General features: G+C 41.4%; 2 protein-coding genes across 3 annotated transcripts; both read left to right on the top strand.

Annotated features, from left to right (window-relative positions):
* Nucleotides 1-7,943: 7,943 nt before the first annotated feature.
* kcnj16a (potassium inwardly rectifying channel subfamily J member 16a) lies at nt 7,944-59,870 on the top strand. 2 transcript variants are annotated; one of them, XM_029639683.2, is made up of 2 exons: nt 7,944-8,042; nt 55,345-59,870. In XM_029639683.2, the coding sequence occupies exon 2, from the start codon at nt 55,355-55,357 to the stop codon at nt 56,555-56,557; it is 1,203 nt and encodes a 400-aa protein (XP_029495543.1). In that variant the 5' UTR covers nt 7,944-8,042; nt 55,345-55,354; the 3' UTR covers nt 56,558-59,870. The 2 variants fall into 2 exon arrangements, with proteins under 2 accessions (XP_029495543.1, XP_029495542.1); XM_029639682.2 differs by lacking the exon at nt 7,944-8,042 and adding an exon at nt 39,197-39,291.
* Nucleotides 59,871-62,802: 2,932 nt separating this feature from the next.
* Nucleotides 62,803-71,573, top strand: LOC115112971 (inward rectifier potassium channel 2-like). Its single transcript, XM_029640099.2, has 2 exons — nt 62,803-62,970; nt 67,759-71,573. Exon 2 carries the CDS (start codon nt 68,050-68,052, stop codon nt 69,325-69,327), a length of 1,278 nt encoding a protein of 425 aa, XP_029495959.1. The 5' UTR covers nt 62,803-62,970; nt 67,759-68,049; the 3' UTR covers nt 69,328-71,573.
* The last annotated feature ends 516 nt before the right edge of the window (nt 71,574-72,089 follow it).

Below are 72,089 nucleotides of genomic sequence, written 5' to 3' on the forward strand. Positions count from 1 at the left end.
TGTACCTTGTCAGCTCGGGGGTTTGAACTTGCAACCTTCCGGTTACTAGTCCAACTCTCTAACCACTAGGCTACCCTGCCGCCCCACTAGGGCCTACATGAAGCTGTCCCAACAGCAGAGCTTTCTTTTCAGCACCATGGAGTGAATCCTTAACACCACTTGGCCATGTCCTCCGTCGACAATTTTGACTACTTTTGGAATGGGTCTGCCTACTTTGTGGAAGACGGAATTCACCTGGGTGAAAATGGCTCCCGGCTGTTTTCATCAAAACATTGGAAAGGTTCTTGGTCAACAAAATGGATGTGAGGACAATATTAGCATTGCATGTGCGTCAGTTTTTACCATCTCCTCTTTGGTCACTGTGAGAGTTCCACATGTTCTACCTAAATCTCTACCTGCATAGGCCCATCTGATCATTCATCACTCCAGTGTTAATCTGCAAAATTGTAATTATCCGCCTACCTCCTCATGCCTTTTGCACACAATGTATATAGACTATTTTTTTCTTTCTACTATGTTATTGACTTGTTTATTGTTTACTCCATGTGTAACTCTGTGTTGTTGTCTGTTCACACTGCTATGCTTTATCTTGGCCAGGTCGCATTTGTAAATGAGAACTTGTTCTCAACTAGCCTACCTGGTTAAATAAAGGTGAAATAAAAAAATACAAATGTTGTATCTGAAAGTGGTGACATGCCAAATGGTGCCAACCGGAGAAATGTAATTTCTATTCCTACTGTATTTTCTTTTCCTAGTAGGTATAATCCAATCTTTGAGTCTCCTGATGTTCTGAAATCTTAAAGTAACCTGACTTGTATTGAAACTCCATATGAATTTAAATGCAGAAAAGGTTTGACAATTTTACTTCTTAATAGTCGTAGTTTATTATCTAAAATGGACCATGTCAAGATCTGGTTCTCTCAGGCAGACCCTGATATTTTTATTCTATCTGAGATGTGGTTAACTTATAAAACCCTGAACTCTGAGGTTACTATGGATGGTTACAATGTGTTTGGGGCTGATAGGAAAGGCAAAGGTGGTGGTGTTGGTATTTACACAAAGAATATTATTTCTGTGTCTCTGTTAAAGGCTACCTCCATTCCTAAACAATTTGAATTGTTGGCTTTAAGTTTTCAGTTGGGTTCAAACTCAAAATAACAGTTATAGGAATCTATCGTCCACCCTCCACCAAGAAGTGTGTACTAAACAAACTCACTGATTTAATTGCAATTTTTACTACTCCAGAGGTGTAGATCGCTGGATTTGTTTTAATCTTGCATGGGGAATGTAGGATGCCTACTGTTTAAATGATTAGTAGAAAAATCTAAATTTGACCCAGCAGATTACAAAGACCACTCCTCCAAACTTAAAGGCCCCCACGAAATCTACCTCATATTTACAGATACTCCAGAGAAATATGCTGGGAGTGGGGCTTTTTCTTTGGATATTAGTGACCACTGGACCATTGTTTGTGTCAGGGATATATGGATGCCTTGATCCAAACCGTGTTTTATCAACAAGAGGAATTTTAAACATTTCAATGAACATGCCTTTTTTTGTGACCTTTATTTTGGTGACTTTGACTGTATTGCATCTATACCTGACCCAGAGTTGGCTCTGAACCACTTCTAAAATGTTTTCAATTGTATTGTAGATAAACATGCTCCATTTAAAAAACTGAGAATTAAAAATCAATTTTCCCCTTGGTTCAGTCTAGAGCTATCTGAAGACATACACAACAGAGATGCTGCCTGGGTCAAAGCTAGATTCACAGATTCGGGCCTGGCAGTCTTTCAGGCGATTGAGAAAACTGTGTGTAAAACTAGTAAAAAAAGCTAAATCAGATTATTATGTTAATACACTATCTGAATGTACAATGAACCCAGCTATATTTTGGAAGGCTATTAGATCACTGGGTTGTGTCTCCTCTCCCCCAATAAATTGATTTAGATTCTGGCCCTATTACTGACAAAAATTGATGTCATTAATGCATATAATCACCATTTTATCTCTGCAGGCTTTATATTTGAATGTATTTGAAAAAAGTAGTTTGGATGTAGATGGAGAAAATCTATTGAATGATACTGAAAATGCTGGTCAGGAGGATTATTTTCAAATATCTACCGATAAAGAAGTCCTGGATGCTTTGTTAACATTAGACAAAAATAATCTGATAATTTGGAGCCAGGTCTGCTTAAGTGTGCAACTCCCTTTATTGCTGGCTCAGTAGCCCACATTTTAAATATAATATTGTTATAAGGAAGTATTCCAAAAGCATAGAAATCCACATATGTGCTGCCAATCTATAAGTGTGGGGATACAAATGATCTTGACAACTATCGCCCCATTTCAAGACTACCTTGTTTAGCTAAGATTCTTGAATCCTTGGTTAATGTACAACTTTGTTCCTTTTTATCGAATAAATTGTATTCTTAATATAAACCAATCAAGGTTTATGCCTGGGCATAGTACTATCACAGCAACCACACTTGTTGTTAATGATCTTGTCAATGCCTTGGATGCTAAAAAGAGTTGTGCTGCCTTGTTTATTGACCTGTCAAAGGCATTCGACACGGTTGATCATTCTGTTTTGCTGAATAAATTATCAAGAGTAGGCCTGGGATATACAGCCTGTTTATAGTTTCAGAATTATCTTAGCGACAGAACTCAGGCCATCTTGATGGGGTTAAATCTGAATTTCTTGCGATTCAAAAAGGTGTTCCTCAGGGTTCGAATTTGGGTCCATTATTGTTCACTTTGTATATTAATGACATGAAACACTGTTAATACTTGTAACATTCATCTCTATGCAGATGACACAGTTTTGTATTCCGTATTCCTGTGTCATCTCAGTGCAGCAGGCCATTCGTGAACTTCAGCATGACTGATTCAATTCAGAAATCACTTACAAATCTTAAATTTGTGTTAAATACAAGTAAAACCAAGCTCATGCTGTTCGATAGGTCACAAAATATTGACCCTGAGGACCTGCATATTTGCGCTATAAATGGAGCCCAAATTTAGCTTGTTTCTCAAAATAAGTATCTGGGTGTCTGGATTGATGACAAGTTGTCCTTTGTAACACAGAAAATCTGACTAAAAAGTTCAAATCCAAGATATTCTTTTTAATATAGAAATAAATTATGCTTTAGTATTAAAAATAGGAGAAAGATTGTTCAAACAACGATTTGTATTGGATTTGGGAGATACTGTTTACATGCATGCGACAACCTCTGTTTTAAAACCCTTGGACAAAGTCCAAGGTTTTATCACAGTGGACCATTTTAAAATTCATTATTGTGGTCTGTATAAAAATATGGGATGGACCTCAGTCTGTAAGAAAAGAGCTGCGTTCTCTTTCATTTATTTACAAAGCAATCTTTCAGAAACTCCCTCTATATGTAACATCATTAATTAAGAATCATAAGTTAACTTACCAGTTCACAGGAATGGATAACACTAGAGATCCCTCCAGTCTCCACAGATTTGGGAAAATCTGTGTTTAGTGTTTTTGCCCCTAATTTGTGGAACAATATGCAGAGTTCACTACAGCTAGATGTGCTGGTGCAGTATAAATAATTGATTGCAGACCTCTATGTAGTTGAATGTGATTGCTTTTGTTTATTGTGCTGAATTATATTGTTTTATACACATATATGTATGTTGTTTTAATATTCTGTTTTTATATTGTAATGTGTACAGCGCTCTGTTGTAATATAGATTTTTAATCTCAATGTGACTCCCTGTTTAAATAAAGGTTTAAAAACAACTAAACCTGGCTGTCATCGGAGCCTTGTCTAGCAGTGAAACAGTTCATTCAGACTCATTTACTGCCTTTTTAAAAAACATAGATGATATGGCTGACTTGCTTTAACAAATGTGGTTTTTACTGACAATTTAGATGTACAAACGATTGTATAAGGGAACGATGAGCAGATAAGAGGCAATCCGTAATTTAGATTAAGACATTAATGAGTGATCTTAGATTGACGTAGTCAATATAACTATTTATTCAGCTCATTTGAAATGTACAGCGACAGAATTCAGAACATGGACCGTTCTTACAATATTCTCCCTGTACACCAACTCAGAAGCGTAGGATAAATAATGGTGGCATATAAGCAGACGATGAAAGGTCATATGACATTTCTCTAAAACGGGCTATAGGGTAAATGTGTGCCACCGACTCAGAACAGTGGGCTAAGATATGAGGGGAAAGGGACCGAATGATTAGGGTGAGGCACATGAACTACTAACAGCTTACTACACAACATACACTTAGTATTACTTTCTTAGCTACAGTATACATACTGTATCTCCCTGGCATATTACATAATTTTTGCAGCCCCATACAATATATTTTAGCTCTTGTTATGCTGTGCTCACATGAACAGGAAGGTGGCGTGGTGGTCCTTCTTGCGGGCAAATTTTGTCATCAAAGTCTGGCATTCTCTGGATTATGGTGCTTTCAAGACAACTGGGATCTTGAAGAAAAACAAGGTTGAATCATGACTTCAGATATTTTCAGGTCGTAGCTCTAGAAAGAGGCCTGAGTTCCCGACTTGGAATTCCGAGTTCTCAGTTGTCTTGAACCCGGTAGAAGTCATGCTGGATTGACAGCATGGCCAAAGTATTCAACATTTTCTGGCCCATGGTGTTGCAAGTGAATGTTTATCCTTTTAAGCTTGGAAAAGAGACCCTTAAACCCAGATTTGGACCACACACCCTCTCCAATGAATAGCAGGCTAGTGATTGCTTTGCAATGCTTGCAGTTCGCCACTGATTCCTTCCAAACCATTCATTGTTGAATTTGCGATTTCGAACGTGTTGTGTAAAGTTTGTCTATAATTTAGTTTTATCTATAATATACTTGTATCTATAATATCTCTTCATATGACAATTATTGAAAAGGATTTGCCAGTTTTTGTCCAATCAAGCTATGGTAGATATGACGTGATTTGACGTCTTTTTATCTGTGGCCAATTACCTTGAGCCTTCTCGGATGGCCACTTTTGATGTAAATCTATGGCAGCACTCAAGGGGCTTGAACATTCTAGGTCTCTCTGCAGATTTCTGCAGTAACGTAGTGTCCCATGAGTGACAGAACACTGAGCCAATCCTGGCGCAACTGGAGAATATTACCAATCCCTACGCTCTGTATTTCCCTCTGGCTGCCACACCATCACAGAAAGCACTGAGCTAGGCTGAAACACCTACATTTAGGAGCTGCCTTACTCAAGAATACAAGAAAGAGACTGTTTGTATGCTTCTTTATTTTTTAACATTGTTTACAAACTGATATGTGTCACGTATTAATGCCAAAATAACATGCTAAACAAGCTTTGCCCCACCTGCACTGAATGATGGGTTACAACTGATTACATAATTTCATATGGACAAGTCCAGAGAAGAACACAGGGAAATAAATCCCACTAATGACAACGGCCACCATCAGGCAGAGAGCAATGTTTAACCGGCTGACAAAGAAATTAAAGGGGTGCCTGAGACTAGAGGTCCAATACAACCTGCATTCTCAGGCTGGGTTTGGGTCAGAAACGTTGCTGAGTTTGGGTCAGAAATGACATCTACTATGTTTGGCCACTGACATAATGCATCAGCCTGCTCACGTTTTAATGTTGGTGCACCTTTCCTAATTTTCCATGGGTATACTGGGAGATGGGGAAAATATACATCAAAATGTGTCTTGATACAAATATAAGATACTCTAAAAACAAATGTATCCAATGTATCCAATATATCAAACTAAAACACTATAAAAAATGGTGTAGAAAAGTATTTTGTATTTTGAAAATACAAATTACATTTCTTGAAATATCTTGTTACAAATTACATTTGATTATAGTTCAGGCCAGTGTAACCCAAATTCCAAAATACTAAAAAGTAATTCAAAAGTAATTAAATGCGTACACTACCGGTCAAAGGTTTTAGAGCACCTACTCATTCAAGGGTTTTTCTTAATTTTTTTTACTATTTTCAACATTGTAGAATAATAGTGAAGACATCAAAACTATGAAATAACACATATGGAATCATGTAGTAACCAAAAAAGTGTTAAACAAATCAAAATATATTTTATATTTGAGATTTTTCAAGCAGCCACCCTTTGCCTTGATGACAGATTTGAACACTCTTGGCATTCTCTCAACCGACTTCACCTGGAATGATTTTCAAACAGTCTTGAAGGAGTTTCCGCATATGCTGAGGACTTGTTGGCTGCTTTTCCTTCACTCTGTGGTTTGACTCTTCCCAAACCATCTCAATTTGATTGTAGTCAGGGGATTGTGGAGGCCAGGTCATCTGATGCAGCACTCCATCATCACTCTCCTTCTTGGTAAAATAGCCCTTACATAGCCTGGAGGTATGGTCATTGTCCTGTTGTCCCACTAATCCCAAACCAGATGGGATGGAGTATTGCTGCAGAATGCTGTGGTAGCCATGCTGGTTAAGCATGACTTGAGTTCCAAATAAATCACAGACAGTGTCACCAGTAAAGCACCCCCACAGCATAACACCTCATCCTCTATGCTTTACGGTGGGAAATATGCAGAGATCATCCATTCACCCACACCTTGTCTCATGACGACCCGGCGGGTTGGAAACAAAAATCTCCAATTTGGACACCAGACCAAAGGTCAAATTTCCACCCGTCCATTGCTCATATTTCTTGACCAAAGCATGTCTCTTCTTCTTATTGGTGTCCTTTAGTAGTGGTTTCTTTACAGCAATTCAACCATGAAGGCCTGATTCACGCAGTATCCTCTGAACAGTTTATGTTGAGATGTGTCTGTGAAGCATTTATTTGGGCTGCAATTTCTGAGGCTCGTAACTCTAATGAACTTGTACTCTGCAGCAGAGGTAACTCAGGGTCTTCCTTTCCTGTGGCGGTCCTCATGAGAGCCAGTATCACCATTATGCTTGATGATTTTTGTGACTGCACTGGATGAAACTTTCAAAGTTCTTGACATTTTCTGGATTGACTGACCGTCATGTCTTAAAGTAATGCTGGACTGTAATTTCTCTTTGCTTATTTCAGCTGTTCTTGTCATAATATGCATCACGCCATGACCGTAGAGAGCGTTTCATGTATCTATTTTGGTTTGGTCAGGGTTTGATTTGGGTGGGCAGTCAATGTTCTATGATTTTCTATGTGTTTGGCCGGGTGTGGTTCTCAATCAGAGGCAGCTGTCTATCATTGTCTCTGATTGAGAACCATACTCAGGTACCCTTTTCCCCACCTGTTTTGTGGGAAGTTAACTTTGACTTTGTTCAGGGCACATAGCCCAAAGCTTCACAGTTTTGTTTTGTTCTTTGTTTTGTCGGCGTCATTTTTAATAAAGGGAAAATGAATGCTTACCATGCTGCACCTTGGTCCAGTCCTTCAGCCAGCCGTGACAATATGGACTTGGTCTTTTACCAAATAGGGCTATCTTCTGTATACCCCCCTACCTTTTCACAACGCAACTTATTGGCTCAAACACATTAAGAAAGAAAGAATTTCCACAAATTAACTTTGAAGTGCATTCCAGGTGAATACCTCAAGAAGCTGGTTGCGAGAATGCCAAGAGTGTGCAAGGCTGTCATCAAGGCAAAGAGTGGCTATTTGAAGAATCTCAAATATAATACATATTTTGATTTGTTTATCACTTTTTTGGTTACTACATGATTTCATGTGTAATAATAAATAAATATGTATAAAAAAATAAAAAATAAAACTTTTTTTTTTTAAACTTGAATGAGTAGGTGTTCTAAATCCTTTGACCCGATAGTGTATTTCAAATGTATCAAAAATACTGCCCAACTCTGGGTACATAAAAAATATCCCTTGAAGGGGACACCAGTCACACGGAGTTGGACTTTAAACCCAAATATGCCCTCAGATCAGTCATTGTTGAAGTGACTTTTAATGTACTACAAGTGTTTCCATCAGTATTGCACTTTCAGTCATCTCCGGAAAATAGTTGTCTGTGTGGCTACTGGACTATAGTCTCAACCTAGCAGTTCACTGGCCCAGCCGATGAACAGTAAGTGGTACAGTTTATCATCTCTTTCTTTGTTGAAATGATCTTTACAGTCTGGGCATTTACAGTGCTGGCTGTGGTGGTGGAGTGGGATGAGTAAACCATGAAAGTACATATCTAGTGACATTGCAGCCTAAAAATGTTTCAAGGGGCTCTTTGCAGTTTTGGGTGTAAAAAACTAGTCAATACTATTTACTCTCCAAAGAGAGTAATTTATGGAGTAATTTCTGGGCACTCACATGCAAATTGACAGACATCGATGAGCATAGTCTCATGTTTGCCTCTCTTGCTCTGATACATCTGTAGACATCACTGTTTGTGACACTATCACCAGTCTGGCTGTCTTGGTAGCACTTTAGAATAACTTTTCATTGATATGCCACTAATAGATCGTTTGTAGGGCATGTGTTCTGTCTTTTTCTTTCTTGCGCTGTCTCTCCATATTTAAAAAAAAACATTGTTTGTGAATGAGCAACAGGGTGAGCGTCATGCCTCATCAGGCAGTCTAAACAACGCCGCACAGCGCTGCGTTCCTAACTGATCACTGAGTTGGCTGCATGTCACAGACCTTTGAATACTATTTCCAGCAGCATATCACCCTGCATCCCACTGATGGCTTGCTTCTGAAGCTAAGCAGAGTGGGTCCTGGTCAGTGCCTGAATGGGAGACCAGATGCTGCTGGAAGTGGTGATGGGGGGCCAGTAGAGAGCACTGCTTAAAGGATATAGCAACACCCCAGTGAAGGGGACATTGTGTAGGGTGCTGTTTTTTTGGATAGGACGTTAAAATGGATGTGGCTCCCTGTGGTCACTAGAGATCCCATGTCACTTATCGTAAGAGTGGGGGTTTTAAACCTGGTGTCCTGACTAAATTCCAAATCTGGCCCGCATACCATCATGGCCACCTAAACATCCCCGACTTCCAATTGACACATTCATCCTGTCTCCTCCCTCCTGTAACTTTTTCCCGAGTTCTTGCTGTCAAATTGTGCTCCACACAGCCTTTTCCCACCTGGACAAAAGGAACAGCTATGTGAGATGCTGTTCATTGACTAACCTCAGCGTTCAACACCGTAGTGCCCACAAAGCTCATCACTAAACCAAGGACCCTTGGAATAAACACTTCCCTTTGCAACTGGATCCTGGACTTCCTGACAGGCTGCCCCCAGGTGGTAAGGGTAGGCAACAACACATCTGCCATGCTGATCTCCAACATGGGGGCCCCTCAGGGGTGCGTGCTTAGTGCCATCCTGTACTCTCTGTTCACCCATGACTGCATGCCAAGCACATCTCTAACACCATCATTAGACAGAAGCATGGTAGAACTGATCAACGATGAGACACCTATAGGGAGGAGGTCAGAGACCTGGCAGTGTGGTGCCAGGACAACAACCTCTCCCTCAACGTGAGCTGATTGTGGACTACAGGAAAAGGAGAGCCGAACATGCCCCCATTCACATCGATGGGCTGTAGTGGAGCGGGTCGAGAGTTTCACGTTCCAAACTATGATGGTCCAAACACACCAAGACAGTGATGAAGAGGGCACGACAACAACTTTTCCCCCTCAAGAGACTGAAAAGATTTGGCATGGGTCCCCAGATCCTCAAAAAGTTCTACTGCTGCACCATCGAGAGCATCCTGACCGGTTGCATCACCGATGGTATTGCAACTGCTCGGCATCCGACCGTAAGGCGCTACAGAGGGTAGTGTGTATGGTCCAGTACGTCACTGGGGCCAAGGTTCTTGACATCCAGGACCTATATACTGTCAAAGACTCCAGTCACCCAAGACTATTCTCGCTGTTCCGCACGGAAAGAGGTACCAGAGCGCCAAGTCTAGGTCCAAAAGGCTCCTTAACAGGTTCTACCCCGAAGCCATAAGACTGCTGAACAATTAATCAAATGGCCACCTGGACTATTTATATTGACCCCCTCCCTTTTGTACACTGCTGCTACTCACTGTTTATTATCTATGCATAGTCACTTCACCCCCACCTACATATACAAATTACCTCGACAAACCTGTACCCCCACATATTGACTCGGTACAGGTTAGTCGAGATCATTTGTATATGTAGGTGGGTGTGAAGTGACTATGCATAGATAATAAACAGTGAGTAGCAGCAGTGTACACATTGACTTTGACACTGTATATAGTCTCATTATCATTATTTTGTGTTACATATTATTTAAAAAATTTTACTTACATTTTTTAAATAAATATTTTCTTAACTCTATTTCTTGAACTGTATTGTTGGTTAAGGGCTCGTAACTAACCATTTCACGGTAAGTTTGTATTCGGCACATAATATTTGGTTTGATTTGATAAAAGATCATATTTTCTCAGTTAACTTACCTGGTAAAAATGAGTTTTAATAAATAATATTCATAATAAATACATTTAATGTTTGCTTTAGCCTACCTGCTCTTCTGCAACCATTATATTAGTTCCATTGCACCAGGCAAGCTCAATCAAGCCCAGATACAGTATTTGAAATTATTTTGAATACTATTTGAACCCAGGTCTGGTGTGTTATTAATGAGTATTCTCATCCACCACCACATAAATGAAAACAATACCCTGAGCTCTGCTCTGACTTAACTGCATGGATGGAAAGCTCTCTCTCTCATCATAACAATCTCATGAAGAATTTCTAGTTCATGCTAAATTACGTAGCATACTTTTTCAAAGTGTTCTGTGAATCTCCTGATTAGGGCTCTGTCCCAAATGGCACCTTATTTCCTGATATATTTGATTTGGGCCCTGGTCATAAGTAGTGCACTATATAGAGAATAGAGTGCAATTTGGGTCATATACTTAGGGGTCGTTCCAATTTGTCTAAACCAAGCTGGTACACTCCAAAGCCACAGAGACACTTAGAGTGAATGGTATTTTTAGTACAGCTGGGTCTGGATTCAGATCAGTTCAATTAAAGTATTTCCAAAATAGAGAGAGGGAGAGAGAAAAAAAAGTGGTGAAACTATTTTCGCCCGCTGCAACCAAACCGTTTACACAAACATTATGCACAGATGAAAGATCAGGATATGAAAATGTTGATCATATTTCTTCACACGACATTCTAAGAATAATAACTACTCAATGATGTAATATGTGTAAAAAAACAAGATGGAAAGAAAATGTAAAACGAAATTAGACAAACTCAAGAGACAAGTTTGAACCCAAGAGCGGGCCGGCCTTTTCAATTCAATTTCAATAACTGTGACAACACATGCCCCAGTCTTTTATTGAGATGCAGAAGAAGCTCTTTATACCTATATCCAACGGCCAGTAAACAGCAGTGCAAATGGATCTAGGAAATAGTGTTTTGTTGGTCAATTGCAGGCACTTAGATTTTATAGGTTCAAACTCTTAAGGGTGGCACCCATAAAGTCAAGTGTTTACAAACCTTTTAAAACACATAATTTGTGATTAGAGTTAAATAGGTTAATATAGTTTAAGTTGTTTGTTTAATTGTTGTTTATTAAATGCACTGTTAACCAAGAGGCTTTGAAATGAGCGCTGTTAGGCATACATTAATGACTTAATTCACCTGGTGATGTAAAGTATTCGGCCTACATTTTACAATACTATTACATAATGAATCATATGGTTACAATCAATGTTATTGATGGTTGTTGTTGGATGGAATAAATACAGACAAGAAACAGAAAACAAAACAATGGAAGCAAGATGTAATAGAAGAACAAAACAGCAGGAACGAGATGTGAAACGCAACAGAACACAAAAGAAAACAGAAGCCTCAGAAGCTGACGCTTAAACGTAAACTTTTTTGAATGTAGCACCTTTGTTGACGTAGTTGCACGTAATTGCACATGGACAAAAGGATACATGTTTAGCTGTTCACATTAGTTCACACCTGGCACATTTATCCCTATCCTAACCTCATCAAGTGGCATTGATTATTTCCTGTAAAAATTCTCCATCAACCTGTCAAAGATCTTAAACCTTTTTATCACCAAACCAATGTAATTTCATAAGATGGGTCAACTCAGCCACCAGAGGAATATATATTTAAACCTCCAAATGCAAGGTTTACTTTTGTTCCACTTTACTTGGTCTGTCTCAAGTGCAGAGTGCCAATATTGCGTGATCATTGCATCCTTTATGTCATCTTAAGACAAATCTCGTGTTCGCATATATCACTAAAATGTTTGCTTATCCGTTTAACATGCATCCATGTGCTTTTACTGAGAAAAAGTACATCAGCTGTCTCAATATGTCTCCCGATGTTGTTAATAAAGATAACAAACAACAGGGGACCTAAAATTGATCCTTGTGGCACACCTGAGAACAACTCCACGATGGCCAACTTACAACCAGCTTAACACACTGTGTTTGATTTGACATGTAGTTCACAAACCACTCCAGAGCATGACCAGTAATCTCAACACACTTTAATCTCTACACCAAGACAGTATAGTCCAAATTGTCAAACACCTTTGGCAAGTCTATGAATACAGGCACACAATGCAGCTTCCTATCCAGGGCACAGTGAACATCATTCAAAACCTTCAACATTGCTGTGACAGGGCTATGGCAAGACTTGAAATCTAATTGTATACCACTCAAATTGTTTTCCTGGAGGTAGGCCTTAAACTGCTTATTCAATAGGGACTCCAATACCTTTGTCAGAACAGACAACTTAGATATGGGCCGATAGTTATACAGTAGAGTGGGATCTCCTTGCAAAAGAGGTAGGACAAATGCTGATTTCTACAACCTGGGGATTACAATGCATTCTAGGGTGAGGTTTAAAGTGCATGTTACAGGGGGAGCAATGGTGTCTGCAGCTAATTGTGTTAGGCAGGGGTCTACCTCATCAGGGCCACGGATTTTTTAAACATCAATTGCTTTTAGGGCTCTACGCAACTCTGAGACATAAAAGGGCAAGAAGGAAAACCTGGAGGAGTTCTAGGGAGTGTCAGGCAATTTCAAAGGAAGATCAATCAAGACAATTAAATAATCTGAAAATTTGATTAAAAGAGTTCAGAATATAGGTAATTTTAGTTACCATATGTCAGTCAACCAAGATTTGTTTAGGGAGCTGTGCATTTTTAAAATTATTATTCAGATGATCTTCTTTTGGACTGGGGGGCAGTATTGAGTAGCTTGGATAAAAAGGTGCCCAGAGTAAACTACCTGCTACTCAGGCCCAAAAGCTAGAATATGCATATTATAAGTAGATTTGGATAGAAAACACTCTGAAAATTCTAAAACTGTTTGAAAGATGTCTGTGAGTATAACAGACCTCATATGGCAGGCAAATACCTGAGAAATCACAAAGTGGGAAATCTGAGGTTTGTAGTTTTTCAAGTCATTGCCTATCGAATATACAGTGTCTATGGGGTCATATTGCACTTCCTAAGGCTTCCACTAGATGTCAACCGTCTTTAGAACCTTGTCTGGCAGAGTGCCATGAGCTGATCACGCGTGCGCCCGTGAGAGGTAGCTGCGTTCCATTGCATTTCTAAAGACAAAGGAATTCTCCGGTTGGAACATTATTGAAGATTTATGTTAAAAACATCCTAAAGATTGATTCTGTACATCGTTTGAAATGTTTCTACGAACTGTAATATAACTTTTTTGACATTTCGTCTGAGCAAGTGATCGTGCATTATGCATTTGGATTACTGGGTTAAACGTGTGAACAAAAAGGAGGTATTTGGACATAAATGATGGACTTTATCGAACAAAACAAACATTTATTGTGGAACTGCGATTCCTGGGAGTGCATTCCGATCAAGGTCATCAAAGGTTAGTGAATATTTATAACGCTATTTCTGACTTTTCTGACACTCCTTCTTTGGAAAATGGTTGGATGTTTTTCTGTGACTCGCGCTGACCGAACAGAATCGCAAGGTGTGCTTTCGCCGTAAAGCCTTTTTGAAATCTGACACAGCGGTTGCATTAAGGAGAAGTTTATCTATATTTCCATACATAAGACCTGTATCTTTTATCAATGTTTATTATGGGTATTTCTGTAATGTGATGTGGCTCTCTGCACTTTCACCGGATGTTTGTTTGAGACAATGCATTTCTGATCATAACACACCAATTTCAAATGGACATTTTTGGACATAAAGATGAACTTTATTGAACAAAAAGTCCTGTGAGTGCCATCTGATGAAGATCATCAAAGGTTAGTGATTAATTTAATCTCTATATCTGATTTTTGTGAGCCTTCTCCTTGGCTGGAAAATGTCTGTATGGTTTTCTGTGACTAGGTGCTGACCTAACATAATCGTTTGGTGTGTTTTCGCCAGAAAGCCTATTTGAAATCGGCACTGTGGCTGGATTTCCAAGAAGTTTATCTTCAAAATGGTGTAAAATACTTGTATGTTTGAGGAATTTTAATTATGGGATTTCTGTTGTTTTGAATTTGGCGCCCTGCAATTTCACTGGCTGTTGACCAGGTGGGACGCTACCGTTCCACATATCCCAGAGAAGTTATCAGCAGTAGACCACACGCTTATTTAGAAGGTGACTAAAAGCCATCCAAACATCAGCGGAATAAGCTACATGCTCTAGATGTTCATCCATGTTTCTCAAACGTCAAATTTCGAAGTTGTTGCCAAACGTCTCATTTCAAAGTGTCAACCAAGTGTTGGTTCTATTCCCCGAGCTGACTAGGTGAAAAAACTGTCTGTGCCTTTGAGTAAGTTGCTTATCCCTAATCGCTCTGGATAAGAGCATCTGCTAAATGACTAAACTGTAAACTCTGAATTCTTAAGGTTAGGTATTAATGCCTAAGGGTTAAGGTTTGGGATAGGCTTAACCCTTGTGTAGTCTTAATATTCTGTATACTCCACTTGTCCTAATGAGAAAAAATTACCCGCCTTCACTAAACCCCTAAAATAAAGCAGCTTAATTGAAATTTAAACCACCAATCTATTTTGCATGAAGAAACAGCCTGTCATTCATCAAACTTTGTGAATAGCTGGGTTTCCCCTCTTCACAATGTAGAAAGACTGCATTTAATCAGTGGACACAACTCGTTTTATTACAACACACCTGGCATAATTGTTTTTTTTAAACTAAGGTTTATTATTATTATTATTGCTAAATGTACTGCATAGGTGTAAACATATTGTTTTTAGCAAGACATAGCACTTGTATAACCTAAGAAAGTAACAGAAATGTGCAGAAAGTAGTTTTTAATACATTTTATTGAAGGGAAACAACGTAATTTTTGGGCAACATATTCTACAATGTACAATGAGGAATTCAACTACAAAATACTAGTCTTCTCCCATGTTTTTAACCATTGCCCCCACCCACAAGGTGTATAAACAACAATAATAAATAGGAATAAAATAAGATAATAGATACAAAACAAAAACATGAAGACCATAAATCAATCAACTCAGCACAGTTAGGACAGTATGCAAGTATGGACATTGCAGATATATTTCTCGCATGTGCAGCAAATCAAATCAAATGTATTTATATAGCCCTTCTTACATCTGCTGATATCTCAAAGTGCTGTACAGAAACCCAGCCTAAAACCCCAAACAGCAAGCAATGCAGGTGTAGAAGCACGGTGGCTAGGAAAAACTCCCTAGAAAGGCCAAAACCTAGGAAGAAACCTAGAGAGGAACCAGGCTAAGAGGAGTGGCCAGTCCTCTTCTGGCTGTGCCAGGTAGAGATTATAACAGAACATGGCCAAGATGTTCAAATGTTCATAAATGACCAGCATGGTCAAATAATAATAATCACAGTAGTTGTCCAGGGTGCAACAAGTCAGCACCTCAGGAGTAAATGTCAGTTGGCTTTTCATAGCCGATCATTAAGAGTATCTCTACCGCTCCTGCTGTCTCTAGAGAGTTGAAAACAGCAGGTCTGGGACAGGTAGCACGTCCGGTGAACAGGTCAGGGTTCCATAGCCGCAGGCAGAACAGTTGAAACTGGAGCAGCAGCACGGCCAGGTGGACTGGGGTCAGCAAGGAGTCCTCATGCCAGGTAGTCCTGAGGCGTGGTCCTAGGGCTCAGGTCCTCCGAGAGAGAAAGAAAGAAAGAAAGAAAGAAAGAAAGAGAGAATTAGAGAGAGCATACTTAAATTCACACAGGACACCGGATAAGACAGGAGAAGTACTCCAGATATAACAGACGGACCCTAGCCCCCCGACACACAAACTAATGCAGCGATAAATACTGTATTACAGTATTTGTTTTACAGTCCTTCTTTGGGGGGCAGAATTGGCATCTCCTCCTCTTGCCTGCCCCAGCTGCAGCCTCAGGTGGATCAGGACAAGATTCAGCCCCCTGAACAGCTTTCACAAGCACTGCAGAGGCTGCTATGCGGGGGGAGGCGCTCCCTTCTTTGAATCTGTGGGGTTACAAGTGCCTTTCCCAGCTGCTCCTGGAACACCCTCCTCTTGTTCCGCTTATCAGGCATCCAGCTAGGGTTGATCTTGTTCCATATCACGAAGGCATTGTATGAGGACACATCAATGATGTTATGGAAGATGACCAGGGGCCAGCAGGCAGTCATCCTCTTGCAGCTGTAAGTTCCAATCACCTTGTCCAGGTTGTCCACGCCACCTTTGTTGTGGTTGTAGTCCAGGATGATGGCTGGCTTCCTGTCCTCACGATCACTGATCTCAGCCGTTTTGTGCAGTGTGCTCAGGAGGACCACATACTTGTTCCTCTTCGGGAGGTAAGAAACTAGAACGGTGGTGGTGAAGGCAAACGTTGATGAGAAGGCCTCTCTCCTCCTTGTTGTGAGGAGTGCAGGGGGGAGCTCAAGCTTGTTCTTTCTAACTGTGCCAACCATGGTGATCTTCGTCTTCAGGAGCTGCTGGCTGAGTTCATAAGAGGTGAAGAAATTGTCACACGTGACATTGTGCCCACTCAATCCATCTGCAGACTTGCATCTTCCAAGCATAGCTGGATTGTGCATAACAGGCCACCCATATCTTGATGTCAAACTTTGCTGGCTTGTTGGGAATATACTGCCTGAAAGGACAGCAACCTTTTGACAAAAGAGATTACTATCACGCAACATGACTACACATTATCTAATTAGTTACCTGTAAACTTGATCCAAACATTTCTAACAACTTTCTTAATTCGACTTTAGGTATTTTTAAACATAAATAATCTATAACATTTAAGACAGAATACATTGCGTTCAATACCGGAGGAAAACAAAGTTGAGCAGTTTTTTTCAGGTCACGCGCATCTATCAAACAGTACACTTCACTAGACCCTCGTTCTGGACAGCCCTACTTCTTAATTTCATTAATTCATTCAAATTTATTTATATAGCCCTTGTACATCAGCTGATATCTCAAAGTGCTGTACAGAAACCCAGCAAGGAGTCATCATGTCAGGTAGTCCTGAGGCATGGTCCTAGGTGTTATGCAGGTGAGTGAGGACCCAAAAGCGGTTTAACAGAAACAGAGTCTTTTAATGTCCAAACACAGGGAAGACATAAATCCTCTTCAGATGTATCGGTTGACAAAATAGACAACCCGCAGAGAGGGCGACAAATAAATCATAAAGTCCTCTGATCTTTACAGGAGAGTCCCCTTCTAGCAGCAGAGGAGAATAGCAGGGTTAGCGGCAACAGACTGCTGGTCTCTCCGGGTAGGCGCGGGTTGTAGAGGACAGAGGTACCTGATCACACGTAGCATCTGATGAAGAGGCAGATTACGACAGGACGGGACAAGGGTGAAGCAAACGAGAATCTGACAAAGACAGAAGCAGAAACAGAGAGAGAAATAGAGACCTAATCAGAGGGAAAAAAGGGAACAGGTGGGAGAGAGTAAACGAGGTAGTTAGAGGAGATGAGGAACAGCTGGGGGAAGGAAAGGGAGAGAAGGTAACCTAATACGACCAGCAGGGGGAAAAGAAGTGAAGAGAAAGAACAGGAACAAGACATAACATGACAATACATGACACTAGGGCTCAGGTCCTCCGAGAGAGAGAAAGAAAGAGAGAAAGAGAGAATTAGAGAGAGCACACTTAAATTCACACAGGACACCGAATAGGACAGGAGAAGTACTCCAGATATAACAAACTGACCCTAGCCCCCCGACACATAAACTACTGCAGCATAAATACTGGAGGCTGAGACAGGAGGGGTCAGGAGACACTGTGGCCCCATCCGAGGACATTTCCCAAAGGAAAAACATCAACCAATTTCTAAAGACTGTTGACATCCAGTGGAAGTGATAGGAATAGCAGGCAACTGCCTTAGAATTCTAGATTCCCAATGAAAACCCATTGAAAAGAGAGTGACCTCATAAAAATGTTTTCCTGGATTGTTTGTCCTCTGGGTTTCGCCTGCCAAATAAGTTATGTTATACACACAGACATCATTCAAACAGTTTTAGAAACTTCAGAGTGTTTTCTATACAAATCTACTAATAATATGCATATCCTATCTTCTGTGCCTGAGTGGCAGGCAGTTTACTTTGAGCACACTTTTCATCCGGACGTGAAAATAGTGCCCCCTAGCCTTAACTAGTTGCTCCTACCCTCTACTTTTTTGAACATTTTGTTAAAAATCGCGCAACATTTCAGCGCCCTGCTACTCATGCCAGGAATATAGTACGTTCATATGGTTAGAATGTGTGTATAGGAAACCCTCGGACGTTTTTAAAACTGGTTAAATCACGACTGGCTATTACATAACGTGCGTTACATCGGAAAGTGCAGGAAAACCTGATCACAGAAAATGGAAATAAATATCCTTGCGCCACTTCCAGCAATTGTTAACAGTGAGCCGAATTAGATAAGACCGAGCATTCAACTCCCACAGCATCCCCATGTAGTCGAGTATCTTGTGAATTTAATCCTCTTTGCACGACGTACCTCCGGTCTCCGCCCAGATCATTCCGGAAGAGCTCTCTCCTGAAATTTTTTCCAAGACGACAGCTAATGATATGTACATCGCCTACGGATGAATTTTATCGCTTATTAACGTTTACTAATACCTAAAGTAGCATTACAAACGTATTTCGAAGTGTTTTGTGAAAGTTTATCGTCTACTTTTTGAATTTTAAAAAATGACGTTACGTTGTGAAATCGCTGTTTTTTTTGTTTATCACACAGTCTACATATAACGATATCTTGGCTTTATATGGCCCGATTTAATCGAAATAAAGACCCAATAGTGTTTATGGGACATCTAGGAGTGCCAACAAAGAAGATGGTGAAAGGTAATGACTGTTTTCTATTTTATTGTGCGGTTTGTGTAACGCCCGAAATGCTAATTATTTTGTTTACGTCCCCTGCTGTGCTTTTCTGTTGTAGTGTATTGGTGCATGCTATCAGATAATAGCTTCTCATGCTGTCGCCGAAAAGCATTTTAAAAATCTGACTTGTTGCCTGGATTCACAACGAGTGTAGCTTTAATTTGATACCCTGCATGTGTATTTTAATGAACTTTTGAGTTTTAACTAATACTATTAGCATTTAGCGTAGCACATTTGCATTTCCAGAGCTCTAGTTGGGACGCAAGCGTTAGAGGTTAAAAGAGGTTTTAACACTCCGGCCGTCCTACAATCTAAGATAGATGCCCTCAATCTCACACAAGTTATCATGGAACCTACCAGGTACAGCCCTAAATCCGTAAACACGGGCATCCTCATAGATATCATCCTGACCAACCAGCCCTCTAAATACACCTCTGCTGTCTTCAACCAGGATGTCTTCAACCAGGATGTTAGTATGGGAGATATCTGCAATCAGGGCAAGGACTCTTTTGAAAAAAGAGCGGTTATCAATGTTTGGCCCATAGATATTTAGTAGAGTTACTGAGGTAGAGTGGATTTCTCCTATTACGATCACATACCGACCCTCTTTATCCGCAATAGTGGTTTTATGTGGAAAGGGAATTCCTTTCCGTACCAGAATCGCGGTGCCTCTCGTTTTGGCAGAGAAGTTAGAGTGATACACTTGCCCCACCCACCTACACTTAAGTGAGAGTTATTTTTCAGATGGGTTTCTTGCAAAAATATAATATCAGACGAGAGTGCTTTCAAGTGGGCCTTGCCTCTCTTAATTGGTTCGTTTAAACCCATTCCAGGAAGTGAATGTAAGCCCCGCCCTCCTCTCGTTTGTAGTTCCTATGGTGGCCTGCATATCATGTAACTCAATAAAAAGGTAAGAAAGCGCACCAAACCATCACGATCAGCATACGTAGCACCTACACCCGAGCAGTATCCAACCCACCCCTCCCCCCTGCAACTTAAACATATTGCGCATTTAAGCATAATCCTGGGTCAATCCCAGAGATAAGCAAGATATGGCCTCACAAGATTATATTGCTAAGCACTGCCGGTCAAAACATAAACCATCCGCAACCGACATAGTCAGCCGTACCTTTACATACTGTGGGTCAGGAGATCGGAATAAGGATTTGCTAAATTAAACGTACCGCCCAATAAAAAAATATTTAAAAAATATAAAATAAAATAAATGAAAAATATATATATACATACATACACATACACATACATACATACACACACACACACACAGAACTAACTTACGCGATGCATACAATCCCTCCCCCGCCCTCGCTTCTGCAAATCCGAACACGATGCCATCTTGCTCCTACCATCTTATAGGCAGAAACTCAAACAGGATGTACCAGTGACTAGAACCATTCAACGCTGAACTGACCAATCGGAATCCACGCTTAAAGATTGTTTTGACCACACAGACTGGGATATGTTTCCGGTCAACCTCAGGGAGCAACATCGATCTATATGCTGACTTGGTGAGTGAATTGATAAAGAAGTGCATTGGACACGTTGTAGCCACTGTGACTATTAGACCTAGCCTAACCAGTAACTGTAGATGGATAGCAGCATTTGTGAAAAACTGAAAAGAGGTCTGGGAATATGGCTGAATATAAAAAGTGTAGTTAGTCCCTCAACAAGGAAATCAAACAAGCTAAATGCCAGTACACAGATAAAGTGGAGTGGCAATTCAACAGCTCAGACACAAGACATGGGTCCACAGGAAATCACAGACTATAAAAATAAAACCAGCCACGTCACGGACACCGACATCACGCTTCCAGACAAACTTAACACTTCTTTGCCCGCTTTGAGGATAATACAGTGCCACCGTCGTGGGCCGCTAAGGACTACGCCCCCTCCTCTCCTTCTCCCTGGCTACGTGAGCAAAACATTTAAATGTGTTAACCATCGCAAGGCTGCTGGCCCAGACCGCAACCATAGCCGCGTCCTCAGACCATGCGCAGACCAGCTGGCTTGTGTGTTTACGGATATATTCAATCACTCCCTATCCCAGTCTGCTGTCCCCACATGCTTCAAGATGGCCACCATTGTTCTTGTACCCAAAAGGCAAAGATAACTGAACTAAATGACTACCGCCCCTTAGCATTCACTTCTGTGATCATGGAGTGCTTTGATAGACTCGCCAAGGATCAAATCACCTCCTCCTTACCGGCCACCCTAGACCCACCACAGTTTCCTGACATTTAATCCACTTAAACACTCCCTGTCTTAGGTCAGTTAGGATCACCACTTCATTTTAAGAATGTTAAATATCAGAATAATAGTAGAGAGAATGAATGATTTCAGCTTTTGTTTCTTTCACCACATTCCCAGTGGCTCAGACGTTTACATAAAATCAATTAGTATGTGGTTGCATTGCCTTTAAATTGTTTAACTTGGGTCGAACATTTCAGGTAGCCTTCCACAAGCTTCCCACAATAAATTGGGTAGATTTTGGCCCATTCCTCCTGACAGAGCTGGTGTAACTCAGTCAGGTTTGTAAGCCTCCTTGCTCGCACACGCTTTTTCAGTTCTGCTCACACATTTTCTATAGGTTTGAGGTCAGGGCTTTGTGATGGTCACTCCAATCCTTTGACTTTATTGTCCTTAAGCCATTTGCCACAACTTTGGAAGTTTGCTTGCGGTCATTGTCCATTTGGAAGAACCATTTGCGAACAATCTTTACCTTCCTGACTGATGTCTTGAGATGTTGCTTCAATATATCCACATAATTTTCCTCCCTCATGATGCCACCTATTTTGTGAAGTGCACCAGTCCCTCCTGCAGCAGAGCACCCCCACAGCATGACGCTGCCACCCCAGTGCTTCACGGTTGGGGTGGTGTTCTTCGGCTTGAAAGCCACCCGATTTTCCTCCAAACATAACGATGGTCATTATGGCCATAGTTGTATTTTTGTTTCATCAGACCAGAGGACATTTCTCCAAAAAGTATGATCTTGTACCGTAGTCTGATTTTTTTATGGTGGTTTTGGAGTAGTGGCTTCTTCCTTGCTGAGCGGCCTTTCGGGTAATGTCGATATAGGACTTGTTTTACTGTGGATATAGATATTTTTGTACCTGTTTCCTCCAGCATCTTCACAAGGTCCTTCACAAGGTTGTTCTGGGATTGATTTTCACTTTTCGCACCAAAGTGCGTTCATCTCTAGGAGACAGAACGCGTCTCCTTCCTGAGCGGTATGACGGCTGCGTGGTCCCATGGTGTTTATACTTGGGTACTAATTGTTTGTACAGATGAACGTGGTACCTTCAGGCATTTGGAAATTGCTCCCAATTATGAACCAGACTTGTGGAGGTCTACAATTGTTTTCTGAGGTCTTGGCTGATTTCTTTTGATTTTCCCGTGATGTCAAGCAAAAAGGCACTGAGTTTAAAGGTAGGCCTTGAAATACATCCACAGGTACACCTCCAATTGACAAATGATGTCGATTAGCCTATCAGAAGCTTCTAAAGCCATGACATCATTTTCTGGAATTTTCCAAGCTGTTTAAAGGCACAGTCAACTTAGTGTATGTAAACTTCTGACCCATTGGAATTGTGATACAGTGAATTATAAGTGAAATAATCTGTCTGTAAACAATTGTTGGAAAAAATTACTTGTGTCATGCACAAAGTAGATGTGCTAACAGACTTGCCAAAACTAAAGTTTGTTAACAAGACAATTGTTGAGTGGTTGAAAACTCGTTTTAATGACTCCAACCTAAGTGTATGTAAACTTCCGACTTCAACTGTAAGTAAAAATGCTGTTCATTGACTACAGCTCAGCATTCAACACCATAGTTCCCTCCAAGCTCATCATCAAGCTGGAGGCCCTGGGTCTCAACCCCGCACTTTGCAATTGGGTCCTGGACTTATTGACTGGCTGCCCCCATTTGTTGAAGGTAGGAAACAACATCTCCACTTCCATGACCCTCAACACTGGGGCCCCACAAGCCCCCTCCTGTATTCCCTGTTCACCCACAACTAAATGGCCATGCACGCCTCCAACTCAATCATCAAGTTGACAACACAACAGTAGTGGACTTGATTACCAACAACGACAAGACAGCCTACAGGGAGGAGGTGAGAGCACTCAGAGTGTGGTGTCAGGAAAACAACCTCTCACTCAATGTCAACAAAACAAATTAGATGATCGTGGACTTCAGGAAACAGCAGAGGGAGCACCCCTCTATCCACATCGAAGGGACAGCTGTGGAGAAGGTGAAAAGCTTCATGTTCCTCGGTGTACACATCACAGACAAACTGAAATGGTCCACACACACAGACAGTGTGGTGAAGAAGGTGCAACAGCACCTCTTCAACCTCAGGAGGCAGAAGAAATTTGGCTTGTCACCCAAAACGCTGACACACTTTTACAGACGCACAATCGAGATCCTCCTGTTGGGCTGTATCATGGCCAGGTACGGAAACTGCACCGCCCTCAACCACAAGGCTCTCCAGATGGTGATGTGGGCTGCACAACACATCACCAGGGGAAATCTACCTGCCCTCCATGACACCTACAGCACCCTATGTCACAGGAAGGCCAAAAAGATCATCAAGGACAACAACCACCCAAGCCACTGCCTGTTCACACAGCTACCATCCAGAAGGTGAGGTCAGGACAGGTTCATCAAAGTTGGGACCGAGTCACAGAAGCTGTTTTCAATCTCAAGGCCATCAGACTGCTAAACAGCAATCACTAACTCCGAGAGGCTGCTGCCTATATTGAGAACCTATCACTGGCCAATTTAGAAAATGGATCACCAGTCACTTTCAACAATGCCACTTTAAATAATGCCACTTTAATAACGTTTACAAATATTAGATTACTGATATCATATGAATAAATATGTATATAACATCTATTGTATATACATATGTATATACAGTGCCTTGCGAAAGTATTCGGCCCCCTTGAACTTTGCGATCTTTTGCCACATTTCAGGCTTCAAACATAAAGATATAAAACTGTATTTTTTGGTGAAGAATCAACAACAAGTGGGACACAATCATGAAGTGGAACGACATTTATTGGATATTTCAAACTTTTTTAACAAATCAAAAACTGAAAAATTGGGCGTGCAAAATTATTCAGCCCCTTTACTTTCAGTGCAGCAAACTCTCTCCAGAAGTTCAGTGAGGATCTCTGAATGATCCAATGTTGACCTAAATGACTAATGATGATAATTACAATCCACCTGTGTGTAATCAAGTCTCCGTATAAATGCACCTGCACTTTGATAGTCTCAGAGGTCCGTTAAAAGCGCAGAGAGCATCATGAAGAACAAGGAACACACCAGGCAGGTCCGAGATACAGTTGTGAAGAAGTTTAAAGCCGGATTTGGATACAAAAAGATTTCCCAAGCTTTTAACATCCCAAGGAGCACTGTGCAAGCGATAATATTGAAATGGAAATAGTATCAGACCACTGCAAATCTACCAAGACCTGGCCGTCCCTCTAAACTTTCAGCTCATACAAGGAGAAGACTGATCAGAGATGCAGCCAAGAGGCCCATGATCACTCTGGATGAACTGCAGAGATCTACAGCTGAGGTGGGAGACTCTGTCCATAGGACAACAATCAGTTGTATATTGCACAAATCTGGCCTTTATGGAAGAGTGGCAAGAAGAAAGCCATTTCTTAAAGATATCCAAAAAAAGTGTTGTTTAAAGTTTGCCACAAGCCACCTGGGAGACACACCAAACATGTGGAAGAAGGTGCTCTGGTCAGATGAAACCAAAATGAAACTTTTTGGCAACAATGCAAAACGTTATGTTTGGCGTAAAAGCAACACAGCTCATCACCCTGAACACACCATCCTCACTGTCAAACATGGTGGTGGAAGGATCATGGTTTGGGCCTGCTTTTCTTCAGCAGGGACAGGGAAGATGGTTAAAATTGATGGGAAGATGGATGGAGCCAAATACAGGACCATTCTGGAAGAAAACCTGATGGAGTCTGCAAAAGACCTGAGACTGGGACGGAGATATTTCTTCCAACAAGACAATGATCCAAAACATAAAGCAAAATCTACAATGGAATGGTTCAGAAATAAACATATCCAGGTGTTAGAATGGCCAAGTCAAAGTCCAGACCTGAATCCAATCAAGAATCTGTGGAAAGAACTGAAAACTGCTGTTCACAAATGCTCTCCATCCAACCTCACTGAGCTCGAGCTGTTTTGCAAGGAGGAATGGGAAAAAATGTCAGTCTCTCGATGTGCAAAACTGATAGAGACATACCCCAAGCGACTTACAGCTGTAATCGCAGCAAAAGGTGGCGCTACAAAGTATTAACTTAAGGGGGCTGAATAATTTTGCACGCCCAATTTTTCAGTTTTTGATTTGTTAAAAAAGTTTGAAATATCCAATAAATGTCGTTCCACTTCATGATTGTGTCCCACTTGTTGTTGATTCTTCACAAAAAAATACAGTTTTATATCTTTATGTTTGAAGCCTGAAATGTGGCAAAATGTCGCAAAGTTCAAGGGGGCCGAATACTTTCGCAAGGCACTGTACCATCTATTGCACCTTGCCTATGCCACTCGGCCATTGCTCATCCATATATTTGTTGTACATATTCTCATTCACCCCTTTAGTTTTGTGTGTATTAGGTGTGTGTGTGTGTGTGTGTGTGTGTGTGTGTGTGTGTGTGTGTGTGTGTGTGTGTGTGTGTGTGTGTGTGTGTGTGTGTGTGTGTGTGTGTGTGTGTGTGTGTGTGTGTGTGTGTGTGTGTGAAGCAAAACATCTGTATGTATAAAAATAACACAGAGATCTTGGGTGTCAATTATTTCTGTTGGCATGCAGTGTAATGTACTCCAGAGAGCAGCCTTGATGGAGCCAGTGATGTGCCAGCAGGAGGAGAGAATATTCTCATACTGACTGGGCCACAGCCTTTTTACAGCACATACAGTCGTAGAGAACACCTCAACATCATGCGGATCAAAGAGAACACAAAGATAGTGTACGTCCTCAGAAGCAAAGGGCATCAACGGGAGGCATAGCCAAACTTCTTTCTCTCCTAATGTTTAACACATGGGTAAAGCTAGTGACCTGCAGTGAACCAGAACTAGTACAGACAGTGTAAACATTAGTGAGGGTGGCCGACAAGCCTCCTGCTACAACCAGGCATGTTTGTTTTTGTGTTTATTTGTTTGTTTGATTGTTCAGGTTCTTAGAAATGGGGGTTCTTTCTGAGTCATTACAGACCAAATACCTTGAAGACACCCACCTGTTGAACATCCACCCACCTGTTGAAACACATCCACCTGTTGAACACCCACACACTAGTTGAACACCCAACAGACACCTGTTAAAGAAACACCCAACTGTTGAAGACACACCCACCCGTTGAAGACACACCCACTTGTTGAAAGCAAATAGAGTGGGGGAAAGTGAATTATGAGACTACAAGACTCTTTCAAAAACTTATCCACAGGCAAAATGAACATCTAGAAGCAAACCTTATTGGACACACACTCTTTTAGCTATGGTTCGTCATAGGAAAATAAAAATAAGAACAAATAATAAGAAAACCATACAATAAATTCTATAGACGCAAATAGATGGAATTAAACTGGTGGCTAGAAAAGAGGTCTGTAGGAGATGCAACAGAGAGTACAGTATAGTGGTTTTAAGTACAAACATTGTAAAAAGGGTGAGAGAGATATTGCCTTTAGACTGAACAAAATGCACATTTTATGAAACCACGTCATGGAATATGAAACTCTACTACATATATTAAAGCTAACAAAATGTTGTATATTGTGGTATGAAGGAGAGGAGTTGAATGGAGGTCCACATTATTTAGTAGCCTAAATCCAATATTACTACATTAAAAATCATAACAACTTCTTTATGCAATCTAGGCCAATACACAAGGACATTCATAAAAACACAATATATACATACTGTAGGTCTATGTTTTGCATGGAGAGTTACAGGAGAGTGGATGAGAGGGAGGAGAGGGGAGAAGAGAAGAGGGAGGAAAGAGGAGGAGGGGGAGGAGCTTAGCACTCAGCAGTCTGCTATTCATGTATTCTGTGAATCTTTTTTGAAAACAAATTATTTCTACTTCCTGGAAATTAGGTTTAAAATTGTTCTTCAGACCCCCCGCGAACGCACACAAACTCATGCACACACACAGACACTTCGTCTCTCAGAATATGAAATCATGCCCAAAAAATTGGCAGTGTTACACAGACACACACATTCTCAGACAGACACCCACAGGAATCTGTCTGAGGGCCTTCTACTGAGTTACAACAAGGGAAATAAAACAACTAATCATGTACAGAGAAACATGATATGTCTCGCTTTTCTCTTCTCAAACGTTTTCAAGAGGTGTTAAACAACTTGTGCAGCTTTGTTTGTCTCTCCCTTTTAAGCGAGCACATGGAATTATATTACTTGGCTAAACTCATTCAATTCCCCCACCAAGCTCACCTTAAACCTCAGTGGCCTCCCACGGGGGCCATTGACAAAAAGTGTCCCATCCATGTCTCTAAGGCGTTGCAATGAGATCATGTTGTTCTTATCCTCTATACAACTGGGGTGAAGATGGGTGTCAGATTCTGGTGACCATTGAAATCCATTTCCTATGTCGACCACAGCACCCAAGCCAATACTTGGGTCGTTCCACTTATAGAGTGCATTTTATGTCCTTGTGACATTGTGTGTGCATTTTCATAAAACACTACATATAACAGTTTGATCACGTATAGGTAACTGACTAAATAAACACAACACTGGACTAAATGAGGGATACAAAGTCCACACTGGTGTGGTTCCTGAGTGAATTAAGCAAGTAACATCCCATCATGCTTAGGGTCATGTATAAAAATGCCCAGTTGCCGATTATTTTGGCTACCATGGCTAGAAGAAGAGATCTTAGTGACTTTGAAAGAGAGGCCTCGTGTGCGCTAGCGCGTCGACCCAACTGAACACTTATGGGACATTCTGGCACCTGAAACACCACATTCCTCCAATAGAGTTCCAGAGCAAGGCGCATTGAACCTGTTCTGGCAGCTCTTGGTGGCCCACAACCATATTAAACTTTTACAGTGACATTTACTGTATCTGACTGTTTCTGAACGAAACCTGTAAACAGATCATTTGAATTCAGTAATGTTTTGCGTTCTCTTTTTCCTGAACCTAAATATGCTGCACTGCCTGCACATTTTTATACGTAGTTTAATATGTCTACTCAAACAAATGAAAACTACAGCGGTAGCCTCTGCACTTCAAGGCAAAATATCAGCTGTTAAATTTGAATGTATATTATAAACTGTGCTCCCTTATAAAAAGAACCCACCATGGCCAGAAAAGGTGGGCTGAATTTAGTCTGCAATGAGTTATGAAAATATGCATTATGTTAATAAATTGACTATAGGTTACTTTAGACATTTGACATTACAGTAGGCTATTTAGACGTAGACGAAGAGAGAAAAGGTGAACCATTTGTTTTAGCGATAAACTGCTCTCTGGATCAGATCACATGGAGTCAAATAGTTGAAATAGCTTATCTATTTACTACTGTGAAGTGAGTCCAATTAAATCAGAGATGAGATGTTGAAAAGTATGAAAATATCACAGTCAGAAAAAGTGAGGAATGTATTCTGCAATGATCATGGGAATTAAATAAATAATAGGAAATACTGTATTTTCACTCTTCTTACTAATGGCAAATGATTGCATTTTGTTATTATATTTAGACCTACTTGTTGTTTTGCTGTGAATACGTGTCATGATATCCCCCATTTGCACAAAATACTAGGCTACTGGCAATGCAATAATTCAAAACTGTGCGTGTGCATGGGAAGCTAAGCACACGGGAAGTTAAGCACATTCTCACATCAAGTTCAGTTTTTATAAATGACAACTTTTTGTGTGAAAACTGGTACACGCATGTTTTAGGGTATAGTTTGTACATACGCAGTATTAAGAAATTAGGCACCCAAGGGGTATCCTGCGTAGCAAGCAACATCTACTCAGGGATTTCTAAAGCTATCCAGCTTCAGCTAACCATACCACGTTCGATATTGCTCGTCAGCCTACCGCTAACTCTAGCAGGGTTATAACTACAAGTGCTTGTCACACATGGCTAGTTGAACGACAAACTCTTCAGCCACCTTCAAGGTCCTAAACGATATCATAACCGCCATCGATAAGAGACATTACTGTGCAGCCGTGTTCATCGACCTGGCCAAGGCTTTCGACTCTGTCAATCAACACATTCTTATCGGCAGACTCAACAGCCTTGGTTTCTCAAATGATTGCCTCGCCTGGTTCACCAACTGGTTCACCAACTACTTCTCTAATAGAGTTCAGTGTGTCAAATCGGAGGGCCTGTTGTCCAGACCTCTGGCAGTCTCTATGGGGGTGCCACAGGGTTCAATCCTCGGGCCGACTCTCTTCTCTGTATACATCAATGATGTTGCTCTTGCTGCTGGTGATTCTCTGATCCACCTCTACGCAGACGACACCATTCTGTATACCTCTGGCCCTTCTTTAGACACTGTGTTAACTCACCTCCAGACGAGCTTCAATGCCATACAACTCTCCTTCCGTGGCCGTGCATGCTCTTCAAACGATTGCTGCCTGCTCCTGCCTGCCCGTCCAGCATCACTACACTGGACGGATCTGACTTAGAATATGTGGACAACTACAAATACCTAGGTGTCTGTTTAGACTGTAAACTCTCCTTCCAGACTCACATTAAGCATCTCCAATCCAAAATTAAATCTAGAATTGGCTTCCTATTTCGCAAACAAAGCATCCTTCACCCATGTTGCCAAACATACCCTCGTAAAACTGACCATCCTGCCGATCCTCGACTTCGGCAATGTAATTTACAAAATAGCCTCTAACACTGTACTCAACAAATTGGATGCAGTCTATCACAGTGCCATCCGTTTTGTAACCAAAGCCCATATACTACCCACCACTGCGACCTGTACACTCTCGTTGGCTGGCCCTCACTTCATACTCATCTCCAAACCCACTGGTTCCAGGTCATCTACAAGTCTCTGCTAGGTAAAGCGCCGCCTTATCTCAGCTCACTGGTCACCATAGCAGCACCCACCAGTAGCATGCGCACCAACAGGCATATCTCACTGGTTACCCCCAAAGCCAATTCTTCCTTTGGCTTCCGTTCTTCCAGTTCTCTGCTTCCAATTACTGGAAGGAACTGCAAAAATCACTGAAGCTGGAGACTTAATCTCTCCTCCACTTTGAGCCATGAGAGATTTACATGCATACTATTAATGTTAGCTCTCCGTGTACATTTAAGGTTCAGGCATGCTGCCCTGTTCTGAGCCAATTGTAATTTTCCGAGGTCCCTCTTTGTGGCACCTGACCACAAGACAGTAGTCCAGGTATGACAACACTAGAGCCTGTAGGACCTGCCTTGTTGATTGTGTTGTTAAAAAGGCAGAGCTAGACTTCTCCAAATCTTAGCTACTGTTGTATCAACATGTTTGGACCATAACAGTTTACAATCCAGGGTTACTCCAAGCACTTCAGTCACCTCAAACTTGCTCAATTTCCACATTATTTATTACAATATTTAGTTGAGGTTTAGGGTTTAGTGAATGATTTGTCACAAATACAAGGCTTTTAGTTTTTGAAATATTTAGGACTAACTAATTCTTTGCCACCCATTCTGAAACTATCTGCAGCTCTTTGTTAAGTGTTGCAGTGATTACACTCACTGTAGTTGTTGAGCTGTATAGTGTTGAGTCATCCGCATACATAGACACACTGGTTTTACTCAAGGCCAGTGGCATATCATTAGTTAAGACTGAAAAAAGTAAGGGGTATAGACAGCTGCCCTGGGGAGTTCCTGATTCTACCTGGATTATGTTTGAGAGTCTTCCATTAAAGAACACCCTCTGGAAAATATTTATCCACAATATAGCAGTGGGTATAAAGCCATAACACATACGTTTTTCCATCAGCAGACTATGGTCGATAATGTCAAAAGCCGCACTGGCATGTCATGCCTGGTTGTTAATCTTGCCAATGAAACAATAATTAAAGTAACTGGCAATATCAGTGAGTTATGTGATGAATGAGCCATCTGATTCAATGAATGATGGAGCTGAGTTTGCCTTTTTGCCCAAAATTATTTATTTAAGGTGCTCCAAAGCTTTTTACTATCATTCTTCATATCATTTATCTTTGTTTCATAGATTAGTTTCAGTACAATTTGCAGTACATTTGCATAGTGTGTTACCAATTGTTTTCTTGGTGACTATGGTCCCAGCTGCCTTGAGATCATTTACAAGATTATCCCGTGTAGTTCTGGGCTGATTCCTCACCGTTCTCATGATCATTGCAACTCCACGAGGTGAGATCTTGCATGGATCCCCAGGCCGAGGGAGATTGACAGTTCTTTTGTGTTTCTTCCATTTGCGAGTAATCGTACCAACTGTTGTCACCTTCTCACCAAGCTGCTTGGCGATGGTCTTGTAACCCATTCCAGCCTTGTGTAGGTCTACAGTCTTGTCCCTGACATCATTGGAGAGCTCTTTGTTCTTGGCCATGGTGGAGAGTTTGGAATCTGATTGATTGATTGCTTCTGTGGACAGGTGTCTTTTATACAGGTATCAAACTGAGATTAGGAGCACTCCCTTTAAGAGTGTGCTCCTAATCTCAGATCGTTACCTCTATAAAAGACACCTAGGAGCCAGAAGCAATCAATCAATCAGATTCCAAACTCTCCACCATGGCCAAGGCATTAATTATATCTTTATTTCTGTGTTTTGTGTCGCGCCTGGAGTGTTGAAATATGATGGTCTGTGTTTGTTTTCTTGGGTGCTATCCTCAGATAATAGCATTGTTTGCTTTTGCCGTAAAGCATTTTTGAAATCTGCCACGTTGGCTGGATTCACCACAAGTGTACCTTTAATTTGGTATGTTGAATGTGTGATTTCATGGGAGTTTAATTTATTTGAATTTGGCGCTCTGCATTTTCACTGGATGTTGGCCAGTTGGGACGCTACCGTTCCACATATCCCAGAGAGGTAATCATAAGGCATACCCCCCACCCCTCTTCTTACCAGAAAGATGCTTGTTTCGGCGCGATGCGAGAAGAAACCAGCTGGCTGTACCGACTCCGATAGCGTGTCTCGAGTGAGCCATGTTTCCGTGAAGCAAAGAACATTACAGTCTCTTATGTCTCTCTGGAATGCTACCCTTGCTCAGATTTCATCTACCTTGTTGTCAAGAGACTGGACATTGGCGAGTAGTATGCTCTGGAGTGGTACGCAATGTGCCCGTCTCAGGAGCCTGACCAGAAGACCGCTTCGTCTGCCCCTTCGTGGTCTGATCGAAGTATTCCAGACCTTGGCCGAACGCCATGACCAAGCATTGAACGCATTGCTGGAGCAATTCCACGGGTTGTCTGTTAGGCAGCCTACCATGATGGTAACCTCCCAGACCCTCAGTAAGCCGACTGTTAGCAGCACAGCCTCCCCAGCCACCTCGGTTTCCAGGGAACCCGCTTACCTCCCCCGGAACGCTTCGATGGAGAGTTGGGCACCTGCCGGGTGTTTCTCGCTCCGTATTCCCTCATCATCTGCAGCCCTCCATCTTCCCCTCGGACTGCTCTAAGATAGCGTACCTCATCACGCTAATGTCTGGGAAGGGTCTCGTCTGGGTTACGGAAGTATGGGAACAACAGTTGGCCATATGCTTCGGTGGATTTCTGCATGTTGGCAGCTGAGAGTGCCTGGAACCTGGAAGCGCTATTCGACATGTTCCTGCACAGAATGTCGGAAGAAGTGAAGGATGAGCTTGCAGCCCGGGAACTACTGACGGATCTCGACTCCCTCATGCCATTTGACCATTCAGATTGATGGGCAACTAAAGGAATGAAGGAAGGAGAGGAGATTAGATTTCATTCGCCCGCCCAAGGATTCTACCTCGCCTCCGAGGCATCCCGGAAGTCCCTGACAACTCTATTGCCAAAAGAACCCGAGGCTACCCGAGTTCCCCCGAGAGTCTCTGAAGACTGCCGATTCACCTCTTCCCAAACAAATGCAACTTGGCAGAGCTAGGCTGTCCCCAGCCGAACGGCTATACAGGCTTCACAGTAAGAGTTGCCTGTATTGCGGGACTACTGGTCATTTCGCCTCCACCTATCCACTAAAAGACCAGGCTCACCGATAGGAGCGAGTGCACTGGTGGGCCATACGGATAACTTTTCCTCTCCCCTTACTCACACCAATTTTCATGCCTTTTTGCTGTAGGGGAAACAATCAAAATCTTTCTGGGTACTCACTGACTCTGGGGCTAATGAGAGCTTTATGGATGCTTTCCTGGCATCCGAGCTGGGCATGCCCACTCAGCCCCTCTCCATTCCCATGGGCGTTAGAGCGCTGGACGGGCGCTCTATAGGCTGGGTCACCCACAATACCACCCCCATCCACCGACGTGTGTCAGGGAACCACAATGAGACGATCCAATTCCTGCTCATTAAGTCTCTTCAGGTTCCCGTGATAGTGTGATTCTCTTGGCTCCAGCAACACAATCCCCTTATTGACAGGTCAGCTGGTGCCATCATGGGCTGGAACCCGTTTTGCAACGCTCATTGCCTGAAGTCAGCTCAGCTTGCCCCGGGACATCTTCCTGGGGGCTCGAATGTTGCCACGGACCTCTCCGCCATTCCTGCGGAGTACCAGGACATCCGGGAGGTGTTCAGTAAGGCCCGGGCCACTTCGCTTCCACCGCACCGACCCTATGACTGTGGGATTTACCATCTCCCAGGCACCACTCCTCCCCGGGAATGACTGTACTCTCTGTAGGGTCCGGAGACCAAGGCTATGGAGACCTAAATTGAGGACTCCCTAGCGGCAGGGTTTATCCATCCTTCTGTCTCCCCAGCATGCTCAGGTTTCTTCTTTGTGGGGAAGAAGGACAAAACCCTGCGCCTGTGCATTAAAACTACCGGGGCTTCAAGTACATCATGGTGTCATGACTTTGGCCTGGGGGGTGGGTTTATGACAGTCAGAAATACCTCTTTCCCCCTTTTTTCTCTCTCTACCCTACTGATGTTACATTTGCAAAAACCTTGGTTAACATAGAGATTCTGGGAACATCAGTAGGTGGGGGGAAATTAACTATATTCTGATAATCCGAACAATTGAACATATGCGGTGGTACTTAATGAATATGATGTCAGTTCGGTTGTCATCTGAGACATTCTCATCAATGAATGATAAGATGACATAAACTCTACAGTGGAAAGTCTACACATGAGAGTTATCGGATTCACATGGAATTGTTGTTCAATTTAAATGTTTGAATATGGAATTAATTGTGATGGGATTAAATGTTATTTTAGCTTCTAAAATTTGAGATGTGGGTTTACATAAGATAGGGCTGCTCAATCAGTGGCCCGCCCTGTGAAGGGACATGGGCTATAAAACTTTTCAAACACGCCATCCTCTCCCTTCCTATATAAGCCTTGACGACAATAGAACTTCCTGATCCGGGGATGAAGGACGACGGTCCGATGTCAGAATGGTTCAGATAATAACTACAGAATGAAGCCAACATCAGCATGAGCTTTGGTTGCGAATGGTATGAACTTTGAACTCTTATTCACTACAGAAGTGATACCTCCTAGCCGTTGAGTTCGGAACAGCAGCTGCAAACGCAGGTTAGGAAGGAACAGACAGAGTATCCCGTCTATCACCCAACGACGTTACTACAACCTATCCAATTGACAACCAGAGACATTCTTCAAAGGACTCGGTTGGGCAACACGGCCTCCCATCTACGACCAACCTACGGAAGCGCAGCTCAGAGTAAATATTTATTGCATTTTCCTTTTCCAAATGGGCGGTAATTTAGAATGCACAAGATACTGCTTCTTCCCCTTTTTCCTCAGTCTTCCCGCTCTTTCACTCAAACCCAGCCCCCTTTCTTTTGTGTAACAAGCTGTCATATCTGTTCCGCCTGCTAGGGACATTTTCCTTTATGATGTCATTTGTAATCAAGTTATGATTTAATTATGTGTGTGTGTAATTATGTGTGATTAGTTAAGTATTTAGTAAATAAATAATTAAACCCAATGTTGTATTGCTGATTCCAATTGTTAGCCAGGGTTCGTGCAGATAACCAGGAATGTACAACTTTCAGATGAGACTGAATTAAGATGACGATTGATATTGACTGCTATTGATGTAAAATATTACTAGGTCTTTAAGAGTTTATTCGGAAGATAACAGCTCTATAAATATTATTTTGTGGTGCCCGACTCTCTAGTTAATTACATTTACAGGATTAGCTCAATCAGGTGATATTAATTGCGGAGAAATTATTTTATAGAATAGCATGTCATATCACTTAATTCGGCATAGCCAAAGACACGACAATGGTGAAGAATCGCTACCCGCTACCACTCATCTCCTCGGCCTTTGAGCACCTCCAGGATGCCACTGTTTTCTCCAAGCTGGACCTACTGATCGCCTACCACCTGGTGCGGACACAGGAAGGGGACGAGTGCAAGACTTCCTTCAACACGACCAGCAGTCACCACGAGTATCTGGCCATGCCATTTGGCCAACGCGCCATCTGTGTTCCAGGCTCTGGTTAATGATGGTCTCCGCATCCAATGCATACCTCATCTTCTCCCGCTCTGCCCAAATAAACGTGCTCCACGTCCAACATATTCTCCAATGCCTCCTGGAGAACCAGCTTTTTGTGTAAGCAGAGAAATGTGAATCCCAAAGCTCCATTATCACCTTCCTGGGTTACATCATCACTGCAGGGAGTGTATAGATGGATCCCGGGAAGGTGAAAGCTGCAAACATTCCTGGGATTAGCCAAATTGTATCACTCCTTTATCTGGGGTTACAGCCCTGGCTTCCCTCCTGTCTGCACTCACCTCTCCCAAGGGTCCGTTCACATGGTCCCCAGCTGCTGACCGGGTGTTCCGGGATCTCAAACATCGTTTCACCACAGCTCCCATCTTGGTTCATCCTGAACCGTCCCGCCAGTTCCTGGTGGAGGCCGATGCTTCGGATGTCGGAGTGGGGGCTGTCCTTTCCCAGCATTCTGCCATGAACCTCAAGCTACATCCCTGTGCGTTCTTCTCCCATCGCCTCAACACCAAGGAAAGGAACCACGATGTGGAGAATCATGAGCTTCTCATGGTGAAGATGGTGTTGGAGGAGAGGAGGCACTGGCTGGAGGGGGCAGAACATCCTTTCATTATGTGGACCGAGCACAAGAACCTGGAATATCTTTGCACTGCCAAGCTTCTCAATTCCAGGCAAGCTATCTGGGCCCTGCTTTTCACCTGGTTCAACTTCTCCCTCTCATACTGACCGGGATCCAAGAATGTCAAGCCTGGATGTGCTGTCACACCGCTATAGCCCCATGGCTACTACCCCGGAACCCGAGACCATCCTTCCCACCTTGTGCCTGGCGACGGCACTCAGCTTGGGAATAGGGAAGCAGGTTCGTGAGGCACAGCATTTCCAGCTGAACCCCGGGGGGGCCCAGATAACCAGATATTTGTTCCTGATGCTGTCCGCTCCTTGGACCCACTCCTCCAGACTTGCCTGCCACCCGGGCTCCTGTCCGACCCTGGTCTTTGTGCAACAACGCTGTTGGTGGCCTACCATGGTTCCTGACATCTCTGCGTTCGTTGCCGCATGCATGATCTGTGCGCAGAACAAGACTCCCCTACAAGCTCTGACTGGTCTCCTTAAACCTCTGCCTGTCCCTCACCATCCCTGTTCTCACATATCCCTGGACTTTGTCACGGGTCTCCCCCCATCTAATGGCAACACCACCATCCTGACAGTAGATTCCTCTCCCCAAGCTACCCTCTGCCAAAGAGACTGCCCAGCTCATGGTGCAGCATCAGGATCCATGGACTCCCAGTGGACATGGTCTCCGGCCAGGGTCCTCAGTTCTCATCCAGGTTCTGGAAGGCATTCTGCACACTCATTGGGTCATCAGCCAGCCTGTCCTCTGGGTTCCATCCCCAGTCCAATGGCCAGTCGGAGCGAGTCAAACAAGACCTGGAGACGACGCTTGGCTGCCTGGTCTCTGCCAACACCATCTGTAGCCAGCAACTAGTGTGGGTCGAATACGCCCGCAACACCCTTCCTTGCTCTGCCACGGTTCTCTCGCCCTTTGAGTGTTTCCTGAGTTTTCAGCACCTGCTCTTTCCTAACCTTTTGTGACTAGGGGGCATTTTTCATTTTTGGAAAAAGAATGTTCCCATAGTAAACAGGATATTTTGTCAGGACAAGATGCTAGAATATGCATATAATTGACAGCTTAGGATAGAAAACACTCTAAAGCTTCCAAAACTGTAAAAATATTGTCTGTGAGTATAACAGAACTGATATTGCAGGCGAAAGCCTGAGAAAAATCCAATCCGGAAGTGACTCATCTTTTGAAAGCTCTGCGTTCCAATGCGTCCCTATTTGATCAGTGAATGGGCTATCAACCAGATTACTTTTTCTCCTTATTCCCCAAGGTGTCTACAGCATTGTGACATAGTTTTACGCATTTATGTTGAAGAATACCCGTAAGCGGCTACATTGCGCAACTGGTCATCTGATGGCTCCCAGAATGATTCTCGCATAAAATACAGAGGTAGCCATTATTCCAAACGGTCCTACTGAAAAACCAATTGTCCCGGTGGATATATTATCGAATAGATATTTGAAAAACACATTGAGGATTGATTATAAACAACGTTTGCCATGTTTCTGTCGATATTATGGAGCTAATTTGGAATATATTTCGGTGTTTTCGTGACTGCAATTACCGGGCGATTTCTCATCCAAACGTGAAGGACAAACGGAGCTATTTCGCCTACAAAAATAATATTTTGGGAAAAAAGGAACATTGGCTATCTAACTGGGAGTCTCGTGAGTGAAAACATCCGAAGCTCATCAAAGGTAAACGATTTAATTTGATTACTTTTCTGATTTCCGTGACCAAGTTACCTGCTGCTAGCTGGACAAAATGCTATGCTAGGCTATCGATAAACTTACACAAATGCATGTCTAGTTTTGGCTGTAAAGCATATTTTGAAAATCTGAGATGACAGGGTGATTAACAAAAGGCTAAGCTGTGTCTCAATATATTTCACTTGTGATTTTCATGAATAGGAATATTTTCTAGGAATATTTATGTCCGTTCCGTTATGCTAATTAGTGTCAGTCGATGATTACGCTCCCGCACGCGGGATGGGGAGTCACTAGAGGTTTCTTAAGCAAGAGGTCGGCATACCTTCAGCCCAGATGTTTGTCCGCCGCTGTCGTTGTACCTGGAAGAGAGCCCTGTCGGCAACACTGCCATTTGATCTGAGCCTTGGTGTTAGAAAACCACATTAGTGTCCAACTTTAAGCTGTCACAGATGCACCTCCCCAGACTTCATTCTTTGCCTTTTGTCTCCAGTCGGCTGCTTTTGCCTTAGAAATCATACACGCCCAATATCTTCTGTTCTGCTCATGGCAAAGTAATCTCACTGAGTCTACCTTTAAATTATGAAGTCACTGTGACCCGCCATATTCAGAAGCTTGAATACCCCATTAGAATAAAAGAAAGCTTGATAACCCCATCAGATTTTTGCCCCCCCCCCCCCCCCCCCTGAAAAATGAAAAATAATTCATGATGGTTTTTATTTTATTTTATTTTGTTTTGGAGTCAAACATAATATTTTTAGTATAGTTTAAGTTTTTCAAACAGATTTGTTATTTTATTTCAGTTTACTTAATCGTTTTTTTTAATGATTTGTTTTTAGTTTACAATAATAACCTTGACACACACACACGCACACACCTTAGGGGAGGTGTTATTCTTTACTTTGTGCAGCTACAGGTGGGTTGATTCATTCTTGCAGGCACGGACGTTGTTGCACCTGTGCCAGTCTCTGCTTTGGTAGCAGTCTCACACACAGGTTGACGGACTCCGGACACTGATTCATCAACTACTTTTGTAACAGGTATGAAACAACCATGCATTCTCTCTCTCTTTCTTGTTTTAGTCCCATACGGAAAAAAATACATGTCAATATATTTAACGTCGCATAAATAAATACTTCAGATACATTTGCATCTTTGCTAATAGAATATTCCAGAAATGCATGGCTATGACATTTAGTCTATAGTGTGGCCAAAGTGGTTCCTAATTTGACTTCTTAAATCAGACATGAATCCCCTTGTGACATGGGGAATGGAACCTTGTTGTGTGCAATAGGGTGGGGCAATTTAATGCAATATTCACAAAACGTTTCATTATTTAAACATTTCTGACCTGTCTATCTAACAGGGTGAAATGTTATGCTTAACACAGTCAGGTTTTCACCCCAAAACACCAGAAAATTGCCAAAAAGATTAGAATCAGCTCACCTGCTTTTACACTATGATTTGACTTTCAGATATTTATTTTGAATGTTTCTTTTGAATGTATCAATGTTTCTTTTGAAATAAATATTTAAACCATTTTAGAAGGAGAGTTCAGTTCCTGTAACAGGATTGACCTTAAAATGAGGGAGGGACAGACATAAATGAATTACTAACCACATTAAATAAATAACCATCTTCAGAATTAACTTTGTCAAAGCAACAAAATTACTTAGGCTTTACAATTATGTTGAAAACGTAAGAGCATTTAATAAAATAAATATATGATAATAGTTTTTCTTCACATACACCGGGTAGGTGCAGTGAAATGTGTTGTTTTACACGGTCAGCCATAGTAGTACGGCACCCCTGGAGCAAATTAGGGTTACGTGCCTTGCTCAAGGGCACATCGACAGCTTTTTCACTTTGTTGGCTTGGGTATTTGAACCAGTGACCAATGTTCTAACAGCTAGGCTACCTGCCGCCCTATTTTGGGGGGTTAGTGAGTTCAAATCTTCCTAGAAGTCACAGAGAGTGCACGGAGGGACATGTCAAAAAGCATGTCTTTATTCATATTGAAAATCCAATGTATTGAATTGTTCATGTGGTCTATATTAAAGGGCACTTATTTTCATATAATAGTGTCAATTAAATATTGGTGTCATGTATCTGTGCTTTACTACTTTTTCACCAAGAAAGCAAATCTATACACAGATTAGTGCTGGTGTTTGTTGGGTGTCAACGTTTTGTTTTCAGATTTAAGTGTTGAGACACAACAGCTAAGTAAGGCTAAAGTGTACACTGACAACTAGGATCTGACAACTACGATCTGCTGACAACAACAACAAAGGAAAACCTGAGAGAGAACATGTTGTAATCTAAGCTATTTAATTACAGACCTTCCATGCATGACTGGTTTTACAAAAAAGGGTAGTTGTCAAGGGTGATAGGTAAAGTTTTGTTGATCAAACGTCTTCCTTTGAACTTTTATTCAAGGTTAAAGAAATATCTATAGTAAGTATCAGAATATCAGCCCCTACATGTTGTTGCATTTCTGAGATGTCAAAAAAAACAAGACAGACAGAAGAGAAGTAAACATAATTATTACATCAAGGTACATACAGTAAGTACTTTGTCTGAATATCTAGAAAGGTGTAAACTGGGTGAATGACAGTAATTGCCATTTGTTTCTTTGTCACTAAACCACAGGAAAGACTTCACGCTTTATGAATACGGGTCTTGCACGCCTAGTAATATGATGTTCTAGAATGCTCTAGATTGCCTGGCCTCAGAGGAACTGAAGGTTAAAAGGGGTGACAGAGGGCCCAGGGCAGAATAGGGGGCTGGGGCCACCTGCGTGAAGTACACCGTTCTGTGCCAGTGAACCCTGGATGGGGTGGCAGAATGTTATTAGTTGAATATTAAGTAAGTGAGCATGTAATGGAGTTGTAAGCAAGGGCCCTGAGCAGTACAGGAAATAAACCCTGTTTGTTGGCCAAAGTGTTTTCCCTTGTTTTATCCCTCTAGTCCAGTTGTCCCTGAATCGTTGACACGCAGCTGTGTGACATTGTGGAACAGTGGCTAAACTAGCCTGGTCCCCAAATCTTGCCATTGGTGTGAAAATGACAGATCTGAGATGAGGCTTGAGCTAAGCTTTATGTGAGCTTGCTGCTTGCTTAGGATCTGTGTTAGGGAAAAGTTTACTGTAGGGCATAACCTGCTTTACTTTGGCTGTGTGTACTCTATGTAGGTGTCGAGTCAGCTGCGCTGTTTTGTACACAAAAGGCATAAGTTCCAGCAACAGGGTAGAGGCTGAATTGCAGGTGAATTGTGCAGGCATTGAGTGCACTAAGGCAAAGGTTTTCAGCACAAACATGCATTCTGGAAGGGCACCAGCTTTACGGAATATTACTGCACACAAGCAAGCGATGTGTGTGCACTGTGCACAGCAAGGACAATCAGAGATGATAGGAGTAAATAGGTGCACAAAATAAGAAAAAAATGGTTTCAATATATTTTAACATCATATAAAAATTAAAAAATCTAACATTTGCGTCTAATGCCTGAAAATGTCTTCCAGAGATGCATACAGCACCTTCAGAAAGTATTCATACCCCTTGACTTCCACGTTTTACAGCCTGAATTTGAAATATATATATATTTAATTCACCCACACAATATCCCATTTACCCCGTTTAAACATGTTTTTTGACATTTTTGCTAATTTATTGAAAATGAAATATCTCATTTACATAAGTATTGACAACCTTGAGTCAATACTTTGTAGAAGCTCCTTTGGCAGCGATTACAGCTTTGAGTTCTCTTGTGTATGTCTGTACCAGCTTTGCACATGCGGATTTAGGGATTTTCTCACAATTTTAGGTGCAGATTTTCTCAAGTTCTATTAATTTAGATGGTGAGCGGTGGTGAACAGCAATATTGAATTTTAAAAGCCTGCTATGTGAAATTAAGTGCCCTTCAATATAGATCACAGGGAGAATTCAATTAATATGGATATGGATCAATATGGATAAATACTTGCTAAAGTGTCAAAATTCAGCATTTTGAAATGTCCCTCCGTTCACCCTCTGTGACTTTTAAGATAACGTTAAACCACTAACCCCCCAAAATACATTCCACAGATTTTCAATGGGATTCAAATCTGTGCTTTGGCTGGGCCACTCAAGAACTTTCACATTCTTGTTCTGACATGGTGTTTTGAATTCAGGACAAATGGTAAAATGTTTGTCTCATCAGACCACAGAATCTTTTGCCTTATGTTCTCAGTCTTTCATGTGCCTTTTCGTAAAACTCTAGGCGTGCTGTCATGTGCCTTTTTCTCAGAAGTGGCTTCTCTCTGGCCACTCCCCCATATATCCCAGATTGGTGAAGTGCTTTAGAGACTGTTGTACTTCTGGCAGGTTCTCCCATTTCAGCCAAGGAACTCTGTAGTTCTGTCAGAGTGATCATTGTGTTCTTAGTCATCTAAAAGCAACTACATTTCTTGGTCTTTACAATTATTGTAAAAATTAGTATTTTGGGGGTTTAGTGGGTTAACATTTTCCTAGAAGTCACAGAGGGTGAATGGAGGGACATTTGAAAATGCAGAATTTTGGCACTTTAGCAAGTCTCGGATTTGTTGAATTCTCCCTGTGGTCTGTACTAAAGGGGATTTCATATAACAGGCATTTAAAATTCAATATTGGTGCATCATTTCTACTTAACATATCAAAGGGATTCAAAAGACACACATTTCGAGGAATGACCCAGTACAGGTTAAGTTCTACCCATTGGATGTTGGTTGCAATGCTCTTGTCAAATTGATATATGCATATGAAAATATATTCTAAAGTATTTTATTTAATGTATTTCAGAATTTACTGTATTTTGAAATAAAAATAACAATTCATTCTGATGCATATAACATATATTATGATATACATTATTTAATTTTTTAATTTTTAAATAAGTTATTTGGACAATTTTAAGTCCCGAACAGTAATTAGGATTCCCATGTAAAAAAGCCTTTTCAGTCACTGAAATATCACACATAATATTTGTTTTGGATCGAAATGTTCCAAATTCTCTCATGGTTAACTCCCAGGAAGTTTGAAAACACAGGCTAAGTGGACGGGGAACTTATATTCAGGAACTCACTTTGACTGACAGTTCTTTGAAACACCTTCATCAAGCAACTTGGAAGCAGTGAGCAGTGTTGCAGTAAAATCATCTCAAGCAGATTTGGTGACACACAATACAACTAAAACACTGAAATTGCATTAATATTGTCAATTTTGTTCATATACATCTCCTGTTTGGCATGTCTCTTGTGATGCATTTCCCAGCAGCACTGACAGATGTGTTGACATGACAACTGCATCAGAGTTTTGAACCCCCACCCCCACCCCATGGGGGAGGGGACCAGTAACTTTATGATCAAACTTTATCAATGTAGAAGCAACAGTCATTTTTAATCCTTTGGTCATCATACTTTGATCTGGTTTCACCCAAATATCATCCCATTTCATGAAAAACATGATTTTGACTGTTCAAGACCTTTAAATATGTCACATATCCTACATAAAAAATAAATAAAAAATGCCCCAAATTTTTTTTTTCTCCTTATGGGTGGTGTGGAGAACAACGCCTTCCTGTGTCTTCTAAGGATAACCCTGAGACACGATGCTCTCTCTCTCTCTCTCTGTGTGTGTGTGTGTGTGTGTGTGTGTGTGTGTGTGTGTGTGTGTGTGTGTGTGTGTGTGTGTGTGTGTGTGTGTGTGTGTGTGTGTGTCCCTATACCTGTGGCCTAAAGCAACTACAGTTATGTTGTGAGTGGTGCCTATGTCCACAAGGACAACTGGGTTACTTCAGCTGTAAATGCATTATATATTATTCTATAATATTATTATTATTATGTTATATAGACTTATTGTATGTGATCTATGATATAATATAATATAATATAATTAACATGAACAGAAAAATAAACCTACTTGACATAAATGTCAGGCATTGTATATGGTTTGTAGTCTACTCGGCCTCTGTGGGAATACCCTATTATGACGCTTCATAGAGAACAGTGCAAACTGGGTAGAAATCAAAGAGAAAGTGTGAAACTTAATCTGACCACAGTGTAACTTGATTCAATTAAACTGAAATTAAGACCTTTATTCTGGTGCATAGGCTACTCATGTTTTATTGCCTATTTCTCACCAGTGTGCTGTAGATTCCTTCCTATATTCCTAGCTTCATCACTAAACATGTTTTCAAATGCAATACTAAACTTGTTTTAATAGATTTAGATGAATAAACAGATTTTACTCATGGAAATCTATTTGTATGAAACTATCAACATTGGGAGGGAACAAAACACTGTTAACATATTTGAAGGGGGCTGTTGTGAACTCCTTTCCTTGTTCGCCATATTGTCTTGGGAGGTATGGGGCTTAATTAAGCGATATTGAACCTGACCGAGGGTTGCATCCCTAATTGCATCCTATTTCCTGTATAGTGCACTACTTTTGACCAGGGCCCATTTGAACAATGGAAAAGGGCTCTGATCAAAAGTAGTGCACTATATAGGGAATAGGGTGCCATTTAAGATTACTAATGGGTAATGTAGGTTGATCAAATTAGGGCTGGTCACAACATAGCGTAGCTGGGGCTAAGTGTGTACACAGTTTACAACTGTCTTAACAGTGAGTTTATAGCAGTAAAAAAACTTTTCGTCATAAAGCACTTTCAACTCATTTACTATACAGTATGTTGTGTCCATTTGGATTTGTGTGTTTTGTTTTCCGTTTGAACATCTTGACCATAGTCAGTGTAAATATGTGTTGCTTTAGGCAAAATACATAGAATATACTGCTGTGATTAAGAGTTTTATGACCTGTGAAAAGTGATTAAAATTAGTGTTATTATACCGTATAACAGTCTAACAGAAGGAGGATTAACTTTCAAAAGGAGACAGTTGTGGTAATGTAAAGATGATGCTCAGACATACAGGAGTTTCCATTCAATAGTATATTATTGTTTTGTTTCCTTCTTTCATTTAAAGATATTTACATTTTGGAGAAGAACGGGTTATAGAAAGTTAGTAGAACCTTTTTTCTGTATAACCTTATATTCTGGCAATGGGGGCTACATTTTTAGCCAGGAGGAAGCTAAATCTTTTGCCAGGAGGAAGCTGTCAAGGTGTGTATGAAGGCGAAGTCAGGTGCAGGAGAGCAGAGTATGATAAATAAAGCGCACTTTATTATAGTTCCAAACCGGGAGCACAACAAAACAAACTCGCTCAAAAGAACGGAACAATAAAGTAAAACGCTAAAGGACATCCCTTGACAATAAACAATTACACACAAACATGATGGGAAACCGAGGGTTAAATACAAGTAGATTGATTGGGGAAATGAAAACCAGGTGTGTATGAAAACAAGACAAGACAAATGGATATATGAAAAATGGAGTGGCGATGGCTAGAAAGCCGGTGACTTCGATCACCGAACGCCGCCCGAACAAGGAGAGGAGCCGACTTCGGCGGAAGTCGTGACAGAAGCAGAGTTTGAGACCATAAAGTCTGGTTGACTCAGATAGGCGGAGAATAGGAGTAATTGCATTCGGATGGAAAAAGAGAGAATGCTTTCAGTGGTGTGTGTGTGTGTGTGAGTAAAGAGGATGCTTTCAGTGATGTGTGTGTGTGTGAGAGTAAAGAGGATGCGCTCAGTGGTTTGGCTGTGATGGAGCCTTCTTCTGCCCATGATCGTTCCAGTTTCCACATTAATTCTTCTCCTCAGCCTCAGTCTAACCTAGACCAATTCAGTCCTGTGGCGTTCCTTTACTGGCTTGTAGACAACACAACACTTTTGACTCCACCCAAATAAAAGTAACTTCAACAGTGGGCCATGCACTGCCTTGCATGCACAATCTCATCCATTTCGAGTTACAGGTTTAAGATGAGTACAGAATTATTTGTCTAAGTACACTGCAAAATCGAATTACCGTTGAGTTAGTAATCTGAAAGTAATAAATCAAATCAAATTTTATTTGTCACATACACATGGTTAGCAGATGTTAATGCGAGAGTAGCGAAATGCTTGTGCTTCTAGTTCCGACAATGCAGTGATAACCAACAAGTAATCTAACTAACAATTCCAAAACTACTGTCTTATACACAGTGTAAGGGGATAAGGAATATGGACATAAGGATATATGAATGAGTGATGGTACAGAGCAGCATACAGTAGATGGTATCGAGTACAGTATATACATATGAGATGAGTATGTAGACAAAGTAAACAAAGTGGCATAGTTAAAGTGGCTAGTGACATAAGAATGCAGTCGATGATCTAGAGTACAGTATATACGTATGCATATGAGATGAATAATGTAGGGTAAGTAACATTATATAAGGTAGCATTGTTTAAAGTGGCTAGTGATATATTTACATCATTTCCCATCAATTCCCATTATTAAAGTGGCTGGAGTTGGGTCAGTGTCAATGACAGTGTGTTGGCAGCAGCCACTCAATGTTAGTGGTGGCTGTTTAACAGTCTGATGGCCTTGAGATAGAAGCTGTTTTTCAGTCTCTCGGTCCCAGCTTTGATGCACCTGTACTGACCTCGCCTTCTGGATGATAGCGGGGTGAACAGGCAGTGGTTCGGGTGGTTGATGTCCTTGATGATCTTTATGGCCTTCCTGTAACATCGGGTGGTGTAGGTGTCCTGGAGGGCAGGTAGTTTGCCCCGGTGATGCGTTGTGCAGACCTCACTACCCTCTGGAGAGCCTTACGGTTGAGGGCGGAGCAGTTGCCGTACCAGGCGGTGATACAGCCCGCCAGGATGCTCTCGATTGTGCATCTGTAGAAGTTTGTGAGTGCTTTTGGTGACAAGCCAAATTTCTTCAGCCTCCTGAGGTTGAAGAGGCGCTGCTGCGCCTTCTTCACGACGCTGTCAGTGTGAGTGGACCAATTCAGTTTGTCTGTGATGTGTATGCCGAGGAACTTAAAACTTGCTACCCTCTCCACTACTGATCCATCGATGTGGATAGGGGGTGTTCCCTCTACTGTTTCCTGAAGTCCACAATCATCTCCTTAGTTTTGTTGACGTTGAGTGTGAGGTTATTTTCCTGACACCACACTCCGAGGGCCCTCACCTCCTCCCTGTAGGCCGTCTCGTCGTTGTTGGTAATCAAGCCTACCACTGTTGTGTCGTCCGCAAACTTGATGATTGAGTTGGAGGCGTGCATGGCCACGCAGTCGTGGGTGAACAGGGAGTACAGGAGAGGGCTCAGAACGCACCCTTGTGGGGCCCCCGTGTTGAGGATCAGCGGGGAGGAGATGTTGTTGCCTACCCTCACCACCTGGGGCGGCCCGTCAGGAAGTCCAGTACCCAGTTGCACAGGGCGGGGTCGAGACCCAGGGTCTCGAGCTTGATGACGAGCTTGGAGGGTACTATGGTGTTGAATGCCGAGCTGTAGTCGATGAACAGCATTCTCACATAGGTATTCCTCTTGTCCAGGTGGGTTAGGGCAGTGTGCAGTGTGGTTGAGATTGCATCGTCTGTGGACCTATTTGGGCGGTAAGCAAATTGGAGTGGGTCTAGGGTGTCAGGTAGGGTGGAGGTGATATGGTCCTTGACTAGTCTCTCAAAGCACTTCATGATGACGGAAGTGAGTGCTACGGGGCGGTAGTCGTTTAGCTCAGTTACCTTAGCTTTCTTGGGAACAGGAACAATGGTGGCCCTCTTGAAGCATGTGGGAACAGCAGACTGGTATAGGGATTGATTGAATATGTCCGTAAACACACCGGCCAGCTGGTCTGCGCATGCTCTGAGGGCGCGGCTGGGGATGCCGTCTGGGCCTGCAGCCTTGCGAGGGTTAACACGTTTAAATGTCTTACTCACCTCGGCTGCAGTGAAGGAGAGGCCGCATGTTTTCGTTGCAGGCCATGTCAGTGACACTGTATTGTCCTCAAAGCGGGCAAAAAAGTTATTTAGTCTGCCTGGGAGCAAGACATCCTGGTCCGTGACTGGGCTGGGTTTCTTCTTGTAGTCCGTGATTGACTGTAGACCCTGCCACATGCCTCTTGTGTCTGAGCCATTGAATTGAGATTCCACTTTGTCTCTGTACTGACGCTTAGCTTGTTTAATAGCCTTGCGGAGGGAATAGCTGCATTGTTTATATTCGGACATGTTACCAGACACCTTGCCCTGATTAAAAGCAGTGGTTCGCGCTTTCAGTTTCACGCAAATGCTGCCATCAATCCACGGTTTCTGGTTTGGGAATGTTTTTATCGTTGCTATGGGAACGACATCTTCGACGCACGTTCTAATGAACTCGCACACCGAATCAGCGTATTCGTCAATATTTCCATCTGACGCAATACGAAACATGTCCCAGTCCACGTGATGGAAGCAGTCTTGGAGTGTGGAGTCAGCTTGGTCTGACCAGCGTTGGACAGACCTCAGCGTGGGAGCCTCTTGTTTTAGTTTCTGCCTGTAGGCAGGGATCAGCAAAATGGAGTCGTGGTCAGCTTTTCCGAAAGGGGGGCGGGGCAGGGCCTTATATGCGTCGCGGAAGTTAGAGTAACAATGATCCAAGGTTTTACCACCCCTGGTTGCGCAATCGATATGCTGATAAAATTTAGGGAGTCTTGTTTTCAGATTAGCTTTGTTAAAATCCCCAGCTACAATGAATGCAGCCTCCGGATAAATGGTTTCCAGTTTGCAAAGAGTTAAATAAAGTTCGTTCAGAGCCATCGATGTGTCTGCTTGGGGGGGGGATATATACGGCTGTGATTATAATCGAGGAGAATTCTCTTGGAAGATAATGCGGTCTATATTTGATTGTGAGGAATTCTAAATCAGGTGAACAGAAGGATTTGAGTTCCTGTATGTTTCCTTCATCACACCATGTCTCGTTAGTCATGAGGCAAACGCCCCCGCCACTCTTCTTACCAGAAAGATGTTTGTTTCTGTCCGCGCGATGCGTGGAGAAACCCGTTGGCTGCACCGCATCGGATAGCGTCTTCCCAGTAAGCCATGTTTCCGTGAAGCAGAGAACGTTGCAGTCTCTGATGTCCCTCTGGAATGCTACCCTTGCTCGGATTTCGTCAACCTTGTTGTCAAGAGACTGGACATTGGCAAGAAGAATGCTGGGGAGTGGTGCGCGATGTGCCCTTTTTCGGAGTCTGACCAGAACACCGCCTCGTTTCCCTCTTTTTCGGAGTCGTTTCCTTGGGTCGCTGCATGCGATCCATTCCGTTGTCCTGTTTGTAAGGCAGAACACCGGATCCGCGTCGCGGAAAACATATTCTTGGTCGTACTGATGGTGAGTTGGCGCTGATCTTATATTCAGTAGTTCTTCTCGACTGTATGTAATGAAACCTAAGATGACCTGGGGTACTAATGTAAGAAATAACACGTAAAAAAACAAAAAACTGCATAGTTTCCTAGGAACGCGAAGCGAGGCGGCCATCTCAGTCGGCGCCGGAAGTATAATACTATCCAACCACTGGCACTTGACCCAAAACGTGTATTTTTGCTGGTTCTACAAACAATCAACATGTCACAAAATTTAAACCACCCTAGTTGCTGTAAGTGTTACGTGTTTCTCCTTAGATGACCTTGGTAAGACAAAATATATAAGTTACAGGAAGCCCTGTGAGTGGCAGGGCAATAGAAACAAACTGCAGTAGGGAAAAATACACCTCTGCATAATCATGCCACATGATACTTCCAAGTAGCTGAAAACACCACAGAAAATTAATGGGGCCAACAGGGTCTGTTGCCATGGGTTTTTGCATCTCTAGGCAACTGCCTCATTATGATAAACGGTATTGACACAGTGCGTGGAGGCAGGAAAAAAGGGAATCATAGATGGTAAACATTCCCAGATTAACATTTTAAAATAGCATCTTGAGAGCAGAAAAGTGTGCCATGGGAGAAAAGACAAAATATGAAGAAGAACCAATAAGAAAAAAAGAAAACCACTTCCATGAAATTATGAACAACCAGCTGTGGAAAAAAGTAGGCAATAAAGTGTCTGCCACTCCCTTCCTCTCTCTCTTCCCCCTTGTCAATATGCCTTGTCTCAAAGTTTTCACTGTCAACAAAAAAGCGTCCTTAGCTTTCTTCTCTCGAGCACTAATCACAAACGCATGTACACTGGACAAAAATATAAACGCAACATGTAAAATGTTGGTGCCGTGTTTCATGAGCTGAAATAAAAGATGCAAGAAAAAAAAACGTATTTCTCAAAAATGTTGTGCACAAATTTGTTTACAACACTGGTAGTGAGCATTTTTCCTTTGTCAAGATAATCCATCCACCTGACAGGTGTGGCATATCAAGAAGCTGATTAAACAGAATGATCATTACCCAGGTGCACCTTGCTCTGGAGACAATAAAATGTCAGTCTAAAATGTGCAGTTTTGTCACCAAACACAATGCCACAGATGTCTCAAGTTTTGAGGGAGAGCACAAATGGCATGATGACTGCAGGAATGTCCATCAGCACTGTTGCCAGAGAATTGAATGTACATTTTTTGACCAATGTAATTTTACAGAATTTGGCAATATGCCCAACCGGCTTCACAAATGCAGACCTGTCACGGCTGTCGTAAGAACGGGACCAAGGCGCAGCGGATGTTGAGTTCCACATATTTATTGCAAGGTGAAACTTAAAGAAAAAACAATAAATCAATAACCGTGACTACGTGGTGCACAAACACAAAACAATATCCCACAAACACAGGTTGTAAAAATAGCTACTTAAATATGATCCCCAATTAGAGACAACGATTACCAGCTGCCTCTAATGGGGAATCATATAAAACACCAACATAGAAAGTATAAATTAGAAAACAACATAGAAATTATAAACTAGAATACCCCTTAGTCACACCCTGACCTACAACACCATAGAGAAACAAGGGCTCTCTATGGTCAGGGCGTGACAAGACCATGTTTAACCGCACCAGCCCAGGCTTCCACATCCGGCTTCTTGACCTGAGGGACCGTCTGAGACCAGCCACCTGGACAACTGATGAAACTGTGGGTTTGCACAAACAAAGAATTTCTCCACAAACTCGTCATCCTCACCAGGGTCTTGACCTGACTGCAGTTTGGCGTCGTAACCGATTTCAGTGGGCATATGCTCATCGTCGATTGCCATTGGCAGAGTTTCAACTGTACGGGGCAGATGGCAAACAGCGTGTATGGCATTAGCTGATGTCAACATTGTGAACAGAGTGCCCCATGGTGGCGCTGGGGTTATGGTATAGGCAGGCATAAGCTATGGACAATGAACACAATTGCATTTTTTCAATGGCAATTTGAATGCACAGAGATTCTGTGACGAGATCCTAAGGGACCATTGTCCTTTCATTCATCTGCCGCCATCAACTCATGTTTCAGCATGATAATGCACATCCCTATGTCGCAAGGATCTGTACACAATTCCTGGAAGCTGAAAATGTCCCAATTCTTCCATGACCTGCAAACTCACCAGACATTAAAATCGTTGAAATTGTTTAATGTTGCGCTGATATTTTTGTTGGACCCTTCTGAAATGTTGGGACTTTGTCAAGCTGCTCTATATCGACGTGTACAACAGTGTGCCCCAGTTCCAGCAAATATCCAGCAACTTCGAACAACCACTGAAGGGGAGTGGGACAACATTCCACCGGCCACAATTAACAGCCTGATTAACTCTATGTAAAGGATATGTGTCAAGTGTGCATGAGAATAATGGTGGTTACACCAGATACTGACTAGTTTTCTGATCCACACCTTTTTTTAAGGTATCTGTGACCAATAGATGCATATCTGTATTCCCAGTCATGTCAAATCCATAGATTAGGGCCTAATTAAATTATTGATATGAACTGTAACTCAGTAAAATCGTTGAAATTGTTTCATGATGCGCTGATATTTTTGTTGGACCAATCTGAAATGTTACGACTTTGTCAAGCTGCAGTAACCGACACAATTGACAATGATTTCTGTGTCATTTGGAAGAATGAAAATGAATCTAACTTTTGTGCACTAGTGCGGCGACTAAGCAAAAATACTCAAATGTGCATTTCGTGATAAAAGCACCAAAGTTGGCACAGAGGTAAATGCAAGCAGACTGAAAAGATGTAGCCACCCCAGATTTGGCCCCTGGGGGGCATTGCAGTCACTATAACAAAAAAATAACTAAGGAATTGAAATACATATTTTGCCTTAAATCAATGTATCTGGTGAGAGTCTCATCTTTGAGATTCAATTGGAACTGAGCTGATAGCCCATAGCATTCTAAAGTTAGAGCTACAAGTGTGTTGGCACCGGTGCCCATATCACCCATATTAGAAGCCATCTTTGGTCGTACCGGTATGTCAGATTAGCTCAATCACCAATATCTCAGACTCTAAGTATCACAGAAAAACAACACTTTGAATAAATAACAGACATGCTCATGAAAATAATTTGCTAGAAACTGTTAGAAACATAACAAAACATAAAAAAACATGTTTTTTTACATCACTTTTGACTATAAATGTGTGAACAATTATTAAAATCAGCTTATTTTGGAGCATTTAAACCATTTACTTGTTTTATAAAAGGTTAACTAGAGTCGATGTCCGTGCCCCGAGAAAATCGAATTAGCATTATACAAAAAAAGTAATTTTGCATGAGCTGCGTCTCAATCCACCGATGGCCTTCCACATCTGCGCTGGAAGGGGGCCGAGCTACAGTGGTGTAGATGTAAGATCTTTCTTATATTGCTCAGATATAGGACAGACACTTTAAAACAAACTTCCTTTTGATGTATTTTTTGACTATCTGTTTTTCCATGTATGAATCTGTTATTCAATATGTTTCTATGGGCTAATAACAGTAAGGAAAAATTCTATGTTTCATCAATTATTTTCTTTATATATGTTTTTGATACCTAAAGGGGTCCTAAAATTCTAAATACAATATCTAAATAATCCTTGGTATGTACAGCTTAAAACAATTCCACATGTTAGGAGCCCACCTTGTTAAGTGTCAGTGTGCAGTGGTGAGGACGGAGTCAGGCGCAGGACACAGAACTGAATAAAATTATGTACTTTACTCGAAAAGAAACAAACATAAATTTCACGCAGGGAAAACACACATAACACATCAGTCTAACACTCGACAAGGAACAAACATGCATAAAACATATTTGGGAACCAGAGGGTTAAATAGGGAAAATAATATTAACGTAATGGGAACCAGGTGTGTACAATCAAGACAAAACAACATAGAAAAAAGAAATGTAGATCGTGGCAGCTAGAAAAGCCGGTGATGACGAACGCCGCCCGAACAAGGAGAGGCACCAACTTCGGCGGAAGTCATGACACCCCTCGTAATTTCAAATAAACAAAAAAGTGTGATGAGTCTGCAATGAAAAATATGTAGCATAATGCTACTTTCTTTTTCATTTTTAAAATGAATTTCACTGCATCAGAGATAGTGTACACAGACATTTCAGCTTTGCAGCCTTCTTCAGTGTGTATGTACACGTTTTTTTGTCATTCAAAACAGCATTTATGGGGAACTGGTTAGCAGCAGGTGCTTCTAATCAGGATAGATATTTTTGTTTTTTACATCTCAGTCGACCAGACAGGTCATACAGGCTCTAGTTTTGTCGCACCTGGACTACTTCCCAGTTGTTTGGTCATGTGCGGCAAAGAGGGATATACAGTGAGCTCCAAAAGTATTGGGACAGTGACAATTTTGTTGTTGTTTTGGCACTGTACTCCAGCACTTTGGATTTGAAATTATTTGATGACTATGAGGTTAAAGTGCAGACTGTCATCTTTAATTTGAGCAAATGTTCATCCATTTCTGATTATCCGTTTAGAAATTGCAGCACTTTTTGTACGTGGTCAAATTCACGTATACATATGTGTATTAAAGTAGTCAAAAGTTCTGTATTTGGTCCCATATTCCTAGCGCTCAATGACTACATCAAGCTTGTGACTCTACAAACTTGTCAGATGCATTTGCTGTTTGTTTTGGTTCTGTTTCAGATTATTTTGTACCCAATAGAAATTAATGGTAAATAATATATTGTGTCATTTTGGAGTCATTTCTATTGTAAATAAGTATAGTATATGTTTCTAAACACTTCTACGTAATGTGTATGCTACCATGATAAATGATAGTCCTGAATTAATCGTGAATAATGATGAGTGAGAAAGTTACAGACGCACAAATATCATACCCCCCCAAATAAATGCTAACCTTCCCTGCTATTGTAATGGTGAGACGTTAGCATGTTTTGGAGGTATGATATTTGTGTGTCTGTAACTTTCTCACTCATCGTTATTCATGACATACTGTACATCAGATTTCACCAACATGTTTGATAGATTTCTTTATCGTTCATAGTTAAATAAGTGTGGATTCTGAAAGTTAGAATTTAATGAGGTGTCTGATGATAGTATAAGCCAGTGATGACAATAGACTTGATGCTTTTACAGCTATCATTGAAAGTAAATATATTGAAAAATCGAAAAATGAAATAAGCTTTACCGCTAGTCCTTTTTGAGTGTGGACCATCACTCTTTATTGCTTCCAAAACTTTCATAAAATAAACATGTTACTGCTTGATAGACAATGTCTCTTTGAAATCATTACCAAATTGGGGTCAGAGAGAGAGCAACCACATTTCAACTCAACTGCTTTCCGTCGAAACATTTTTTTTGCCAATGAATCTCAGAGAGAAGTCTCCCAAATCACCATCAAGTTGATTCCAATTGCAGAAATGTTCCATCATAATGATGGAATTGCAAAACCTCTCCACATAAGTGTTCTCCTCCCTAACACACAAACACCCAACTCAAATCCACACACTCAAAATGACCATGACCCACCAACAAACCACGTGAATGTATCTGGATGGAGTGTGCTGTTGTAAAACTGTTGTCCTTCAAATGCCACCATACTCTTGTAAATATATTTGTTCAGATATTTTGTAAATTATGTTTGTTTAATTCTTAATTTATAATCTCGGAACCCAGAACCAAATCTCAGTTTGGCCACCAGTTCTAGAGACTACGATTCATAAGAGTAACATGTTCAGTGTTATACGGTAGAAAATACAATCATTAAACATTCTTTTCTTGTCTCTCTTCTTCCCAGATCTTACAGGATGAACAAAGAGTACACCAAGGTCAGTTCCTCTGATCCCTCCGTCAACGCCTACACCACCACCCTGTCCGCCGTGAAGGCCGAGATCGACTACAAGCGCAAGAAGTGCCGCTACGTCCGCAAAGATGGCAAGTGCAATGTTCTGTTCCGCCATGTTCCTGAGGAGTGGCTCATGTACGTCACCGACATCTTCACCACGCTGGTGGAGATCAGATGGCGCGTCATGTTCCTCATCTTTGCCCTCTCCTACATCTTCTCCTGGCTCTTCTTTGGCATCATCTATTGGGTGATTGCCATGGCTAATGGCGACATGAAGGACCCTACTAATGCCCCCTGCGTGTACGAGGTGAGGGACTTCACTGGGGCTTTCCTCTTCTCACTGGAGACCCAGACCACGATCGGTTATGGTTTTAGAGGGATGTCGGAGAACTGCATGGTGGCGATCATCGTTGTGACTGTGCAGGACGTCATCAGCTGTTTTATTGACACATTTGTCATCGGTATCGCTGTGGCGAAGATGGCATCGGCACGGAAACGGGCGCAGACTGTGGGCTTCAGCAACTGCGCCGTCATTAACTTGCAAAATGGGCAGTTGTGCCTGTCTTGGAGGATTGGGGACTTCCGCCGGCACCACGTGGTGGAGGGGAAGGCCCGCGCCCAAATCTTCCGCCCCAACATGCATGCCACAGGCACGGAAGATGTCATCTACAAGGACCTGGAAATCAAACAGAGTGATTTAATTTTAGCAATACCAACCACCATCTTCCACGTTATTGAGCCAAGTAGTCCACTCTACCGCATGAGCTTAGAGGAGCTTCGGAAAGATGACTTTGAGTTGGTGGTGTCCTTCACCTACACAGACGACTCGACGGGCATCCTGCACCAGACCCGCACCTCCTACACGCCCGACGAGATCCACTGGGGACATCTGTTCCAAGAGATGCTGAATGTTAACCGGAGGTACTACAAGGTAGACTACTCCATGTTCCACCACACTGCTAAGGTCCTGGTTCCGGAGGTCAGTGCAGAGGAGTACGAGCAAATGAAGCTTGGGCATTACCCACGCAACTCGCCGCGCCCCAAGAGCCCATGCATTAATCGCAAACCCCCAACTGTGACTGTAGAACTGGTGAATGGCACCCCAGAACCAAAGGAACATGTAGCCATGGTTGCCACTATTGCAGCAGTTTGTGAGGATCACTGACATTTGTGTCTTACAAGGAACCCCGTTCAGACATAGATGTTCTACTGATATGATGATGCCAACACAGTGATCAATGGCCATTCAGAAACATATGAACTCATGGACAATTTGATCATTTCTTCACAGGCAACAGTAAGAGCAGGCTGTGTACTTAGTGGAATTTATTGCAGGAAGTAACCCCCCCAACCCGCACACACACACACACAAATGTGGAAACTGCTGTCGTGTTGCTTGCTAAGTTTTTTTTGTCAAACTTAGTATCTATGGTGGAGTCACAATATAATACAAACAATTATACAATGTCTGCTCCTCAATATGATAGATAGGCTACTGAAATCAAAGAGATACAGAAAATGAATAGAAATAAGATAATCATGATTTTTATGGAGAGGTTATGGTAACTTAGTACTGTCATCTACAACAGAAAGTACTATATAGAGATGCATTTATTTTCAGAATATGTTTTGAGGTGTGAGATAAAATGCTGTTTTATTTTGTGAGTGCTTTGTAAAATATGTACAGTGCCTTCAGAAGTACCCCTTGACTTATTTCACATTTTGTTACAGCCTGAATACAAAATGGATTAAATATTTGTTTCTCACCCATCTACACACAATACCCCATAATGACAAAGTGAAAGCATTTAGAAATTATTGCAACGTTATTTAAAATGAAATACAAAAATATCAAATTTACATAAGTATTCACACTCCTGAGTTAATACATGCTAGAATCACCTTTGGCTGCGATTACAGTTGTTAGTCTTTCTGGGTAAGTCTCTAAGAGCTTTGCATACCTTATTGTACAATATTTGCACGTTATTATTTTTAAAATTCTTCAAACTATGTCAAGTTGGTTGCTGATCATTGCTACACAGCCATTTTCAAATCTTGCCATAGATTTTCAAGCCAATTTAAGTCCAATCTGTAACTTTGCTAAACAGGAACATTCATTGTTGTCTTGGTAAGCAACTCCAGTGAATATTTGGCTGTGTTTTAGGTTATTGTCCTGCTGAAAGGTGAATTTGTCCCCCAGTGCTTTGTCCCCCAAAGCAGACTGAACCAGGTTTTCCTCTAGAATTTTGCCAGTGCCTAGCTCTATTCCATTAATTTTTATCCTAAAAAACTCCCTAGTCCTTGCCGATGACAAGCATACACATAACATGATGCAACCACCAACAAGCTTGAAAATATGAAGAGTGGTACTCAGTGATGTGTTGTGTTGGATTTGTTGAAACAAAATGCTTTATATTCAGGACATAAAGTTAATTTCTTACATCTTTACAACTTTTTTTTACACCTTTAGTGCCTTATTGCAAACAGTATGTATGTTTTGAAATCGTTGTATTCTGTACAGGCTTTCTGCTTTTCACACTGTCATTTAGATTAGTATTGTGCAGTAACTACAATGTTGTTGATCCATCCTCAGTTTTCTCCTATCCCAGCCATTCAAATCTGTTTTAAAGTTAGCATTGGCCTCATGGTGAAATCCCTGAGCAGTTTCCTTCCTTTCTGGCAACTGAGTCAGGAAGGACGCTGCATCTTTGTAGTGACCGGGTGTATTGATACACCATTCAAATTGTAATTAATAACTTCACCATGCTCAAAGGGATATTCAATGTCTGTTTTTTTTGTATTTTTACCCATCTACCAATAGATGCCTTATTTGCGAGTCATTTGAAAACCTCCCTGGTCTTTGAGGTGGTCATTCAGAAATCATGTTAAACACTATTATTGCACACAGAGTGAGTCCATGCAACATATTATGTGACTTGTTAACTTCTTGCGTCGAGCCATCCCGGATCCGGGATCGTGACTACAGCCTCAAGACCATTACCATTACCATAACGCAACGTTAACTATTCATGAAAATCGCAAATGAAATGAAATCAATATGCTAGCTCTCAAGCTTAGCCTTTTGTTAACAACACTGTCATCTCAGATTTTCAAAATATGCTTCTCAACCATAGCAAAACAAGCATTTGTGTAACAGTATTGATAGCTAGCGTAGCATTTAGCATAGCATTTAGCGTTAGCATTCAGCAGGCAACATTTTCACAAAAACCAGAAAAGCATTCAAATAAAATCATTTACCTTTGAAGAACTTCGGATGTTTTCAATGAGGAGACTCTCAGTTAGATAGCAAATGTTCAGTTTTTACAAAAATATTATTTGTGTTGACAAATCGCTCCGTTTTCTTCATCACGTTTGGGTAAGAAAAAAATGAAAATTAAGTCATTAAAACGCAAACTTTTTTCCAAATTAACTCCATAATATCGAAAGAAACATGGCAAACAATGTTTAGAATCAATCCTCAAGGTGTTTTTCACATATCTATCGATGATAAATCCTTTTTGGCAGTTGACTTTCTCTTCTGAAGAAATGGAACGTGCATGGACCTAGAGATTACGCAATAATTTTGACACAGGACACCGGGCGGACACCTGGTAAATGTAGTCTCTTATGGTCAATCTTCCAATGATATGCCTACAAATACGTCACAATGGTGCAGACACCTTGGAGAAACGACAGAAAGGGCAGGCTCATTCCTGGCGCATTCACAGCCATATAAGGAGACATTGGAACACAGCGCCTTCAGAATCTGGGGCATTTCCTGTATGAAACTTCATCTTGGTTTCGCCTGTAGCATTAGTTCTGGGGCACTCACAGTTTTTTCTTTCCAAAGCTGTCAATTACATGCATAGTCGAGCATCTTTTCGTGACAAAATATCTTGTTTAAAACGGGAACGTTTTTTATCCAAAAATTAAAAGAGCGCCCCCTATCTCGAAGAAGTTAAGGAACTTTTTTACTCCTGAACTTAGTTTGGCTTGCTGTAACAAAGGGGTTGAATACTTTTGGACTCAAGACATTTCAGCTTTACATTTTTAATTCATTTGTAAAAATGTCTAAAAACATAATTCCACTTTGACATTATGGGGTATTGTGTGTAGTGACACAATCTCAATTTAATCCATTTTAAATTCAGACTGTAAAAGAAAATGTGGAACAAGTCAAGGGGTGTGAATACTTTCTGACGGCACTGTATGTGAGTATGTTGAACACAATGATGTACCATCACATTACAGAAATGTTGAGCACAGTGGAATGAAGTGTTTTGCTTGTTGTGTGGTTAGTTTAAAACATGATACTTTTGCGCACACGCTGTGTTCAATACACATTTACATCTGTTGCTTTTATAAACTGATCATTAAAATGATTCACTGCACAGCAAATTGGCTAACATTTCTAGTGTTGATTCAAGAATTAAAGTAACTCCGTAAAAGTTCAATTAAAACTCAGTGGTGTAAAATAATCCCAGTGTTTGTGTTAATAACCAGAGTTGAACAAAAACCACATCCGTCATTATAATATTTACCAGCATGCCCTATTGCAGGTTGATTTTTAGAATTGTTTGTTTCAATATCTATGTTTGTGCATGTACATTGATTGATTAATTTATCTTATGCTACTCAAATATAAATAACATACATTTTTTTTTAAAACTAATTCAATCCGTAACTTAGATTTATTACACATGGTACTGAAATGTTTGTTCCAGTTTAGATGCTTTAGGTAGTCTCAGACTGTAGCTCAGTCTTCTCAACCCTGGCAGTCATTCTGAATGCGGGTTACAGGTGAATAAACATTGGATATCCCCACTCTGGCTGGCTTGAAATTTGCAAGCCAGCATAATGTGACATGCAGGCCTGATGTGGACTGAAAACCACGAGTTTCAGGTCACTGTATTAGGGTAAAACTAGGCCCTCCAAATAAGGCTCTATGAAATATGTATTGTCTTAAAAATAAAATTTGAATGATAAAATATTTACTTAGGACGTCACTTGGTGAAAGCCACGGGACTGAACGCAACAACTATGTCTCTGTCACTAACAAATATAGTAATGGGTGGTAAACTCTACATTTCACTCGAAAGGCACACTGGAATATATGCAAATATATGGGCGGCAGGTAGCCTAGTGGTTAGAGCGTTGGACAACCAAAAGGTTGCAACATTGAATCCCTGAGCTAACAAGGTAAAAATCTGTCGTTCTGCCCCTGAACAAGGCAGTTAACCCACTGTTCCTAGGCCATCATTGAAAATAAGAATAAATTCTAAACTGACAATAAAGGTCAAAATAAAGGTCAAAATAAATAAGGCTTTACATTAAGCAGTGTTGTAATTTAACACTGGAAAGTGTGGACCTGTATAGACTCTGGAACATTGTTAAATTGAACACTCTATATTTTTTATTTTTACTAGATGTAGAAGCACTGAAGGTGGGGGTGTTTTATTTTTGGTAGTTTCATCATTGACAAATCAATCATGAGTGTATCGTGAGTGACTAAATGTCTTTCCTTGAATATGCAGAAAGTAGTAATAATCATGACTCATGTTACCTTGTCTCTTAATACGTTACTGAAGAATCATCAGTGTTATTTAACTTGGGATTGAGTGGGTACATTTTTATTTGGAGACATATTGTGGTCACTGTGGTGTAAACACCTGTTAGTCTGGCATGCCTATTTCCACTGGACCCACACTGCAGCCCAATACCCTGAAGCACAATACCTGGCATTTATAGTATCCACCTCCGTGTCATTGGTGGCAGAGCAGCACCTGGCATCTGATGAATCTGGTCCATGTCTGTAAGTACAAAGGTGAGGAACGACAAGGGAACTTTGATGTGAAGGAAGCAGATTACACTGTCTCTGTAAGTGCCTTTCAGTTGCTTTGATTTTACAGGGATGTTTAAAGCCATAATGTCATTAAGGCAGTATAATGTTTTTTAAGAGGATAATAAATCTATCAAAAAACTATAATATTGTCCAAGATATACAAAACATGTGGTGTAACATTTAAAACAGTTACTGTAACTACACTGTCATGATTGCTCATATACCGCAAGCTGAACATTGAGATTAATAGGCCTACTTACGCAATATCTTCTTTAAGTCATAAGACAATCATATGAGAGGTCATAGGGCACAAACATGAACACAGATATGGCACCATGTCAATATAGAGTGAATGCAAGTTGATGGACATCTCTCCATGTTTCCCACTCATACTTCCTCCCCACAGCGTCACAGGAGAGCTCATGTGGGGACCAATCATGTTCCAATATCAGTCTCGTGCTCTCCACCTTGTGGCCCTGAGCAGCATGACTGTTTCTTCTGACTCCTGTAGTTGTAAATTGGGCATGAAAAGCAAACATGCGCTGAGTGCCGATGGCCAACTCAGAACTCACACAGCAAGTTCGGGTAGCTAAATATATGACCTGCTTTTAATAGAGCCACTGACATATAGCACAAATAAACAGTTCAATATGTGCAGAAAAGGAGGTAGGATAAAAGGGTCAGAGCTTATCATTAGTAAGCATCCTGCTCTTATGGCATCCAACTGAAACAGCTGTGGAGCAAGACAGACAGATCTTGACCTAAAATTAAACTTTTGAGGCATTAACATCCTCAGAACTTTTATAGTGGAGGAAGATAACCAAAATATAACATTGGAAGTTAGAACAACTTTTTCCTACTAAATACATTTGCATTTTACCATAGGCTCTAGATACCATGGAAATATCCTAGATAAACAGATCAAGAATAATGTATATTTAAGTGTATTTTATTGAGAGGGTCAGATTTAGGGGAATATCTTCAGATGGGATAATGTGAAGCAGCAGGCAAATAGATAAACCTTTTCAACTTGTGTATAGGTAATGGGCACTTTTGAAGCCAACCGTGCATAAAAAGTTTGATTCATTATTTTAATTTCTAACAACTCTTTATTCTTTGACAGTAGCCTAACATTATTGCCTGAACATTGTAGAACATTTAGGAGAGTTTTATAACTTGTCCCGGAGGAGGGGTTTAGAGTATAAAAATATACCCTTTGGGTGAGATTATGTTCCTGTGTTCTGCTTAAAATGAACCCACCATCCCCGGCAACTCTAAAACGAATGATCGATAATCAATATTAATTAACACCACTAAACTACCAAGTTGGTGTTAAGCACGGCCGTCCTTATCCAAACCCCTGACATGTCTCCCCAAACACCACTTTCATTCTATAGTCTATGGAATTTCTCACAAGTTTCAAACAGCAGTGTCAGTGTATCAACCGACTTTATTAGCGCGTTTTCGTCTCTGTAATACTATTGGCTGGGTATGGACCAGAAGGCGGAGCATGCCGGTATACGCTATTTAAATTGCTCTGGCGAACTATTTGCGAACCACATTGTCAAGACCAGTCATTTTAGTGACATGAGGAACTGTCGGTTATCGCTGTCATCATAACAAGACAACTACTTAAAAACAGAAACAAACGGTTTGAAAAGTGTGGATACCAGAGAACATAACTTCTGGAATATAATTTAAACTATCCGTTGATCCGGTCTACAAATGAGCAACTGGTAGGTTTAAAACCTCTTCCTAGCAATTCGTATCAAACTTTTGGGGAAGTTGATGATGCTGAATGCATGCCATGGAAGAATACTGGAGTCTATTACATAACTATTAGCCAACTCAATAGACTCAGTTTTATTTTATTTGATCTCTAGGCCTATTTGAAAAGCGTGGAACAGTGGCACTTGAATGGATGCGCGGCGCAGGGGAGTAGGGATACGGGCGATTTACACGACAAAAGTCATATCCACTGTGGCTGATAGCTTGCAGAGAATATAACTGCTATTCATCATTGTTTATGGATTTAAATCATTTGATCAAACTATTTCAACCCAGCATAATACGTTTAAGTGCGATAAACATGTCATGTTTATGCGTGGGCTGATTCATGCATGTATGATGCAATAGGCTACACTTCTTGCAAATATATGCAATACAAACATTTTACATTTGCCATGCAATCATTGTAAGTCATAGGCCCTATATTATCAATGTAAACATATATGCTTGTAGGCCTAGAGTTCTAACTTGTCTCAATTGAATGTTTGAAAGACGCAGTTGGTTCCCATTTTTTTAGGCCGCACCTGTTCGTATTTGTAGATGGCATTTACCTTATTTTGAGTGCCGCTTGGAGCCTGGCTGTAGATACATATTTTATTGTATGTTAAAATGGTAGTCGTAAATTAAACATTGTAAAATATATATATTTTTGTGTGTGGCTGCAGAGGTATAGTAGCACTGTAACAATTGCAAGACCACCCCGTAGGCACTCGTGAACAACTGTGCGCTGGCAGTAGGTCAGGGTTACCGTAAATTCTGTAAATTCTGTTTCTGCAGAAAAACTTCAACCATGACATTGTTTCCAGTGAATGTTGGCACTATATATAAATCTCTCAGATTAGGCCAGTCCATGAGTACTGTGATTCAGTTTTCCACAGAGCATAATTATCCCACTGATCAAAAAGGGTCTGTAATAATAGAATAATAGACAGTTATACTTTTCCATTCTGTTACCATGGTCCCATAGAAACAGATAGGAATATCGCTGTTTAGTATCTATTGATCTTCCTAAAAGCAACACAAAATTAAGGATCCTGTCAAACCACAAAATCTAAATAAACAAAGGAAACAAAACAGCCTTATCTATTCAATTTCGACAGTAAACTTCCTATTAATCAAGTACTGTGTAAACCAGACAATCATCCTAATTGATATTCATTGAGGAGAGGTTGTAATGCTGACTGACTTTGCATGTCATATTACTGATTACTGCCAACAATGCAAACTTCCCCAAATAATGCCCAAGTTTGATGAATGAGGTGCTCTTAACTCCACTCATCACCAACATGCTATTTGAGATCCAATTTAATAAGATATTTTAGGACTGATTCTAGGGGCTGATACTGCAGATATCACTCTTTAAAGATCGAATCCTTAATAGTGAAACGCCCACGTCCTTTTGTGATATTACAACAACAAAGAGGTTACTGCAAACGGTGAACAATATTTTTCCCCTCAAACAGTCATTGCAAGTGTTATAGAACAGCAGCATTTTTATTTGTTATTTTACCAGGTAAATTGACTGAGAACACACTCTCATTTGCAGCAACAACCTGGGGAATAGTTACAGGGGAGAGGAGGGGGATGAATGAGCCAATTGTAAACTGGGGATTATTAGGTGACCATGATGGTTTGAGGGCCAGATTGGGAATTTAGCCAGGACACCAGTGTTAACACCCCTACCCTTATGATAAGTGCCATGGGATCTTTAATGACCTCAGAGAGTCAGGACACCTGTTTAACATCCCATCTGAAAGACAGCACCCTACACAGGGCAGTGTCCCCAATCACTGCCCTGGGATATTGGGATATTTTTTTAGACCAGAGGAAAGTGTGCCTCCTACTGGCCCTCCAACAGCATCTGGTCTCCCATCCAGGGACTGACCAGGACCAGCCCTGCTTAGCTTCAGAAGCAAGCCAGCAGTGGTATGCTGCTGGATAAGCATATGTATTGCCATTTTCTTTTCTTGATGCACAACGCTCCCCACCTCTGTTTCGTCAACAAAAACAATAACATCCATGGGGCGGACAGTGGTGCTGTTTCCCCTAGTGCGGATTCCATCTTTAAACTTACTTTGAAACATGAAAATAAATATCTGAAGTCAGTCTACACACTACAGAAACGTTTGTAAATTAACTAAAGAGAGACTTCAGTCTAATCATAGCTAAACATCTCGGATGTGTTTACTCTGAGTAAAAGTAATTATATTTGGGGATTTAAGTATTGCAAACAAGGGAACACAAAGAAAATATATATTTTCCTGACTCACTCATGTCCCTTTTCATCATTGACTCTCATATCATCAAATCTCCCAAAAGTCTTTACTAAATTCAATACATTTCTTGTAAATGGAAAAACCCCAACCAAACAAAACAAAAGCTTTCACAATGTCCGTTGCAACCATGGCTAGGGCATGTATAACAGAGCAGACACAGGCAGGAAGGGCTCTCTTTTAATGAGTGGCGTTACAGTAGTGCCAGAGTTAGAGCCCTCACAGGACAGCCATTTTGCTGCTGAGAGAAGATGAAGTCCCAGAGGACTCTGTGTCAACAAGTTACGTTGATGCCCTCAAATGCACACATGAGCCAGAGAAAGAGGGATACTGTGTACACTTTCATGTTCACATTTCCCCACTAATCGGGAAAGTTTCCACAAACATTTGTGTAGTCAAGTCACACAGCAAATGGAATAACTGTTATTTCTGTACCACTGACTCCCCATTTAAAAACGCATCATTACTACCTGAAAACACCAAGCACCACTACACTGTGCCAAAAGCCCTGGTCTGCCCTAGAAAGCCTGTGTAAATTATGATAGCCAGAACGGCCAAACAATAAAAAATGTTGACGGCCATTTTGGCCTGTAAAATTAGTTTATTATGATCAAGTTCAATCCACACAGTTAATTATTAAAACGTTTGCTACAAATCAAGATATTTAATTAAATGGTGATCCATTCTGACTACACTTGTTGTCACTCAGGATCACGTGCTGGCACAGACCAATCACAGACTGGCAGGCTACGAGGAGGCTTGTGCCCTTATGCACACTCGTTGCACGTGCACCTCAGGGGTTGTGATGTGCTTTCCCGATGAGAGCGCAGATTCAACGAGCCTGTCAAGTGGAGATGGAGGGGCTAACCAATGTCTATGGGGCTTCCGTTAATTGACGCCGACGTCTTCTAGCAGCGTTGAGTTGACTCTCAGGCATGATGAAAACGATTACATCGACCATGATCCATTGTTAGTTACTGCCACTTTCTCCATGATCCTTAGCGATTTTTTTTTTTTTTTTTTTTTGGTGCCACTCAGTCCCATTCAGCCATATGGCGAGCTTCAAATTCAAATACTTCCGGCTTCATGAGCCGTTGGGAGTTTTCCGTTGGAATGCATGGATGAAGTCAGCGCTATCAACATCTACTGGTTTTAATGGGTATGGTTGTGATTAGCAAGGTATGTGAAAATGGACATTAAGAATGCACCAGTGGGCAATGAGTCAGGAAGAGTGGTGCATGCACCGTGCAACGTGACAAACAGGCTGGTGTGGCCGTCTTCACGGTAGGGTTGTCACAGTAAAAGAATTGCGATACTCAGAGGTATCGTGGCAAGGAAACAAAACATGAAGGGGACAACATTTCCCAAGGAAAATGTTCTAATGATGGAAACGAGCAGCCTTATGTTGCCAACCAGAATCACATGTTTATTTTCCAAGCTATAGCACACAATATGTTACCTACAGTAGGTTTCTTAAAGGACTAAATAGTTTTATCCATGGAAAATTAGGTTTCGTAGTATCGCGATACTGGTATTGAGACAACCCTACTGTCGTGACAACCCTACTTCACAGAGTGGAAGTGACGGGCCTACTTGACAGGTGACGGGCCTACTGACAACCCTACTTCACAGAGTGGAAGTGACGGGCCTACTTGACAGGTGACGGGCCTACTGACAACCCTACTTCACAGAGTGGAAGTGACGGGCCTACTTGACAGGTGACGGGCCTACTGACAACCCTACTTCACAGAGTGGAAGTGACGGGCCTGCTTGTTAAGCAATATTAAACCAATCATTCATTTTCTGCTTTAACAAGACTGTTATTTCCTTTTCCATGTTGTAACAAATGTGCTGGTAAATATAACATTTTGAAGGTACATGTGCATCCGACGATGATCAGTCCTCAGTTAACAGTAACGGTAGGTCAAGAACTTGAAAAAAGTCCAAAGAATCCCGTCCATGGGATCCCGTAGAAACACCGTAACCCACAATCCAACAAGAAATTATCTTGTCGACACTGAGGCCAACAAAAACAAGTATGCTTTGTGAATGACCATCAGTGGGACCTTACTCCTATTACTCTGTGACCTCTCTCAGTGGAGAGTGGAAAAGCCAGGATCGGGGTTGAATACGGTTGTTATTTTGTCATAACTGAATGAAATATTGTTGGCTTGAGGAGACGTACTTGTTCTTGCTCTTGGGTATACAGTATTTGATGGTATTCTCAGGCTGCACACACTACATGGTAATCGAATGGATAATGATATAATAATCCATGACAGTTGGTGACTATTTCATGTACAGAGTTCAGATTGGAGGCTGTTACCATTAAATAAGGACATTGAGTTCATATTGCTTTTATCATGACTCGTATCATTACTAACAGATTTTTACCTCTGTATCCGTTCTTTGACACCGTCAGTAAGTCTAACACCTTTCTCTCTCTATCTCTTTTTCCCTCAGCATACGTCATTGCTGGGGTCCACACAATAATCGGGTCGCCCGATGAGAGAGCGCTGATCAACTCATCATCCTCAGCCCTGTGGATACCAGAGGCCGTCAAGGACCGAGAGAGAGAGAGGCTTTGTCTCCTCCTCCCTCCGTCCCCCTGTCCGCCTCACTTCACCACCCCATTTCCTGCTTGAGTTGGTCCCCCTTAGCGTTTCAAAACTGTTTCTCCAACGGTTTTTCCAAAAACTCAGACTGTTTTCCAAAGCAGAAGCAGCGCCACAGCCCTCCCACCAGAACGAGGTGATGGGAAGTGTGCGAGCCAACCGCTACAGCATAGTGTCAACCGAGGAGCACGGCATGAAGTTGGCCACTGTGGCAGTGCCCAACGGGTACGGCAAGGGCAAGGTGCACACGAGGCACCAGCCCCAGAGCCGCTTTGTCAAGAAGGACGGTCACTGCAACGTGCAGTTCATCAATGTCTCTGAGAAGGGCCAGCGTTATCTCGCCGACATCTTTACGACCTGTGTGGATATCCGCTGGCGGTGGATGTTCGTCATCTTCTGCCTGGCGTTCCTCCTGTCGTGGCTGTTCTTCGGCTGTGTCTTCTGGCTGGTCGCCATCTTCCATGGGGACCTGGAGAACGACGCCCAGAAGTGTGTCTCCAACGTTAGCAGTTTTACCGCAGCCTTCCTCTTCTCCATCGAGACCCAGACCACCATCGGCTATGGCTACCGCTATGTAACCGACGAGTGTCCTGTGGCGGTCTTCATGGTGGTCTTCCAGAGCATTGTGGGCTGCATCATTGATGCCTTCATCATCGGCGCCGTCATGGCCAAGATGGCCAAGCCCAAGAAGAGGAACGAGACGCTGGTGTTCAGCCACAACGCTACAGTGGCTATGAGGGACAACAAGCTGTGTCTAATGTGGCGCGTGGGGAACCTGAGGAAAAGCCACCTGGTGGAGGCCCACGTTCGGGCACAGCTCCTCAAGTCGCGCACCACTGCAGAGGGGGAGTTCATCCCTCTGGACCAAGTGGACATCGACGTGGGCTTCGACAGTGGAGTCGACCGTATCTTCCTGGTGTCCCCCATCACCATCGTCCACGAGATCAGCGAGGACAGCCCATTCTATGACATGAGCAAGCAACAGCTGGAGACGTCCGAGTTTGAGATCGTGGTGATCCTGGAGGGGATGGTGGAGGCCACGGCTATGACCACCCAGTGCCGCAGCTCCTACCTGGCCAGCGAGATCCTCTGGGGCCACCGCTTTGACCCGGTGCTCTTCGAGGAGAAGAGCTACTACAAGGTGGACTACTCTCGCTTTCATAAGACTTACGAGGTGCCCAGCACTCCGCTGTGCAGTGCCAGAGACCTGGCAGAGAAAAAATACATCCTGTCCAGCTCCAACTCCTTCTGTTACGAGAACGAGGTGGCGCTGACTAACAAAGAGGAGACGGATGAGGGGAACGGGGGTAGCGTGGGCCCAGACGTAACTCACACAGACAATATCTCAGACTCTGCACGTCACCAGGCCACTGTGCCACTAGAGTCCAGGCCCCTGAGGCGAGAATCTGAAATATAACTGTGCAGAGACTTCAAACCACCTCACAGAGAAGAAGTTTCTGATTCTAGATTCACGTCTTGTTGTTCCAAAAGGCACATTGAGCTGAGCTGGGCCTTGTGTAAAGGACAGATTCATGCCGAAGGTACTGCTGTGGGAACGGGGTAGCCGGGGACTTGTATGTAATAGTTTCTTAAAACAATGTAATTGATTATTACAACAAAAACAGCACTATGAAATGTGCATAGATGAAGGAAAATGTTCTTGAAAAATGGTTCCCACAAGAAAATGAAAAGTATACATCTCTTTAGCATCAATGGATAGACAGGAACATGCATCTATATAACATTGGAAGGGATGTTAGATATAATGACTTGAAATTAGCAGACATGTCTCTGTATCTGTCCAGCAAATAATGAACAAGATGGTTTTAAGAACTATAGTTTTGATTTCTATTCACTGCCCTTAAGTTGAAAAGAAAAATGCTGCTATATGCAAATTCTCTACTTTCTCGTTTCAGAGGAACTGGGGAAAAACAAACAAAGATGTCCACCCATAGAGTAAGAGAGACATTTTGAAAGTTCTGCTCTTTCAGAGTGAAAACCAAATATGTTTTTATTTAGCTAATTTGCACTTTTTAATTGATCATGGGCAACCATCTCCAAAGTACTATAAAGTTATTTAATGTTTATCCAAACAATTAAGCTGTAATTCAGCCCTTTTTCTTTATAATAAGATTGGAATTTATCACCAATTTTCCAGTGAATGCACAACTGATTTTGGCTTTGACTAGAGCCTCATGTTGCAGTGAACTGGGCGATCTTTGAAGGCTTTAGTGAATTGCACCAAAGGAAATGTAGCTCAATGTAGCTTTAACCTATTGGAGAAAATACTATGCAGCTGTTGTAAAGTAGCGGAACAAATCCTTAAAAAAAAATACTAAATGATCAATTTGATACCTTTTTATATGAACTGCTACTTCAATACAGTACTTATCCAAAGCAGATATTTGAACCTGTATGGACTTTTGTTATTTGAGCTGGTCTCATAACAGACATACAACATAACATACTGTACATGTAAGGGCCGTTCAATGCTGGTCAATTCAATAGAAACATGCCTGTTTTCTGTTTTGTGTGAAGGAAATGAGCAGGGTGGTATTAGTATTGAAATTTAGCATAACTGAATTAATACCTACAAGACAAGGGGGGGTGAAAATGAGCATACAAATGTTCTCAAAAAGTGCTGCTATGTTGTTGCATTTTGTAGGGTTTGATAACAGAAGAAGCCGAAGAGTATTATTATCATCATAATAATTGTTGAGTGTCTCATCCATTTGTTAATGGTAGAAGTAGAGCATTTTTCAAAAGTAAAAAAAAATGTAGAGGAAATATTTATTTTCCAACACTCCTTTTAGATGTGTTCACAGCACTTAATTGGAACTCATTCAGCATAAGACTGAAATAATCTCACTGTGATACAGTCATGATACGCAAAGTTATGATGAGAGGCTTTCAGTAAAGTGTTACCGTCATTTTCATATTCAAAGCCAAAGATCTAAGCCAGACTAGACTAGATCAGCAACATGTTTTAACAGTTGTTCTTAGGTGTTAGCACATGCTCAGAAAATAACTCAAGTACAGTGTTACAATAGTTATTTTTCAGTAAAAAATATGTTCAAGCAAAACAACAATCAGTTTCGTCTTAGTACTTAGGTCGTCGACAATTCTGCCATCACAAAAAGAGAATATCTTCTCCTAACTTCTCTTTAAATAAGGAGAGTATAAAATGCAATGCATCTACCCCTCTATCATACCCTATCAATGTCTTTGCTCTTCATGAACGTGTACTTATATCCAGAGTATGCCTAAGGATTACCATGCCTTGATATCAAATGTTATTTTATTTTTCATTTTAAGTTGTTTATTGTTTTACTTGGGAATCTTGGATTGGAAAACATGGTTTAAACTAAGCCAACAGTACTGTAACCTAGGCATATTAATAAGATATATTGAAAGCCTATAGAGTTTGCATTATGGCAAATCTATCTCCTATTTCTTTGACTGAAGGCCATTCGGCTAAAATGTTCCTTTTCTTGTACATAGACCCCCTCCCTCCCTGTTGCAGTCATTTTGTATCAGAGTCTTCCAGTTTTACTGCAAAACAATGGAATGTAAAGATTTTATATTATTAATAATGTTATTATTGTTATTGTACATGCTATTATATTGTTACTTTTTTCAATAAAACCTCAATGAATGATCAAATGATGTTGTGTTCATTGCCATTGTAATAATGATTATAATAATTTAAGATATTGACATACAGTAACACAGTAAACCACCAATGATTTAAAGTTACCTAAAAATCTGTTATTGAGGTCATGTAAAAACAAAAGTATTATGTTCCATCAGGGAAATAATATGTTAAATATCTATCATCAGGCTTCTGGGGTTACTGTAGGATGTTGTGAAACTCCCCCCTTATCTTGTATCTAGTACTAAGGCAACAAGCCATTGAATAAACCAGACAAAGTTTGTGATATATTTATGAGAACATCTCAGTGTCCCTCTTTGAGAATATGAACAATCCTCAAGACAGATATGTCTTTGCCAAATGGCACCCTATTCCCTACATAATACACTACTTTTGACCAGAGCTCTGCTCCATGGTCAAATGTAGTACACTATATAGGGAGTAGGGTGCCATTTGGGATGCAATATGGAAAAATACAGAATTGGCCAAGGGCCAGTGGATCAGCTCTGGTAGAGTATGTTTTGAAG

Source organism: Oncorhynchus nerka, linkage group LG28 (assembly GCF_034236695.1).
Source record: "Oncorhynchus nerka isolate Pitt River linkage group LG28, Oner_Uvic_2.0, whole genome shotgun sequence".
NCBI lineage: Eukaryota > Metazoa > Chordata > Actinopteri > Salmoniformes > Salmonidae > Oncorhynchus > Oncorhynchus nerka.

Coding starts and splice junctions, on each gene's coding strand:
- kcnj16a (XM_029639683.2), top strand. CDS start 55,355: ATGAACAAAGAGTACACCAAGGTCAGTTCCTCTGATCCCTCCGTCAAC.
- LOC115112971 (XM_029640099.2), top strand. CDS start 68,050: ATGGGAAGTGTGCGAGCCAACCGCTACAGCATAGTGTCAACCGAGGAG.